At 47.3% G+C, this 72,089-nt stretch overlaps 2 protein-coding genes across 2 annotated transcripts; one reads left to right on the top strand and one right to left on the bottom strand.

Annotated features, from left to right (window-relative positions):
* The first annotated feature begins 33,354 nt into the window (after nucleotides 1–33,354).
* Nucleotides 33,355–43,065, top strand: LOC109753319 (mitogen-activated protein kinase kinase kinase 5). Its single transcript, XM_020312222.4, has 11 exons — nucleotides 33,355–34,102; nucleotides 35,986–36,636; nucleotides 36,710–36,797; nucleotides 37,107–37,169; nucleotides 37,250–37,413; nucleotides 37,742–37,817; nucleotides 38,299–38,358; nucleotides 41,352–41,471; nucleotides 41,979–42,188; nucleotides 42,268–42,347; nucleotides 42,463–43,065. Exons 1-11 carry the CDS (start codon nucleotides 33,591–33,593, stop codon nucleotides 42,686–42,688), a joined length of 2,250 nt encoding a protein of 749 aa, XP_020167811.1. The 5' UTR covers nucleotides 33,355–33,590; the 3' UTR covers nucleotides 42,689–43,065.
* Nucleotides 43,066–48,078: 5,013 nt separating this feature from the next.
* Nucleotides 48,079–49,347, bottom strand: LOC109753321 (uncharacterized). The gene is made up of 5 exons (XM_020312224.1): nucleotides 48,886–49,347; nucleotides 48,617–48,799; nucleotides 48,447–48,512; nucleotides 48,264–48,329; nucleotides 48,079–48,168 (listed from the first exon to the last, which is right to left on the bottom strand). The coding sequence occupies exons 1-5, from the start codon at nucleotides 49,345–49,347 to the stop codon at nucleotides 48,079–48,081; spliced, it is 867 nt and encodes a 288-aa protein (XP_020167813.1).
* Nucleotides 49,348–72,089: the final 22,742 nt, after the last annotated feature.

The following is a 72,089-nucleotide window of genomic DNA, read 5'->3' as shown; positions in this document are numbered from 1 at the left end:
TCCGCGGTCAAGTTCATCAAGGGCATCGTGAGCCGTTTCGGAGTCCCCAACCGCATCATCACCGATAACGGTTCGCAGTTCACCAGTAACCTCTTCAAAACCTACTGTGCTAACCTTGGAACGCAGATTTGCTACGCTTCGGTGGCGCACCCCAGGAGCAATGGTCAGGCCGAACGCGCCAACGCGGAGGTCCTGAGGGGCCTCAAGACCAGGACCTTCAAGAAGAAGCTCGAGGCCTGTGGCAGGGGCTGGCACGACGAGCTCCAGTCCGTGCTGTGGTCCATCCGCACCACCGCCACCAAGCCGACGAGCGAGACTCCATTCTTCCTTGTCTACAGAGCTGAAGCGGTCCTTCCTCACGAGGTCAAGCATCGCTCCGCATGGGCCCTGGCGTTCGATGAAACGCACTAGGACGACATGCGGGGGATGGACCTCGTGCTGGGGGAGGAACGTCGTCGCGAAGCGGCACTGAGGGTGGCAAGATACCAGCAAGCGCTGCGGCGATACCATTGCCGCAACATCCGCTCCAGGACGCTCGAGACGGGTGACCTCGTCCTGAGGCGGGTTGAAAGCACAAGTGCTCCCTGGGTGATTTTGGTAATTAATGTCAACATATCTCTTGTTGGACTAATGCTTCTACCTAGTATGTTTCAGATAAGTTCAACAATGGAGTGGCATGGACTAGAGGATGTGGAACCCCTTCAATATGCTAAGGACAAATGATTGGCTCAAGCTCAAAGCCCAGGACTCTACATTTTCTATTTTAGTGATCCAAAATCACATTGAGTCCATAGGAAAGCCAATACTATAAAGAAGGGATAAGGTGTTGCTTAATGGTTTGCTTGCTCAAAGTGCTTAGTGATATGCTCCAAAACCCTCAACCACTTCCTCACTTCCAAATATGTCCCAAACCAAAAGTCAAACTCGGCCCCACCGATTCTTTCCATCCGGAGCCACCGAGTTCAGTTGACATAGCCACTGCCAGAAACCCTAATCAGTTCGGTCTCACCGATGGGATCTCGGTCTCACCGAGATGGGCTTGCAAACTCTCTGTTGCCTATTACAACATTTTCAGTCCCACCGAGATAAGCAATCGGCCCCACCGAGTTTGCTTGGCCAACTCTCTGTTTCACTCATTACCCAAATCGGTCCCACCGAGTTTGTGTAATCGGTCCAACCGAGTTTTGGATTACCCTAACCCTAGCACATAGGTCCCACCGAGTTGATCCAGTCGGTCCCACCGAAATGCCTAACGGTCACATTATGAATCAAATCGGTCTGACCGAGTTCTTTGAATTGGTCCCACCGAATTTGGTGATTTGTGTGTAACGGTTAGATTTTGTGTGGAGGCTATATATACCCCTCCACCCACTCTTCATTCATGAGGAGAGCCATCAGAACATGCCTACACTTCCAATACATATTTTCTGAGAGAGAACCACCTACACTTGTGTTGAGGTCAAGATATTCCATTCCAACCACATAAATCTTGATCTCTAGCCTTCCCCAAGTTGCTTTCCACTCAAATCTTCTTTCTACCAAATCCAATCCTATGAGAGAGAGTTGAGTGTTGGGGAGACTATCATTTGAAGCACAAGAGCAAGGAGTTCATCATCAACACACCATTTGTTACTTCTTGGAGAGTGGTGTATCCTAGATTGGCTAGGTGTTACTTGGGAGCCTCCGTCAAGATTGTGGAGTTGAACCAAGGAGGTTGTAAGGGCAAGGAGATCACCTACTTCATGAAGATCTATCCTAGTGAGGCAAGTCCTTCGTGGGCGACGGCCATGGTGGAATAGACAAGGTTGCTTCTTCGTGGACCCTTCGTGGGTGGAGCCCTCCGTGGACTCGCGCAACCGTTACCCTTCGTGGGTTGAAGTCTCCATCAACGTGGATGTACGATAGCACCACCTATCGGAACCACGGATAAAAAATCTCCGTGTCTCCAAATTGCGTTTGCACACTCCAATCCCTTCTCTTTACATTCTTGCAACTTGCATGCTTTACTTTCCGCTGCTCATATACTCTTGTATGCTTGCATGCTTGCTTGATATGTATTGTGAATGTTTAAACTTGTGCTAAAACTCCACATCAACTTAAGAGAAATTAAAAACTGCAACTTTTCTTGATTAGAGTCTATTCACCCCCCCTCTAGACACCTCTTCTCGATCCTTTCAATTGGTATCAGAGCTTTGGTCTCCTTTGCCTTGGTTTAAACACCTTTGGAGGAAGATGGATGTGTCCACTTTGGGGAGTCTTAGACGTAGAGTGCCTATTCTTGATGGAGAATATTTTCATGAGTGGAAAAATGAAATGCTTGAGATTTTCAATGAATATCATTTGAACAAGTACATTACTAGTCCTTGTGCACCTCATATTGATCCTTTGCATCCCACACCCGAAGAGGATCTTGACATGATTCGCAATCTTAGAACTATCAATCTTATCATAAGAGGATTGCCCAAAAATTTGATTGCTAGTTTGCCTACTCTTGATTGTGCCTATACTATATGGAGATTTCTTGAGGAACGATTTCCAGATTATTCCTTGAAAAATTTAGACGAAATCCTTCATAAATCTATCGCCTTGAGGATTGATCAATCACAAGATGATGTTGAACATGGATACTATGATGAGGATGATGATGATAGTGACTATGATCTTGATGATGCGATGAGACACTTTGGTCTTATGGCAAATCTTCACGGCTACATGGCTGGAGGAAAGGAATGGGTCCTTGATAGTGGATGTCCTGATCATATGACCGGAGATAAAGATATGTTCGGTGAGCTTGCTGAAAACGACGGCCCTCGAAAGTATGTCACCTTTGGTGATAACTCAAAGGGTAAGGTGGTTGGCCTCGGTAAGGTGGCCATCTCACATGATAGCTCCATACAAAATGTCATGCTCGTTGAATCTCTTGGGTACAATTTACTTTCAGTATCTAGACTTGTTGATTTCGGTTTCAATGTCCTATTTACTAAGGTAGATTGCTGTAACACCCCAAAATTTTGACCTTGTTTTATTAATTAAAATTTTGCCAGGAAATTAAATTTTTTATTTTCTGGATTTATCTTTTGATTTCAAAACCCCTCTTCTCTTTAATATTGTGGGTTTTTACCTCAAGTGGAAACTTTCCAAAAATATTATTGGACTTGTATACTCTCTCAATAAAAGAATTCTTTATCAGTGGATTTATTTGCATGATTGTTTTTCCTGAGCTTTATTCTTTTTAAATGATTTTTCATAAATTTGGAGCCTCTTGTGCACTGCAACCATTTGATAAATGCATTTAAAATTTTCACCAAAATTTGGGGATGTCATGTGATGTTTCCACATCACTTTTATGCAAAAATATCTTTTGGTCATTGGAGATTTTGAGCTCTACACCAAATTTTCAAATCTGGTCCAGTAGGTATTTTTGCACTACAACCTATTTAAAATTTTTCTTTAAAAATTCTTCCAAGTGTTTGGAGATGTAAGTAGATGCATATAATTCAACTTCATGCAAAAACCCATTGGTGTTCTTTGAAAAATTTGAGCAAATCATCCTCTTTTACTCTCTGGTCCAGTTTGGCTTTTTCTACTGCAACCCAAATTTATTTTGCTCTAGTGCCCATGAGCTTTTTCCTGCTTATAGTCCTCCCTACCAAACCCTTAAGTCCAGGAGAGTGGACCCATTGGAGTATTTTTGGTTCATGCAATTACAGCCTTTAGTTTCTGTCCAGATTTGGTTTTCTCAAAAACTTGCACTAACAAGTTTTTGGTCTTGACCAACTAACCTTGCCACCACCACCTTCATCTAAACGGACACTGGTCTGGAGTTTTTGGCCACTCCAAGAGTTGCCTAGATGCACTTAGCATTCTGTCGAACACCTTGAATGCATGAACAGATTTGGCATGATCATTAGTTTGCATTGTGAACTTGATCCCCTGACCTTACAAGCTTGTCCACTGATCTCCTTGCAAACCCTAGCCTAGACCTGGTAATCCCCAGCCCCACCCAAGCCTCCTGGCATGCCTTGGCATTTTGCCGAACACCTCGCGTGCGTGCGCTGGGCGCACCCAGAGCGCACGTTTTGCACGCGCGCGCACCGAGCCGCCGCGTCTCACTACCGCCCTCCCCGCGCTAGTGCTGACCCTTGGCCACTCACCGCCAACACGCCCGACTCCTCCCTCGCCGCAGAGCCGCTCCTGGAGCTCCACAGCACCACCGACGCAACCCGCCACCGCCGCTCCGACAGCCCCTGCCGTGGACGGCGCCGCCCGAGCCACTCCAGCGTGCCAGCTGCCCCTTAGAGCAGTCCATCCTCATCCGCTCGCCCTACCCAACCCGCTAGCCTCCGCCACGTCGCCCTGCAGCTACAGAACGACGGTCGCCGGCGTTCTTATCCACGGTCGCCGCGGGAACCGACCTCGTCCACCTATAAATAGGAGTCCCCGAGCTCGTCCAGACCCTCAGACGACCTCAGGCCATCCCCCTAGTGCTCCCCTAGCCGCGGATTGACAGGAAGAGGCCGTCTTCCCCATCTCCGGCAGGTTTGGCCGCCGCCGCCCTCCGGTCCATTTCGTCGCAAGCAGGGCCTCCCTAGTCCTTCCAGCGCCACCGTCCGACTCCCCTTGACCGTGCGGAGCTGCCCAGCACCTCAAACTCGCTCGGGAACCACCGTAGCCCAAAGCCCCACACCTCCCGAAGCTGCCGTCCACCGCGGAGCTCGCCGCCGGCGACTCCCTCCATCCCCGCCACCTCCTCGACCACCGGGAGGACCGCCCTGGACTAGCGGATCCATCCCCGCCCTCAGAATCCCGCGGGGAGCCGCCGTTCGTCGACGGCGATCGCCGGAGCCCCGCCACCGCTCGGCGAGAGAAGAGGAGGCGCGGGCGACTGGTCAAACCTGACCAGTGGGCCCAAGGGACCCACTGTTAGTGACACAGCGACGGCCCGCGCTGGTTTAAGTGAAAGCGTAAACCCAGAAGTACGTCTCCTCCGTCTCAAAAACGTATTTCTATTCGAACCGTTTTCTTTTCTGTTTTATTTAAAAAACAGAACTTTGACTGGCTATAACTTTTTAAATATAAGTCCAAATGACTTGATTCTTTTTCTGTTGTTTCTCAAATTCTGTATAGTTTATTTTAGTATTTATTTAAAAAAATTCCAAACAACTTTTTTGTTCTGTTTTGAAACTATGTGTTAATTTGGATATTTTCAAAAATAGGATTTTTGGAGAGAGGAGAAAACTTTCAAAAGTTCTGGAATGCACCTCACCTCTCCACAACTTGAAGGCAAGCATTCTGAACCCTGGCATGATATTTTTGGGTGTTGTTTGATACGGTTACAACACCACCTTGACATGGAGCATTCGTTATTTTATGTGACGATACGATCATACGCGTGAGTGCATAATGAGATTCTTTGCTGTTAGAAATGGATATGCTGGTGATAGTAATCATCCTCGTAAGCTTTTCATGCATACCGGAAGGAAGCCGGGAAAGTCTTTGTCTTGGGTAGACACGAGCTTGTCCCTAGTTCCTCGTCGAGACGAGTGTGTCCGATATGGCATGATGAGGTATGATGAGTGGTGATTCTGTCTGTTAGTTGAAATATATTTGTCATGCTAATCGTACAGGGAATACTTGGACCTTCTGAGTCGGCCGTAGATCGAGTCTTGTTCCAGTAACCCCCATACTTGTTTCGTACTACCACTTGTCCCTGCCGCAGGTAGGGTACGGTTCAGTAAGTTGTCAACCCCTCCAAGCACACACCGTACAGAGAGGCCATGGTGGAAGATACCGGATGCATCCGGTAGGCATGCCACCTGGTCCGGGGGCATGGGTGGTTCCGGTTGGGACCGAGAGGGGGCACCCCTTAGAGCGCGTGATATAAATTTGATCCCATGCTACGCGAAGTTGTAGCCTCCCCACTTAGAGTTTTGCTTAACAGGTGTCGTGGGTGATTCCAGACACCGGTAAGTTAGGCTGGTGTGTGCGGTCAGGTGTGTTTTCGAATAAAAGACCGTGGACGGAATTAGTCCCGATGGACTAAATAAATCCGTTACTCGTGGGTAAAGAGTACACCCTCTGCAGAGGTTAAATCTATTCGAATAGCCGTGTCCATGGGTAAGGACTAAAGACTGAGATGGGTCTAATGTCGGTCTTAGTGTTGGTCTTAGTGTGGGTCTTCGGAGGAGAAACTGCTAAACCAGAACATTGATTATGACCTGTGACATATGAGGATTATGATTATTATTATTGTGGACTAACCAATTACATTATTTGAATTATTGAGTATCCCTGGGACGGTTCTACCTCCTGGATACTCACTGCGATTATTCTCTTATAAGCCCTTTATGTGGTGTCGCTCAGACGCCCGACTGTGGCATACTAGTTATTTAAATTCTTTATAAGCCCTTTATGTGGTGTCGCTCAGACGCCCGACTGTGGCATGGTTGTTATTTCTATTATTTATAAGCCCTTTATGTGGTGTCGCTCAGACGCCCGACTGTGGCATGCTTGTTATTTCTATTATTTATAAGCCCTTTATGTGGTGTCGCTTAGACGCCCGACTATGGCATGCTTGTTATTTCTATTATTTATAAGCCCTTTATGTGGTGTCGCATAGACGCCCGACTGTGGCATGCTTGTTATTTCTTTTATTTATAAGCCCTTTATGTGGTGTCGCTCCGACGCCCGACTGAGGCATGATTTATTTTATTATCCTTTCGAGGCGTCGCTTCAAACACTCGATCGGTGCATTCTATTTCTACTCTCGTATTGCACATTCATATTTTATATGAACAACCTGCATGCGTGAACCATGGATTTTTTTTATTTCGTGACTGACGTTGCGATCATAGAATATTTCAGAGCATGATCATCATTTGTTATATTATACCTGTGTTCATAATGTTTGCGAGTACATTCAAAAGTACTCACTGGCTTGTCCCTGGCTATTGTCTTAGCCAGATTTCTTGCGTGGAGAGGAGTGTTGCGACGACAGCCCCGGAACCTACGCAATGATTATAGCAGCCTCGCGAAGATAGGAGTTATCCTGGTCAGCTGTTCCTGTGGGAAATGGAGTCTCATGGACGCAGATGAACAACAAACCGCTTCCGCCATCAACCACTAGAAACCATTTGTTGTACTCTTAGGCCAAAATGGTCTTGTACTACATATTTTGTACTTTGCTTGGAATTTCTGTATCAAGTTGGTGCCTCATCAGCTAACAGTAATCCTGGGGCTCGTGAGCACAAGGGCCATTTTCTGGGAAATTAATATCCCGAAAAACCGGTCGTGACAAACTTGGTATCAGAGCCAGGCTGACCATTGGCTAATCCTATCTTAGCTAGGACAATAAACCTAGGTTAACCTATCCACCAGACCATAACCTAACCCCGGCCAAGCTTCCCGTGTAAGATAGCCACACAGTGACCCCGACGCTTTTGGCAGTCGGTGCCCAACCTATCAGTCTAGCCTGTCAATCATGCACCAGTTACCGACACCTAATTTGTCTCATTCGCAAGCGTGCGACGGAAGACTCAGTCCCCTTTTCTATAAAAAGGGCACGCTAGCCTCAACACAGCACAACCTCTTCCCCCAACTCGAGGCATAATGCCTGGCCCTATTGTGCACAATGAGACCACAGCCACCAACCTTGGGGTTTTGTGACCGTGCTCGCAAACCTCACCCGCCGTGCCTATGCATTAGAAGAGCCCCCGGAATATGTTGTGTACCAAGGACCCATGAGCGGTGAGAGCCGTCAATTCTGGGCCACTGTGCACATCTATGGTAGGGGTCTATCATCAGAACGCCCCTACAGGTTCACCGGAAGGACCACTTCCTTTGAGCCACAAGCCATCCAACTAGCTGCTCGAGAAGCTATAGTTCAACTCCGGCACTTGTCGCCCAGAGTTAACTGTCGCTCGTTCTACTACTACCCCAGCCGTGACGGGTATGGTAGGCCACCCTAGGTTGCCAACGGAGATCACGAGACGGATCCTGCATTGTTGCATCTTGTGCGCTATGTAAATGCACTAGAGGAACTGTTCGATCAGATCACCCTGGATCTGATCGCAGCTCGTGGAGAACTGGTTCGCCGAGCCACGGCGAGAGGAGAAGATGAGCCTGACGCCGACAACCCAGTCGTGCTGTTCGGACACCCGATCGAGTCCTCGAGGTCTGCCCCAGCCATCGACCAAAATGCTTTGGTGTCCCCAGAAGTGCTTCGTCGCCTTTTGGGAACACACTCCAACGGGATTGTGGCCAACAACCCCCGCGATGGTCATCATCGCTACCCCGACCCTGCAGCCCCTCAACCTCATCCAGCTAATCCCGACGGTGAAAACCGTGGAGAAGCCTCGACATCCACAAGGCACGCCCGCCTAGATATGAACGAAGTAGACTAAGTCGCTCGAGTAGTACCGAGCCTTAGTGTTTCTACGCCTTGTAATTGTGTGATCCTGTATCACCATTATTAAATGTTGCCTGCTTGTGCGCCCCTATATTTTTAAATAGTAGCCATGCATAAGTACGTCAGCGTACAGTTGCATCTTTTTAAATTCCGGGCGCAGCTACCAAAAACCACCTTGACGACACCCACAGCAATGCGTCACATTTATGAGATATGTGTATCTGTGGCATTGACCCCGACCCCATAGGACAGAACCAACAAACTAGTTACCCTTCACCACGGTAAATAACCCAGCCCCAATGCTATATAAAAGGCCACCTCGTGACCTTGCCGAGTGCCCCTCACCTTGTGCACAACACTCACAGCCATTTCTTTGCCATGCCGACCCCCAGTATTTATCTGAGAACTCCAGACGCAACCCCAGGTAGTTTTGTTAAAATATTGTGGGACTTTACCTGCAGTACCATGAGTGCTATCCATCCACCCCAGTACGAGTTGCTCAAATTGAGGATCACCCCATCCACCTCGAAATATTGGGCAGTGGTGCACATCCCTCCCGCAAACCCAAATCAAGACCCAACGGAAGTCTCCTTCGTGGGGAAATCCATGCCGACTCCGCAAATGGCCATAGAAGCTGCTGCGTACGAAGCGCTTGCTCGTCTTCGATTCGCGGTACCCTATGCCGGCGAACGAGGATATTATTATTTTCCGAGTCGTGCAGCACCCGGAGAAGTAGCATCTTTTCCCGGTGGACGAATCAAAAGAGACCCAGTACTGGCCAACCTTGCCCGGTATGTTATCGCTCAAGAACGTTTGACTCAGCGGGTAATGGGTTATCTCCAGAGCCTCGCTGATTTAAATCCTCATATCGCTATTGGCAGACCACTGAGACCCGACCAGGAGAGACGCGTTCATCGGCTAGTCAACCCGCTTCCCCCGATAGAAGAGGAGTGTGCCCCAGTACCAGAGACGTTTTCTCAGGACCCTGTCCATTTACCATTTTTATTGTAGACGTCACCGCTATGATTATTATCCCAGTATTTATTTATGTGCTGTAACTTGTGCGTGGTATCCAAAATTTGTGCGACGGATCAAATATTTGGTTTCAGTTATGTGAGTAGTTTTACTGCTGTTAATTTTGATTTAACTAATTTTCACTCACGATAAATTTTGAAGTGAGATTTCTTTCCCTGAGTTGCTGTAGCATATACCTCTTCACGACATAGATTTTTTTTTCACGCACCACCATAACAGCAGACTCACAACCACAACCACTCGACCTCGTGCGCTAATTACAAATCCTCGTGCACTTTTTGCACCTAACTGTTCACATCCGAGCACACCACAGTCTCAGTAGGAGAGATTTATGAGTAATCATTCGGGCGCAAGTTGCTCCAGCACACTGACAGCAGTTAGCACTCGATGCCGCACTTAATCCTCGGGATCACCGCCGCCGCGGAGAGCCAACACCCGAGCGGCAGCATCACGACGATCATCAAGGATCATCGCGCACAGGAGCACGAAGAACCCCAGCAACGTCACCAAACCTCCGCACATCAGTACCACGTACCAGTCCGGCATCACCTCCGCCATTAGAGCCTCGTCTCGAGCTCCTGCAAACAGAAATGGAGGAGAGGGAGAAGCGAGGCCAGGTGTGAGGAAGAAGAAGGAGCACCAGGGGTCATTTTATAGCTCGAGATCGGTGTACGGTGGGCGAGGTCCACCAGCGCCGCTCGTCGCTCGATCGCCGGTGTTCGGAGGCGAATCCGCGAGCAGTGCCGATAGTGCACTAGCCCGCGAGGTGAGTGCACGCTGCACCAGCAGCTAGCACGCCGCGCACTACCGCAGTACGGCCTAGATGCCCTACGCGCTAGACGTCACCGGTGGAGAAAGCGCGGGAAAGCACGCGAGAGAGAGGAAGAAGAGGAAGCCAGAGGTAGAAGAAGAGACTGACAGTGGACCTCGGGTCCACCTGTCAGCCAGAGAGAGCACTGTGCTCTCGGGTACGACCAGCGTATTTTAGAAATTTAGAATTTATTCTAAATTTACTGTATCGAAAGTGGAAATATCTCGTTTTTCCCCAACCATGGATTTTTCCCACACAGCGCCAATATACCACACTGTAGTTTTACACCACTTATTGCCCTCGTACTGTAGCCACATTTTATTGCATAAGTAGGATGATTTTTTTTGGTAAGAGCGATGTTTGTTCAAAACAGCTTTTAACAAATCTCGAGGACGAGATTTTTATTAAGGGGGGTAGTGTTGTAACACCCCAAAATTTTGACCATGTTTTATTAATTAAAATTTTGCCAGGAAATTAAATTTTTTATTTTCTGGATTTATCTTTTGATTTCAGAACCCCTCTTCTCTTTAATATTGTGGGTTTTTACCTCAAGTGGAAACTTTCCAAAAATATTATTGGACTTGTATACTCTCTCAATAAAAGAATTCTTTATCAGTGGATTTATTTGCATAATTGTTTTTCCTGAGCTTTATTCTTTTTAAATGATTTTTCATAAATTTGGAGCCTCTTGTGCACTGCAACCATTTGATAAATGCATTTAAAATTTTCACCAAAATTTGGGGATGTCATGTGATGTTTCCACATCACTTTTATGCAAAAATATCTTTTGGTCATTGGAGATTTTGAGCTCTACACCAAATTTTCAAATCTGGTCCAGTAGGTATTTTTGCACTACAACCTATTTAAAATTTTTCTTTAAAAATTCTTCCAAGTGTTTGGAGATGTAAGTAGATGCATATAATTCAACTTCATGCAAAAACCCATTGGTGTTCTTTGAAAAATTTGAGCAAATCATCCTCTTTTACTCTCTGGTCCAGTTTGGCTTTTTCTACTGCAACCCAAATTTATTTTGCTCTAGTGCCCATGAGCTTTTTCCTGCTTATAGTCCTCCCTACCAAACCCTTAAGTCCAGGAGAGTGGACCCATTGGAGTATTTTTGGTTCATGCAATTACAGCCTTTAGTTTCTGTCCAGATTTGGTTTTCTCAAAAACTTGCACTAACAAGTTTCTGGTCTTGACCAACTAACCTTGCCACCACCACCTTCATCTAAATAGACACTGGTCTAGAGTTTTTGGCCACTCCAAGAGTTGCCTAGATGCACTTAGCATTCTGTCGAACACCTTGAATGCATGAACAGATTTGGCATGATCATTAGTTTGCATTGTGAACTTGATCCCCTGACCTTACAAGCTTGTCCACTGATCTCCTTGCAAACCCTAGCCTAGACCTGGTAATCCCCAGCCCCACCCAAGCCTCCTGGCATGCCTTGGCATTTTGCCGAACACCTCGCGTGCGTGCGCTGGGCGCGCCCAGAGCGCACGTTTTGCACGCGCGCGCACCGAGCCGCCGCGTCTCACTGCCGCCCTCCCTGCGCTAGTGCTGACCCTTGGCCACTCACCGCCAACACGCCCGACTCCTCCCTCGCCGCAGAGCCGCTCCTGGAGCTCCACAGCGCCACCGACGCAAGCCGCCACCGCCGCTCCGACAGCCCCTGCCGTGGACGGCGCCGCCCGAGCCACTCCAGCGCGCCAGCTGCCCCTTAGAGCAGTCCATCCTCATCCGCTCGCCCTGCCCAACCCGCTAGCCTCCGCCACGTCGCCCTGCAGCTACAGAACGACGGTCGCCGGCGTTCTTATCCACGGCCGCCGCGGGAACTGACCTCGTCCACCTATAAATAGGAGTCCCCGAGCTCGTCCAGACCCTCAGACGACCTCAGGCCATCCCCCTAGTGCTCCCCTAGCCGCGGATTGACAGGAAGAGGCCGTCTTCCCCATCTCCGGCAGGTTCGGCCGCCGCCGCCCTCCGGTCCATTTCGTCGCAAGCAGGGCCTCCCTAGTCCTTCCAGCGCCACCGTCCGACTCCCCTTGACCGTGCGGAGCTGCCCAGCACCTCAAACTCGCTCGGGAACCACCGTAGCCCAAAGCCCCAAACCTCCCGAAGCTGTCGTCCGCCGCGGAGCTCGCCGTCGGCGACTCCCTCCATCCCCGCCACCTCCTCGACCACCGGGAGGACCGCCCTGGACCAGCGGATCCATCCCCGCCCTCAGAATCCCGCGGGGAGCCGCCGTTCGTCGACGGCGATCGCCGGAGCCCCGCCACCGCTCGGCGAGAGGAGAGGAGGCGCGGGCGACTGGTCAAACCTGACCAGTGGGCCCAAGGGACCCACTGTCAGTGACACAGCGACGGCCCGCGCTGGTTTAAGTGAAAGCGTAAACCCAGAAGTACGTCTCCTCCGTCTCGAAAACGTATTTCTATTCGAACCGTTTTCTTTTCTGTTTTATTTAAAAAACAGAACTTTGACTGGCTATAACTTTTTAAATATAAGTCCAAATGACTTGATTCTTTTTCTGTTGTTTCTCAAATTCTGTCTAGTTTATTTTAGTATTTATTTAAAAAAATTGCAAACAACTTTTTTGTTCTGTTTTGAAACTATGTGTTAATTTGGATATTTTCAAAAATAGGATTTTTGGAGAGAGGAGAAAACTTTCAAAAGTTCTGGAATGCACCTCACCTCTCCACAACTTGAAGGCAAGCATTCTGAACCCTGGCATGATATTTTTGGGTGTTTTTTGATACGGTTACAACACCACCTTGACATGGAGCATTCGTTATTTTATGTGACGATACGATCATACGCGTGAGTGCATAATGAGATTCTTTGCTGTTAGAAATGGATATGCTGGTGATAGTAATCATCCTCGTAAGCTTTTCATGCATACCGGAAGGAAGCCGGGAAAGTCTCTGTCTTGGGTAGACACGAGCTTGTCCCTAGTTCCTCGTTGAGACGAGTGTGTCCGATATGGCATGATGAGGTATGATGAGTGGTGATTCTGTCTGTTAGTTGAAATATATTTGTCATGCTAATCGTACAGGGAATACTTGGACCTCCTGAGTCGGCCGTAGATCGAGTCTTGTTCCAGTAACCCCCATACTTGTTTCGTACTACCACTTGTCCCTGCCGCAGGTAAGGTACGGTTCAGTAAGTTGTCAACCCCTCCAAGCACACAACGTACAGAGAGGCCATGGTGGAAGATACCGGATGCATCCGGTAGGCATGCCACCTGGTCCAGGGGCATGGGTGTTTCCGGTTGGGACCGAGAGGGGGGCACCCCTTAGAGCACGCGATATAAATTTGATCCCATGCTACGCGAAGTTGTAGCCTCCCCACTTAGAATTTTGCTTAACAGGTGTCGTGGGTGATTCCAGACACCGGTAAGTTAGGCTGGTGTGTGCGGTCAGGTGTGTTTTCAATTAAAAGACCGTGGACGGAATTAGTCCCGATGGACTAAATAAATCCGTTACTCGTGGGTAAAGAGTACACCCTCTGCAGAGGTTAAATCTATTCGAATAGCCGTGTCCATGGGTAAGGACTAAAGATTGAGATGGGTCTAATGTCGGTCTTAGTGTTGGTCTTAGTGTCGGTCTTCGGAGGAGAAACTGCTAAACCAGAACATTGATTATGACCTGTGACATATGAGGATTATGATTATTATTATTGTGGACTAACAAATTACATTATCTGAATTATTGAGTATCCCTGGGACGGTTCTACCTCCTGGATACTCACTGCGATTATTCTCTTATAAGCCCTTTATGTGGTGTCGCTCAGACGCCCGACTGTGGCATACTGGTTATTTAAATTCTTTATAAGCCCTTTATGTGGTGTCGCTCAGATGCCCGACTGTGGCATGCTTGTTATTTCTATTATTTATAAGCCCTTTATGTGGTGTCGCTCAGACGCCCGACTGTGGCATGCTTGTTATTTCTATTATTTAAAAGCCCTTTATGTGGTGTCGCTCAGATGCCCGACTGTGGCATGCTTGTTATTTCTATTATTTATAAGCCCTTTATGTGGTGTCGCATAGACGCCCGACTGTGGCATGCTTGTTATTTCTTTTATTTATAAGCCCTTTATGTGGTGTCGCTCCGACGCCTGACTGAGGCATGATTTATTTTATTATCCTTTCGAGGCGTCGCTTCAGACACTCGATCGGTGCATTCTATTTCTACTCCCGTATTGCACATTCATATTTTATATGAACAACCTGCATGCGTGAACCATGGATTTTTTTTATTTCGTGACTGACGTTGCGATCATAGAATATTTCAGAGCATGATCATCATTTGTTATATTATACCTGTGTTCATAATGTTTGCGAGTACATTCAAAAGTACTCACTGGCTTGTCCCTGGCTATTGTCTTGGCCAGATTTCTTGCGTGGAGAGGAGCGTTGCGACGACAGCCCCGGAACCTACGCAATGATTATAGCAGCCTCGCGAAGATAGGAGTTATCCTGGTCAGCTGTTCTTGTGGGAAATGGAGTCCCATAGACGCAGATGAACAACAAACCGCTTCCGCCATCATCCACTAGAAACCATTTGTTGTACTCTTAGGCCAAAATGGTCTTGTACTACATATTTTGTACTTTGCTTGGAATTTCTGTATCAAGTTGGTGCCTCATCAGCTAACAGTAATCCTGGGGCTGGTGAGCACAAGGGCCATTTTCTGGGAAATTAATATCCCGAAAATCCAGTCCTGACAATTGCCAAGTGTTTCGAAGAGACAATCATAAAATGGTCTTTACCGGTATACGTAGAGGTGATCTTTACATTGTTGATTTCACTAATAAGGCTCAACCTAGAACTTGCTTAATTGCTAAATCTTCTAAAGGCTGGTTGTGGCATAGAAGACTAGGTCATGTGGGCATGCGAAATCTTGATAAGCTTATTAAAGGTGATCATATCCTTGGAATAAAAGATGTCATATTTGACAAGGATAGACTTGTAGTGCTTGTCAGGCAGGGAAACAAGTTGGAGGAAGTCATCGCGCGAAGAACATCATGACCACGAGAAGACCACTCGAGCTACTTCACATGGATCTCTTTGGTCCAAATGCCTACAAGAGTCTCGGTGGTAACTCATTTGGTCTAGTTATAATTGATGATTTTTCAAGATTTATGTGGGTGTTCTTTCTGGATGACAAATCGCAGGTCCAAAAGATCTTCAAAAATTCGCTAGGAAGGCCCAAAATCAATTTGACGTGAAGATCAAGAAGGTTCGGAGCGACAACGGAACGGAGTTCAAGAACGCAAATGTGGATACCTTTCTTGACGAAGAGGGGATTTCACATGAGTTCTCGGCTATGTACACACCTCAACAAAATGGAGTCGTTGAGAGGAAGAACCGGACTCTTATTGAGATGGCAAGAACGATGCTTGATGAGTACAAGACTCCAAAACACTTTTGGGCGGAAGCAGTTGAGACAGCTTGTCATGCAACAAATCGCTTGTATCTTCACAAGCTACTCGGCAAGACGGCATACAAGCTCCTCACCCGTAACAAACCCCAAGTTGGATACTTTCGAGTATTTGGCTCAAAGTGCTACATTCTTGATAAGCATCGTCGTTCTAAATTTGCTCCTAAATCTCATGAAGATTTCCTACTTGGTTATGGCTCAAACTCTCACACTTAGCGTTCTACAACAATTTCACCCGAAAGGTTGAAGAGACGGTAGATGTGAAGTTTGATGAATCTAATGGCTCTCAAGTAGAGCAATTGCCAATTGATGTAGGAGACAAAGACCCTTCGGAAGCAATCCAAGACTTGTCCATTGGCGAGATTCATCCAACGGAGGTGAAGGAGAATACCTCGTCCGTCCAAGTGGAAGCTTCTACCTCACGACAAGGTGAACCAAGAACTGATACGGAAGCATCCACAAGTGGGACACACCAAGACGAAGAAAACGAGGAAGTACACCAAGATGAACATCAACAACCTCATTCTCCACCACGACAAGAGAATGACAACGTCAACAATGAAGAAGGCCAAGAAGAAGAACAAGATGAAGAGGATGCTCCACCCTGAGCCAAGCCAAAGCTTCCACGAGTTCGAGCAAGAATCGCCAAAGACCATCCCGTCGAGCAAATCTACGATGATATCCAAACCGGGAGAATCACTCACTCTAAAACTCGTTTGGCTAACTTTTGTGAACATTACTCATTCATATCTAGCATTGAACCTATGAAGGTTGAAGAAGCATTGGAAGATCCGGATTGGATAAACGCTATGCATGAAGAGCTACACAACTTTGAGAGAAATCAAGTGTGGACATTGGTCGAGAAGCCCGACAACAACCACAACATCATTGGTAGCAAATGGGTGTTTCGCAACAAGCAAGATGAAGATGGTCAAGTCGTCCGCAACAAAGCACGCCTAGTCGCCCAAGGCTACACTCACGTCGAAGGTATGGACTATGGTGAGACATATGCTCCCGTTGCTAGACTTGAGTCCATTCGCATCTTACTTGCTTATGCTAATCACCATGATATCACCTTGTACCAAATGGACATTAAAAGTGCTTTTCTAAATGGTGAAATTGAGGAGGAAGTTTATGTCAAGCAACCTCCCGGCTTTGTCAATCCTAAGAAACCTAATCATGTTTACAAACTTCATAAAGCCCTTTATGGTCTTAAACAAGCTCCTAGAGCGTGGTATAAATGCTTGACCAAGTTCCTTATTGAAAAAGGTTTTGAAATTGGTAAAATTGATTCTACTCTTTTTTACTAAAAGGGTTAATGGAGAACTGTTTGTGTGCCAAATTTATGTTGATGATATTATATTTGGTTCAACTAACCCTCATTTTAGTGAGAAGTTTGGAAGCTAATGTCGGAGAAGTTTGAGATGTCTATGATGAGTGAACTCAAATTCTTTCTTGGTTTGCAAATCAAGCAAACTAAGGAAGGTACCTTTGTTTCTCAAACAAAGTACACCAAGGACTTATTCAAGAAGTTCAATATGCAAGAATGCAAAGGTATGTCTACACCCATGCCTACTAGTGGACATCTTGACTTGACTAAGGACGGCGAACCGGTTGATCAAAAAGTTTACCGCTCTATGATTGGTTCATTGTTATATCTATGTGCCTCCCGTCCTGACATTATGCTAAGTGTGTGCATGTGTGCATGATATCAAGCGGCCCCTAAAGAGTGTCATCTTAAGGCTGTGAAAAGGATAGTGAGATACTTAATACACACACCAAATTTTGGCATTTGGTATCCTAAGAGGTCTTCTTTCGATCTTGTTGGTTACTCCGATTCGGACTATGCTGGAGACAAGGTTGATAGAAAGTCCACTTCGGGTACTTGTCAATTTCTTGGTAGATCTCTTGTGTCTTGGTCCTCCAAGAAACAAAACTCGGTATCCTTATCCACCGCCGAAGCGGAATACATTGTTGCTGGATCATGTTGTGCTCAATTACTTTGGATGACCCAAACTCTTAAAGATTATGGTATATATGTGAAACATGTCCCATTGCTTTGTGACAATGAAAGTGCTATTAAGATTGCTCACAATCCCGTGCAACATTCTCGAACTAAGCATATTGAAGTTCGTCATCATTTCATTCGAGATCATGTTGCTAAAGGGGACATTGATCTTAAGCATGTTCGTACCAATAAGCAATTGGCAGATATATTTACCAAACCGCTTGATGAGAAAGTCTTTTGCCGTTTGAGAGGTGAATTGAACATCATTGATGCTTCAAACTTGGAGTAGGAACTCCATTTGGATACATGCAAGGCATGAGCCTTTGACTAATCCTTGATATTTCTTTCATGATGCTATCTATATGTCTTGGATATTTTTGCACCCTTGCATGCTATCTAACCCTTGTAGGTACTTGGATGAATCTAAATCCATGAAATTGCAACTTACTCATATCTTGAGCAATTTCTACATCACCAAGTCTCTACACAATGGTGGTTGAAGACATTCTATGCTAAACCTTATGATTGTCCTTTCAGATACACAAGTGCTCTTCCTTGCAAAACTAACCCATGTAGGTAGATGAACTCAAATTCCAAGTGGTGCTCCCAACTCTTGATGAGCTACATCAACCTTGAGCAACCCACACAAGTTCAACTACATGATCAAGATCAACACCACCACCCAAGGTACGTTATTCCATCTGAGAGAAGCTTTACTCCAAGACATGGGTCAAAGCAACTCAACAAGAAGAGAATACATCAATATGCTTAAACGAAAAATGGCAACCCCATTTTGCGCTTAAACGATGAGTATGACCAAAGATCAAGTGATCTCACTTGACTCTTATGTCAATATACTCTAACATAGGTGACTTTGTCACCGCCCATTTTTGGATGAAGTTCTCTTGTGATTCCTCTTGCATTTGTCTCATGCATATGTGTTTCCCCTTTCAAAAAAGCTTCATCTAGATCTTTTCATTTCTTCTTGTTCTGCATTTTCTGCATCCAATTCTTTGCAAATCTTTCAGCAAATTCCTTGCAAATCCTTATGAGATCTTAAGTGCCTAGTGAGCTGAGGTGACAAGTGTTTTCTCTGTGATGGACTCGGTCACACCGGTTTGTTTCCTTCGGTCCAACCGAATTCTCTCGGTGCCACCGAAGTGCACAACTCGGTGCTACCGATTTCACTACAGGAAAGACAACTTGCCACTTATTCCTGCAGTCTTCTTGCTCCAGCTCCACTCAATGATTCTTGTCCTCTACCAGCATCACATTCAATTTGCTTTGTGACTCAAGGACCAAACCCTTCTGAAATAAAACACAAAAATCCAGAAGAGCCCTTCTTGGAAATTGATGTCAAAGGGGGAGAGAGAGATCATCAAAGCTCTATGCTTAATCATTTCTATAGGGGGAGAGGATACTCAGGGGGAGTGTGTAAGAAACCCCAGGTGCTTGGTGTTCAAGAGGAGATAAGTTACATGTCATTAAGAGGGGAAAGACATGTTCATATTTGATCATATTTGATTGCTTGCATTAGCTCAAGCTCTGTTGTTTTCTTTTCTTTTGCTCTAATTTTCTGTTCCCTATCTTCTCCCAATATCCCATGCAAGATTCAGGGGGAGCAAGACATCTAAGGGGAGGAAATCTCTGATTTTATTGCACATCTTTACCTTTGGGGACATGTCTATATCCAATGGAGTACTCAGTGCTCACTCTCTACATGTCATCCCAGTCTTGGTACCTTTGTGGTTTTTTTTTTGCTCTGGCTAGTAGATGTATCTGTGTTATCTAACCTTGTTTACTCAGGTTCATTCCCTTCTAAGCCAACTCAAGACCATAAGGTAAGTATATGCATCACAGTCATGTGCATGAGGATTTCTTGCTGATGTACATATTGTTTGCAAGAAGGACTCATGAGCATGAGGGCACATTTCCTATATTCACATCATTTGCTCTGATGCATATAGCCAAGATACATGTAACACATGGCTTACTCTATCATGCTTTTGCATTCACATGCTCATATGTTCCATATTTACATGAGTGCATACATATAGGGGGAGCATATGCATGTTGCATGTCTTTCCAAAGCTTTACTTGTTGCTCTCTATATCTTTATCTAAAGCTTTGATGTATGTTTCCATCAATTACTAAAAAGGGGGAGATTGAAAGCACAAGTGCTCCCTGGGTGATTTTGGTAATTAATGTCAACATATCTCTTGTTGGACTAATGCTTCTACCTAGTATGTTTCAGATAAGTTCAACAATGGAGTGGCATGGACTAGAGGATGTGGAACCGCTTCAATATGCTAAGGAGAAATGATTGGCTCAAGCTCAAAGCTCAGGACTCTACATTTTCTATTTTAGTGATCCAAAATCACATTGAGTCCATAGGAAAGCCAATACTATTAAGAAGGGATGAGGTGTTGCTTAATGGCTTGCTTGCTCAAAGTGCTTAGTGATATGCTCCAAAACCCTCAACCACTTCCTCACTTCCAAATATGTCCCAAACCAAAAGTCAAACTCGGCCCCACCGATTCTTTCCATCCGGAGCCACCGAGTTTAGTTGACATAGCCACTGCCAGAAACCCTAATCAGTTCGGTCTCACCGATGGGATCTCGGTCTCACCGAGATGGGCTTGCAAACTCTCTGTTTCCTATTACAATATTTTCGGTCCCACCGAGATAAGCAATCGGCCCCACCGAGTTTGCTTGGCCAACTCTCTGTTTCACTCATTACCCAAATCGGTACCACCGAGTTTGTGTAATCGGTCCAACCGAGTTTTGGATTTACCCTAACCCTAGCACATAGGTCCCACCGAGTTGATCCAGTCGGTCCCACCGAAATGCCTAACGGTCACATTATGAATCAAATCGGTCTCACCGAGTTCTTCGAATCGGCCCCACCGAGTTTGGTGATTTGTGTGTAACGGTTAGATTTTGTGTGGAGGCTATATATACCCCTCCACCCACTCTTCATTCGTGAGGAGAGCCATCAGAACATGCCTACACTTCCAATACATATTTTCTGAGAGAGAACCACCTACACTTGTGTTGAGGTCAAGATATTCCATTCCAACCACATAAATCTTGATCTCTAGCCTTCCCCAAGTTGCTTTCCACTCAAATATTCTTTCTACCAAATCCAATCCTATGAGAGAGAGTTGAGTGTTGGGGAGACTATCATTTGAAGCACAAGAGCAAGGAGTGCATCATCAACACACCATTTATTACTTCTTGGAGAGTGGTGTCTCCTAGATTTGCTAGGTGTTACTTGGGAGCCTCCATCAAGATTGTGGAGTTGAACCAAGGAGTTTGTAAGGGCAAGGAGATCGCCTACTTCGTGAAGATCTACCCTAGTGAGGCAAGTCCTTCGTGGGCGACGGCCATGGTGGAATAGACAAGGTTGCTTGTTCGTGGACCCTTCGTGGGTGGAGCCCTCCGTGGACTCGCGCAACCGTTACCCTTCGTGGGTTGAAGTCTCCATCAACATGGATGTACGATAGCACCACCTATCGGAACCACGGATAAAAAATCTCCGTGTCTCCAAATTGTGTTTGCACACTCCAATCCCTTCTCTTTACATTCTTGCAACTTGCATGCTTTACTTTCCGCTGCTCATATACTCTTGTATGCTTGCATGCTTGCTTGATATGTATTGTGAATGTTTAAACTTGTGCTAAAACTCCACATCAACTTAAGAGAAATTAAAAACTGCAACTTTTCTTGATTAGAGTCTATTCACCCGCCCTCTAGACACCTCTTCTCGATCCTTTCATGGGTCCTCTCTAGGGAAGGGCTGCATAAGCTTTCACCCGTGTGGGAGGGCCCGTTCAAGGTCGTCCACATCTCCAGGCCTGGCGTCGTGCGCCTGGAGACCCAGGACGGGGTACGCATCCAGAACGCCTGGAACATCCATCACCTCCGGAAGTTCTACCCATGAAGCAAGGCCCAGAGCCTGTGAAGAAAGGCCCAGAGCCTGTGAAGAAGGCCCGGTGCCTGTGAAGAATCGCCGCCCGTGACACTCTCACGTAATAATGAGTGGGGCTGTACACACCCCGGAGTCTCAGGAGCGCCGGCCTCAGGCCCTGGGGCTCCCTCCCACGCCTAGTGGCAGCACTTAGCTCCGCGCTGGTGAGAAGACTTGAAGACTAGATTAGGTGCCAGAAGTGGCTTTTCATTTGCTTTCCGTAGTTGGTTCATTTTTCCTTAAACGAAGTTTGCCTCTGGTGTTCCCTGCTGATTCGATTCCCTTGCTTCTTACCACATTTTCCGTCTCTGGTTCACTCGTGTTCTCTCTCTCGCATACCTCGCGAGGGGGGCTAGGCAGGTGCCCTCGCGAGTGTTTTTCTTCTCTCCGCCTTCTCGTGGGCCACCCTCGTTCGAGCCCGAAAGCTGGCGCATCTCTCCTAATCCGTGCCCCACGGATACCGCGATACAAAGCGCCGGGTCAAAGCTTGGGCGGACGACGAATCTCTTGGAAAACTCCCTAATGAATTTTTGCAGTTCCTAAGCAATCGCAGATCACAAGGTCAAGATGGACACGAGGAGGCAAACGCCTCGTAAGGAGGAGGGCGTCCCGAATGCACCAGGCTAAGTTATCTTTGCGCAAAATAGCCAAACAGCACTGAAACAACAAGCGTAGCATAGTGGTTGATAAATTATGGTTTGATACACGCCCCTCCGGGCCCATGATGGCTTCACTTTGATGCAGGAAGAAAAAGGGAAACATAACAAAAGCGGCGCTCGCCCCTACAGCAGCCGACGGGGGCAGGGCCTTGGCGACGTCCCGGGTCTAGTCGGACCCTCCTCGCGCTTCACCGACGCGAGGCGGCAAGACGACCCGCTACCACCTTCGAAGCGGGCGCGGCGGCGTGGCGGCTGATCAAGGCCGCCGCTGCTGGAACTGTCACCAAGTGAGGAGCCACCATAGCCAGACGAGACGCAGCCGGCGGGTTCGTCCTCCTCCTCGCCCCGACCATCGCCAAGGCCGAACACCTCCTCGCCGTCGTTCACCTCGGGGTAGCATCCGGCACGGCGACCGTCTTCCCTGAACACCCTCACGAAGAGGGTCGCGTCGCCATCGAATTTGAAGTGGAGGGTGCACCGCCTGCCCAGGCCACGCGCGCGGGCGAATGTCTGCCAGCCGCGGGCCAGAGCAATGTTGCCCGCGATAGAGACCTCGACCGCGACCCAAGAAGCCCGGCTGCAGCAACCGGCTGCCTGCAGCCAGAGCCCGCTTGGACCGGAGGCTGGCAGCTCGTCGGCAAAGAAGCGGGGGAGCTGGAGCCAGCTGCCGGCCGGATCCTCCGACTAGAAAACGAACTCCGGCAGCACCTCTGACGCGTGGAACCGCGGTCGGGGAGGCCGCGCAACCACAGCACGCCTCCTCTCGTCGACAGGACTACCGCGACCAGAGCGACTCCTGCCGCGCACTGCGGAGCCACCCTGAGAGCCGGGAGCCACGGCGGGGGTCACGGCATGCTTGCGGGGATGGCCACGTCCTCGCTTGGGTGCCGGGGAGCCAGGTCCCTCCCGAGGGGCCTTGCCTTTCTCCGCGGCGGAGAACCTCTTTGACGGCGCCATTGCTGCTAGCGGTGGAGCAAGGAGGAAGGAGCGAATGAACCAAGAAGAGATGGGCGACGGGGCCTCCGCCCCTCCCCATTTATAGCGGAAGAAGGCCAACCGGCGCCCCCCACGATTGCAGGTAATGATGATTCTCCTTGCATGTCGCAGGGACTTGTCAAATCGAGCAGTTGCCGAGGCAGCGTGGGGGAGCGGACACGCCCACGTCCAATCAACCGCCACGCGTCGACCGAGGCCGCAGGCTTTTGGGGCCCGCGGCGCTCCGTACTTGACCCTTGGCTTCGCCTCGAAGCCAAGCCCGAGCGCACCTTGGGCCCGGGGGCTACTGTCGGCGTTCTGGGAACGGGGGTCCCCAGACTTGCCTGCCTGCGGCCCACGGCGTGGCTATGCTAGCAGGCCTGTACGGCCCATCTTCATCAACAAGGCATGCAAGACCCTCGCGAGGCGGATGACGCAAGACCTCCTTGGGAGCGGCCTCACCAGGATGCCTCACGAGGAGTGGAGATATCAAGGCGGGGCAAACCTCACGAAGCTCTTGTGACGTGAGCCGTGACGATCAACACCAGGCGGGCGCCATGTGGGCGCCAGCACGCGCAGCGTCCTTGTTTCCTCTTTGGTGCTAAGGAGGCAGGCGCAGGCGTGGAGTACCGAGGCATCAGGCAAAGGTTTCCATATCGGTGCAACGAGACCAAGACCAGCAGGCCAGCGGGACGGGGGTCACAGTGGAGCCCAAGACGGCGTCACCACCAGAGCCTTTTGCAAGCGGAGACCACTTTTGTCAGGATAGCTTGTACTGGCTGTCCCCTTTCGAATGAGCCCGCCATTGTTGGCTCCCTTCCCGCTCGATATTTGGGGAGAGGACCAGGGCCTATATAAGTAGAACTAGCCACCACAGTAGGGGCAGCTGATTGAGAGGCATCTCACCCACACAAGTTAGTCGAGCACAGGAACACCTCAACCTCAGGAGGTTGCTCTTCCCCTTGTACTGTTCATCACCAGCCCAAGAGGCAATCCACCACCACACACTGGAGTAGGGTATTACACCACAACGGTGGCCCGAACCAGTATAAATCTCGTGTCTTTCTGTGTTGCTAGTTCATCGAGTTCGTCCGCGAAGATCTTAGCGAGTTAGGGCGTAGATCGGTCGGAGGGAAAGAACTTCGCGTGCACCCCAGAGTTCGAACCTTAAGGGTTTGCCGGAACCCCACATCCGACAGTCCTTGGGTGCATGTTTAGGTCCCATGCCAGGAATGGGAACGAATTACAACCGTACTTGTGCCATGGCTCGTACTCAAACATTTCGAATCTCGGTTTTTAAGTCCCCATAAATCCTAAACTCACCAGAAAGTCATCAAAGGTGGCATGGTGTCACGTCATGGCACATATATGTCGTGGTAAAAACATTGTCCAATTTGGGCCAAGCTTTATTACAAACCTCTTACAAAAACTAGAGCTTCTCTCAAAGAAGCCTCGTGGTTCTGATAGGGAAACGTGTTCCCCTTGTGGGTGAAACGTAATCACTGCCTCTTTTCGCCTTGTATTTTCTTCCACGGGCAACATGGAACCACATGATATCCGTGCTGAAATTTAAACTTATTCAGGGTTCGTTTGGCCTTTTTATACACTAATTGAGTTTCCTAGGCATTTAATGTCCATAATTCAAATCTGAACTACAAATACATGCTCCAGTTCACCAAAATGGCTAGAAAAATTATACATGTGTCCTTGGGTGCATGTTTAGGTCTCATGCCAAGAATGGGAACGAATTACAATCGTACCGGTGTCCTGGCTCTTCCTCAAACATTTCAAATCTCGGTTTTTAAGTCCCCATAAATCCTAAACTCACCAGAAAGTCATCAAAGGTGGCAAGGTGTCATGTCATGGCACATATATATTACTAATTACTAAGTTTTCTATGCATTTAATGTAGTCCATAATTCAAATTTGAACTACAACCACATGCTCCAGTGAAGCAAAATGGGTGGGAAATCGTACATGTGTCATTGGGTGCATGTTTAGGTCTTGTTTAAGGAATGAGAATGAATTACAAACTCGTCGTCGTCCTGAAACAATGAGAATCTCAGTTTTTAAATTCCAGTAAATAAAAAAGTCACCCAAAAACATGAAACTTGGCATGGTTTCATGACATGGCACATATATGTCGTGGTAAAAAAAATCGTCCAGTTTGAGAAGAGGCGCACACATTAGTAGCCAACGAAGTCCTTTTTGAAACAAAAAGCTGACACGTTAATATCGCAAACGGTTGTATTATATTTACCGTGTCGAAATTTAACCATACTCGGTGGCGTGCGTGCAGCTATTTGATTAGACGGGACGAGCGCGAGAAGTCCGCCGTGCAGGTTCGACGGGACGCGTGCGAGCAGTCCGCCGCGCAGGCTCGACAGGACGCGTGCATCCTGTCCACCTCGCAGGCTCAACGGGACACGTGCGAGCAGCAAGGCCGCCCATGCTCACCGGGAAGCGAGCTCTTTGACCTCCATGCACCAGCCGCCACCCGCCTCGCTCACAATTTCTCCATTAATGGGTTAATTAAAGCACCTGGACGGAGGGTGTTTGCTTGTGATCCCATGGCAGCATTTGCTTTGTTCGTGTTTTCAACTAGTATTCCGCCCTAATTTAAATTGCCACATAGGGCAACAGATAACACAACCACAAATAAAATGGCAACGGATAATACAATGACAAATTTACAATGGCGCACATAATAATTGTCTTACATATTCCGGATAATTTAAAATGCCACATGCGGCAAAGCCCGGAAGACACAGGGGCAAGAGAAGAAGGAAATTGCAGACAACGATCTAGGTCGCTACTGTCTCTACTCGTCGATGGATCGCGGGGCGGCGAAATCCTCCAGCTCCTTCTTCAATTCCTCACGACTTTGCTTGAAAGCAGCCACGGATTCCTCCACCTCCTGCTCGCGCTCGATCCGGAGCTTCTTCAAGCCACCCATCAGTTCCTCGACGACCGCTTTCAGGTCATCTCCGTGGCACTGCTCTGCTCATGCAGCATCTTCCAGCCGGCGGCCTCCTCCTCCTTCTCGGCGACCAACTTGAGGAGCTTCGCATTGTCATCCATGAGTTGCTCGACAAGGCCGGTCACCTTGTCAACCGAGGCATCGCTGATCTTGAGCAGCTTCGTCAAGCCGTCGACCAGCTCCTGCTGCGTAGTGAAACCAGCGAGAATGTCGTCGTCGCCGGCGTAGGGCTTCAGGAACGCCGGCTCGTCGCGATGACCGACGCCGCGAATGCGCTTGTGAGAGCCCTCGCGTGCCCGTGAGAGCTCGTTCGAGGGCTCCGCGGCGTGCCCGGACATCTCTATTGCGGCTGCGGCTTCGCGGGGGGGCCTCTCTAGTGCTTCCGCGGCCTTGGTCTTTGCTGCCTGGTTATATGTCCACCCTAAAGTCCTCCTACCGGTCATGGCGGAACGACTTGACAGAGAAAACCAGTTTTTTGGGTGATGAGGAGAGGAACTGTGAAGTAATTTTCGAGTGGGTAGTTTTTATAGCTCGGTGCTAAGTGTGAACACATATTAGTTTGATAGGTGTGAATAGATTTGCAATTACTTATTGCATTGTAATCAGCAATGTGACAAGAAACAAGGTCAAAATTTATTGATGGCAGAAGGTTGACCACGTGGTTGCTCGCCGTTGAGGCGGCCGCGGCGCGCTCCGCTCTGGCGTCCCTGCGCGCGCTCTGCTCGCCGTTGAGGCAAAGTTACAATTGCAACTGTTAATGATTCTTAATAATTGTCTTACATATTCAGGATAATTTAAAATGCCAAATGCGGCAAGGCCCAGAACACTCACGACCTACATATGCATACAATTATAATAAAATATAAGCTAAAAGGCTAAGCTGGCGGCCTTCCGATGATGGTCTTCTCGGACTCCATGATCAGCATAGCACCCTTACTCTGAGTGTCCCGACCCGCCTCCGCCTACGGAGCTGCTGGCGCTGGGAGGCTCTTGGGGCTGCTAGGTCTCTTCCAGAAGAGCTTGATAGCGTGCAATCGCGCGCATGACAACTCCGCGGAACCGCTCCATTTCCATGTCTTTGGCCTGGTAATAAATTCCGTCGATCACCTGCATCCACAAGATATCACGTTGGCGATGTTCTACTTCATCGGGGATGTCAACTCCGCCAAGGATGCGCTCGAGCCTGGCCACCACATCATCGGGATCGAGGTTGACACGGCCGCCGCGGGCAATGATGAAGCCGTAGGCTGCCTTTATCTTGACTGAATCGCAGAGGTCCTCTGCCCATTCCTTACGGGGCATCACGCTCTCGATGAGCACTGGTGACGGCGGCTCTTCGGGTGGGTCGTCGACCATGCCGCCGAGCAGCTCTGGATCTTTTGCACGGTGGATGGCAAACTGCTCATCACACCTCCTCTGCAATATGTCGATTGTGCTCCCAAGGACTGTGATGCCGATATCGCTGCCGATGGGCCATGGTGCCTGCACCGGCCGATGAAGCTCTTGCTCCCCGACCTGCTCCAGCTCGTTCTCCTCGCCGAAGATGTAACGCATGTAGGCGTCGACGTCGAAGCTTTGGTCGTTGCCTGGCATGCTTGGAATAACTAATGGTAGATGGGTGAGGACTATATCTTCGCAGAGTGTCGCGGCGATGCGTTGCCGCCTGGGTTACATGCAACAAGCCGTTAGCTGGTGGCGGGAAACCGTTGAGGGAATAGGCGTGGATTTTACAATTCATCCATGTGGAGCGCGGGAAGCATCCGCTGGAGCGCGGGAAGATTAAGTGGAGCACACACACAACCCGAATACCGTATCTGGTGCCACGTGTTATTTATCACACAAGTGTTAACATAAGGAAATGTATGTGTAACTTACTAATCATCGCACACGAGTACTCGCAGACGCATCGTGTGCGATACTCCTAGCCACCGCAAGCAACTAGTTTGCATTGTTCAAAGTTTTTTGTACACATAGAATCGCACACGAACTAACTGTATTAACCGTCTGTGTTTAATTTCTCATCGCAAACAGTTCATCCGAGTCGGCTGTTTGCCACGTATCACACACATCTTGTTAAGTTGAACCGTTTCTGTTGCGTTCTCTAATCGAAAACAGTTTGTCCAAGTGAATCGTATGCCCTATATCACACACACCTTGATCTGGCTAACCGTTTATGTTGCACTCCCTAATAGCAAATGGTTCATCGGAGTGAACTGTATGCTGTATATCGCACACACATTGATATGGCTGCCCGTTTCTGTTGTTCTGCCTCATCGCAAACAGTTCGAACGGGTTAACCGTGTGGCCTGAATCGCACACGCAACTAAAATCTGAACCGTGTTTGATGCATCCTCCATCGCAAATGTTTTGCACCTTTTTGACGGGTTTTTTACACCACCGTTTGCGATTATGGCATCGCACACAGTTTCGTCGAAGGGTCTCTGATCGTAGTGTCGCGTTAGCAGCATCCTGCAGTAGTGCAACACCATGTCCTCTCAAACCCTAGTTCACCTCTTGTATTCAATCTTTGTCCCAAAACCTCAGATTGGTACATGTGGGTTGTTAGTAGTGTTGATTACATCTTGTAGTTGATGGTAGTTGGCTTATTTGGTGGAAGATTAAATGTTCAGATCCTACCTCTGATCTTGAACATGAATATGATCTGTGAGTAGTTACTCTTGTTCTTGAGGACATTGGATAAGTCTTGTTATAAGTAATCATGTGAAGTTGGTATTCATTTTTTGATGATATGTATGTTGTTCTTCCTTTGGTGGTGTCATGTGAACGTCAACTACATGACACTTCACCATATTTGGGCCTAAGGGAAGGCATTGGGGAGTAACAAGTAGATGATGGGTTGCGAGAGTGATAGAAGCTTAAACCCTAGTTTATATGTTATTCTGTAAGGGTCTGATTTGGATCCATATGTTTCATGCTATGGTTAGATTTATCTTAATTCTTCTTTCCTAGTTATGCATGCTTGCGAGAGCGGGGCTGCTTGTTCAAGTAATAACAACACCCTAGCACCGGTCCACCCACATATGAAATTATCAAATTAGCAAACGCGAATCAACAAAACATGATGAACATGACTAGATGACAATTCCCATATGTCCTCGAGAACACTTTGCTTCATATAAGAGAAATTTCCGGCTTGTCCTTAGCTATAAAAAGGATTGGGCCACCTTGCTGCACTTTGTTACTATTACTACTTGTTAGTTGTTACGAATTACCTTGCTACAAAACTATCTGTTGCCGCTATTTTCAATACTTGCAGAGAATACCTTGCTAAAAATCGCTTATCATTTCCTTCTGCTCCTCGTTGGGTTCACCACTCTTACTTATCGGCCTACGATTGATCCCCTATACTTTTAGGTCATGAGGTAACGCTTGGGTAGTATTGGAATATTAATAATGGCAAGATTGAATATTGTTCGGAGTCCCGGATGGAATTCGAGACATCATGAGGATCTCTGGAATGGTCCAGAGGTAAATATTTATATATGGGAGGTCATATTCAGGGTTCCAGAAAATGTTCGGGATTTTTCGGTATTGTAACGCGAAGGTTCTAGTAGGTTCCGGAGTGGGGCCCACCTACATGGGGGGCCCACATGGATGTGGGTAGTGGGGCAAGGCCCCATACCCCTAGTCTAGGAACACCAAGATCCCCCCTAAAAGGAATAGGATCATATTCCGAAGGGATAAGATCAAGATCCCTAAAAAGGGGATAGCGAACGGCGGGGAAGGAAAGGAGGGGTTTCCTTCCTCCCCCCTTGGCCAACGACCCTACGGGCTTGGAGAGCAAGCCACCAGCCCCCCACTCCTATATAAAGGTGGGGAGGCATAGGGGGCAGCACGCTTTCACCCCTTGGCGCCTCCCCTTCCCGTTACTCCTCCTCCGCGTAGCGCTTGGTGAAGCCCTGCCGGTGTTCCGCTACCACCACCACCACCACACCACAATGCTAGCATATATCCCATCTACATCTCCACCCTCCCTTGCTAGATCAAGAAGGCAGAGGCATCACCGAGCCGTACATGTGCACATCTCGGAGGTGCCATCCTTTCGGTGCTGGATCGGATTGGATCGCGAAGGGAGTACGACTACGCCAACCGCGGTCTCTAGATCGTTAACACTTTCAGTCTACATGGGTTCTAGACACACTCCCCTCTCGTTGCTAGCATCTCCATAGAATAGATCTTGGGTGTTTCATAGGAAAAAATGTTTTCCATGCAATGTTCCCCATCAATAATCATGGGGGATATGATGACACTGAAGATAGTGGAGATGCAACCGATCAAGGTAGTACAAGTCAAAGTGATGAGTAGCCATCAAGTGATGATGATGATGTTGATAATGATGATGCAAGTGATAATCCAGCTGATCATTGTGTGTTTATGAAGATGTACACCGAGGGTGATGTGATTTCATTATTGTCTTGCTATATGTTGATGATATGTTGATTGTTGAAAATGGCGCAGAGAGAATTGCTCTCCTCAAAAGGGCATTTAGTAGATCATTTGCCATGGAGGATTTAGGACTAGCTAAACAAATACTTGGCATGAATATCTCTCGTGATAGACCAAAGAAGCTGCTTTGGCTCTAACAAGAAATATACATTGAGAAGTAATTGAAAGGTTTAATATGAAAGATGCAAAGTCTGCTATCTCTCCGCTTGCAGTCCACCACAAACTGAGTTCTAAATAGTGTGCTACAAGCAAGAAGGAGAAAAAAAACTAAGTAAAGTACCATGCCAATCTGATGTGGGCAATTTGATGTATGCCATGGTGTGCACTAGGCCTGATATTTCCTGTGCAATTAGAGTTATTAGCCGGTTCATGACAAATATAGGTAAAGCTCACTAAGAGGTAGTGGAGTGGATTATCATATATCTCAGAGGAACTTCTACATCATGTTTATGCTTCGGAAGCGATGGTCCTATATTGCAGGGATGAACAAATTCAGATTATGCTGGTGATACCAATCATAGGAAGTCAACCTCTAGATACCTGGTGACTTATGCATGAGGAGTAGTGTCATGGGAATCAAGATTAGAGAAATACGTTTCTACATCAACCACATAAGTTGAGTACATAGCAACGGCTGATGATGGTAAGGAAGTATTGTTGATGAAGAACTTCTCGTAGGAACTAGGCATGAAGCAAGAGAAGTATGTTTTGTTTTGCGACAGTCAAAATGCAATTCATCTTGCGAAGAATTCAGGCTATCACTCATGAACCAAACACATTGACATGAGATATCATTTGATTTTCGATAAAGGGCGCTTTATTACTTAAAAGGTTTAAGTATTACACCCGACCTCTGCATAACTAAGATGCACACAACCAAACCAAGTCTAGTCTCAAAAAGTAAAAAGGATGAAATACAAGTAGTCAACTGTATGACGCCTAAACCGTTGGAGGGCCAATCCTAAGATCATACTGCCATCCATGTCGGGTAAAAGTATCCCTCGCCATGTTCTCCAAGCGTGTACACACCTCCGTAAACAGGTCTCAATTCTTCACACGTTGTGGAGTCTACCATAAACGGAGTGTACTGATACATATGTAGATGACCTGCAAAAGGGAACTACTTTTATCGTTAAAAACCTTATCATTTCTACATAGCCAAATCGACCAAATATTGGACACGGGTACAAGATATTGTGAGTTCCAAGTTGCTACAACATGAGAAGATCCATATTGACAAGAATGGCTCGGATATTATGACTGCGATATTGCCAAGTGAGAAGCTACATTCATGTTGCAAGGTATCAAGTTTGGCAGTGCCTCCTTCATAAGCATGAGGGGAGACCTCATGTGGGTTGTGATGAGTTGACAAATGTGAAGCCTCCAGGCAGCCCAAACATGTGACAAAACCCACTACCTATTAGGGTTATGACCTAGGGTCATTTTGGTCTTTGCAGATGAAGGAAGAGGGATGTATAACCCTTCATCCATGGCCACCAACAGAAGTGATGAAAATCAGGTTAGCATCCACTGGAGAAAGAAGAAGAGAAAACCAGAAGAGAGAGAGAGAGAGGGAAAGAGAGGAAGATTAAAGGAAGGGCTTGCAAGCAAGTAAACAGAGCTCCTCCCCAAGATTACGAAGTCAAGAACCTTGTCTCCTTCAAGCTATGTTTCCATCATCTTGTTGAGATTATTTTAATCCCTACCTCTTGAGTCCCAAATATATGGCTCTCCAATGTTGATAGATCTTGATGTATGAGAGCCACTAGTCCTATCTAGAGAAGAAACTTGTTGCATTCCATATTTGATTATAGTGGAAGAAGATTTTAGTGGTTTCGGCATGTGGTTTTACTCTGAACTTGAGGGTTTCCCCGTAAAATACCGGTGTTTATATTTCCTGATTTTCTGCTAATATTCTATGTATTGTCGCTTGACATCAGACACCTATGAGATAGATGTTTGAAGTGCAGCGTTGCGCTGGAGAAAGTTATTGGAAGTATCATGTTTCGTCCTAAGTTTTGGCTGATAGAATACTCGATATCATCCTAATTGTTGACTTCCTTGACTGAGAACGATCCGTGAGTTAGTGCATAGAGGTGATGCTGAAGTTACTTTATTTTCGCCGCAGTGTTTCATATCACCGTTTTAAAACCGGGATAGGACAACGACCCTTAGATATGGAATCGGTATTAGCTCGTGCAATTCGCTGTAAAACAGAGCTGATCAACGGTGCCTAGACCACGCCGTACCGAAATGGGGGCATATAGAATTGTATCGTAGATCCACGAGAGGACTAAGTCAACACAACACTCAAAGTCACCCAATCAGCGTCCGAAGACTTCTCCGTTAGATTGACATCTCTCGATTTAGCCGTGTCAACAAGGTGATGAAACGCTTGCGTTCTTCATCACATCACCATGAGAAGAAAAAGATGTGTGCGATTTATACTCTAAGATAAGAAAAGACCGTCAGGCCAAACGGAAGCGAGTAGAGAGACGGAAGAAACGGGGAAGGAGCAAGGAAGGCAGGCTGTGTGCAGTGTGCGACGTGTAACCGGAGACATTGACTCGCTGGACTTCTTCCCCAAGCCGCGTGGCCCCGGACCAAACCTGAGTGGAGGAAAAAAGAATACCAGCAGAGAGAGGGAGAGCAAACCAACCCCGCCCGGTCCCTCCCCCCCTCGCGAGAAAGGAGAAAACAAAGCCCAAATGGCGGGGGTCGTCGTCTCCAGCCACCGATCCCCTGCCCCCCTCCTTCCCCCACCCCACCCCGCCATTACCACTGTGGCCACTAACTAGGGTTTCGTCCGCGGCCCCCCCATAAGCCCCTCCCCCCTTCCCGATGCCCTGGTGGAAGCGCTCCGCCCACCGCCCCTCCTCCTCCGCCTCCACGCCCGCGTCCCCCGCCCGCGCCTCCACCTCCCGCATCCCCCGCCACGGCGGCGCCGGCGACCCCGACCACCAGCCCCGCCTCACCAGGCAGCACCGCCTGCGCCATGTCGACGACATCGAGGTCGGGGGCTCCGCGCTCCGCCTCGACGACTCGCACGCCGCCCCGCCCTCCTCCTCCTACCCCGCCAGGAGGGACGCGGTCTGGTCCGGGCTCGCCACCGCCAGCTCCACGCCGATCTCGAGGTCCCCGAGCAACATGATGGAGGCGGCGCCGGCCAGGTCGTCGTCCACGCCCATGCTGCTGCCCCGCCCTCTGCCGCTGCCCCACCAGGACGACTCGCCGTGCCGAGGGCCTGGGAGGCCGCTCCCCTCCCCGAGGATGTTCGACGGGGACTGCAACGGATCGGCCGAGTTCCTGGGGGCTGCAGGGACTGGAGGCGAGAGGCCGTCCACGTTTCCAAGGTGGGGATGCATTTTGTGTGTTTTGTACTAGTTTATTAGATGCTTCAAGCTTCCTTCCTTTGCTGTTCAAGTTCGTATAAACAGCGTAACCTTGTTAGTTCTGTTTTAATACTTAAGCGATTAGGTTGCTAGCAACGAGGTCACTGGCAGTTAACAAGTAGTAGGTCACTGGCAGTGGTATCTGAATGAGGTTGGGGTTACCAACAATATGGGCATATAAGAAGGCATGACACATGACACTATATACTAAAACTGCCACACTAGTAGCATTTTGACCACTTTGTAGGGCAGAATGCTGTGAGGTTGGTGAGAACAGTTTAGGTGAACAATAAGATGGCCAGGGATTGAGAGACCAGGGAAGATGGCCTTTGCTATAGTCTAACCATGTTGACGATCTGAAATTAGCTTGGATTAGGGCTTCAGACATACATTGCTGCATAGTTGCATTCTAAAAAGCACGGACACGGGGACGGAAAGTCGGGGATACGCATACGGGGATACGGGATACGGCATTTTCCAAAAACAGCCATTCGGGGATACGGTGAGCATATATAAAATAAAATAAAAATATGCCATGTAATATAGAGTTAATACAGAAAATAAAGGAGAAAAAGATTAGAATAGAGATACTGCCCCATTCGGGGATCTACAGCACCAGGACCAGACTGACCTTCACTCTCACCCACAGACGATTGGCTACCGGCTGTGCCACTCCCAGATGCCATGCTCTACCTAACCTAACAGCAAGCAGTACAAACAGCAAGCATTCATCATTCATGATCAACAGCAGCACAAGCATTGAACTAGCAAACATGACATGAGTAGCAAGCAACAGCAGCAACACTACTGCTACAATCTACAGGCATTCAAAGAGCAGCAGCTAGCAAGCAGCCAAGCACAACATCCAGCAGCTTAATGGAAGATCAAATCTGAATAAAACAGATCAAGAAGTGGAGGAGAGGCTGCTAGTTCAGGGATTGGGGAGGGTTACCTGCCGTCAGGAGAAGAGGCTGCTGGCTCCTGGTGTGGGGGTAGTGGTGGCCGGTCGAATCCAAGCGTCGCCGGCGGCCGTGGCCGCGGCGAATCCAGGCAGCGGCGGCTTCGTTCCAGGAGGTGGCGGCTTTGATCCAGAAGAGACTGGGACCTTTTTTATTTTTGAGAACAAGAGACTGGGACCTGGGAGCCCCACCTCGTTACGTGGAGAGCTGCGTGCGATCCTGCAAAAATAGGGTTTCGTTTTGGGCCATGGCTGTTTTTGGGCCGGGCCGTATCCCGTCCGTGTCACATACGTGTCCTGCCGTGTCCCTGGCCTTTTTTCTTTCTTTTTAATCGAAAATCAGGGGATACTGGGGGATACGCGTATCCAGCCGTATCCCGCCGTGTCGACACGGCCAATCGGCAATTCCTGCCGTGTCCGTGCTTTTTAGGTTGCATTCTACCAAGAGGGTTGTAGGTTTTCTGTGAACTTGTTAGCTTATGACTAGGAGATCATAGCACCTTAGCAAAATTTGGTTGATATGTCACGAAGAGTTATTGTGGTTTTGGACCCCCAGAACGAGTTGAGACAATTTGCTGTTTGGTGCTATGATACCCCATAACATTTGTACTTGATGATGCTTGGTTAAGCTACTTGCCAGTTTATTAGTTCTTGAGATGAAAAAAAGGCTGGCTCAGATTGTGATTTTAACTGATGAGTGACTGAGATTGTTTCAGTACTGAAGTCAGTGAAGTGTAATTTGCTTTGATTAACTTCCATGAAGCTGCTAGTAAAGAAGATTCTACATGAACGTGATTATTAAAAAAAAAACTGTGTCATGCCACACTGATCAGATTAACTCCATATCTGACCATCTTTCTGATGTTGTCAATGTCTCTGGTGATAGATTTATGCCCCACCAAACTGTTCAAAAGATTCACGAGCACAATGACTTACGGTCAGCTGGCACACATGGGGCCACCTGTGGCCAACGGAGAAAGACATATAAAGAGAAGTTCCAGGATGGCCCAACTGAAACTTTGAACTTTAGGTTGAATATTCCTGCTAAAAGTGCCCCGAGCAGCGGGTTTTCAAGTCCTGTACAGAGCCCTCGAAGGTTGAGTAATGTAGACTTCTCATCTGCTGCAATATCCATCCAAGGTAGCAATATATTGTCAGCACCATCACCATGGTCTTCAGATCAATCAGGATCTTCACCCCCTTCCACCTCACCTGAAAAATTTGTGGGTGGCCAGGAGCGATCTCCTCGCTCTAGTCCTTTGAGAAGTCCTGCTCGTAGATCAAGATACCCAAGTGCACCTCCATCACCAATGCATACAAACTTGTTCCCAGAGAACCACACTTCTCGTCCTGAGGGCAATCCGAGTGCCAATCTTCACCCATTACCTCTTCCTCCTGTTTCAATGAGCCCAAAGCAAACAAATTTTGGCCACCCGTCAGTTCCAAAAGTTGAGACGCCCTCAATGGCTGGTCAGTGGCAAAAAAGGAAGCTCATCGGCAGTGGCACATATGGCTGTGTATATGAAGCTACCAATAGGTATGTTATATTTCATTTTTATTGTAGTAATCGCTTCTCTAAATTTTGAACATACCGTCACACCAACATACAGGCACACCGGAGCTCTTTGTGCCATGAAAGAGGTTAACATAATTCCTGATGACGCAAAATCAGTTGAGTCTCTGAAGCAATTGGAACAGGTTCGGCCATACTTGTTTTGATGTTGCTTATTTCTGCGTATGGAGATCATTAGTCTTGTTCAATGTGATTGTCTAATGTTCTCTTTTCTTGTTGAGGATTAAGAAGCATATTTTTGCTTATGCTCACATTTGGTTTGCCTTCCTTTTACCACTATACAATACTTCTTAAGTATATGTAAAACTCTGACAATACTTGTTTCATTTTTCTGGAACTTGGTTGGGCAATAACTGTATACCACTATTTTTTTATGCTATCTAAGGATCATGCAATTATGCACTTCGTCTGATTGCTCATCACCTTTGTTTCAGGAAATTAAATTCCTTAGCCAATTTAAGCATGAAAACATAGTGCAGTACTACGGCAGTGAAACTGTAAGTTCTACTTGCCCACACCGAGGGAATTAACAGTGCTATATAATTTTGCTATTAACGGTGATATGGGCACCTTGCAGACTGAAGATAGATTCTACATATACCTGGAATATGTTCATCCGGGTTCAATTAATAAGTACATTAGTCAACATTGTGGTGCAATGACAGAATCAGTTGTCCGCAATTTCACTCGCCATATCCTTAACGGTCTTGCTTTCCTACATAGCCAAAAAATTATGCATAGGTAATTTTTCTTTTTCATTATTTGTTTTTTATCTGATAATTGTTCGCCATTGGCTCTTTCCTAACTTTCTGAACCTAACCTTTGTTCAGTTTTTTGCATTATCTCTTGTTTTTCCCTCATACAGTACCATTTGTCAGATTGCTTGGTCCTAATTTTCCCTTCCAACTTTATTCTGCATTCAGTTCATTTTGTTTTCTTGAGCTTCTTGTACAGCTCTATCCACATCTCAAGGGCTGATTCTGATTCCACTATTGTCTGTTAGCAAGTATTGGTTGGCTAAAATGACACATGGATGATGGATGTAGATAAAATTATTATACTTTTGCAGGGACATTAAAGGAGCAAATTTGCTTGTTGATGTCAACGGCGTGGTTAAATTGGCAGACTTTGGAATGGCTAAGCATGTGAGTTCCACTTTGCGTCTTGGCTTATAATTTTTGACAGCACTGGCACTTTGCACATAAGTACTCAGTAGTCACTTTAATGTCTCGTCGGCACGTAAGTACTCAGTAGTCACTTTGAGAAGGATTAGACACAGATGAACATTTGCCTATCTTTAATTTTATGTCGCATTATGACCACCTGAGCATTATGTGTGCCATAAGCTGTTAATCGTAATTTTGACATTTGATATGAGTACTTGGTAAAACATTTCAATATTTCTTAGTTGGATTGGACCATTGGTTATTATTTTGAACTAGTTTGACATGACATTAAATTTGGTATTCCTTATTTCTATAGTTATATTTTTAGTGCATACCCTGAGAGGCAATGAATTTACTATTACACCGTTTATTTTTCTATTGGACCCGCTCTTTCAGGTTTTCCTTATTTGCCATGGTGCTACTTTTGTAATTAATTTGCTTGACTGTTTCTTCTTTTCAGTTGAGCACTGCAGCTCCAAATCTTTCACTGAAAGGAACACCATACTGGATGGCCCCTGAGGTGCGAACTAGTTAGTCTTTATAAAATCATAGTTTTCTTTTTCCTCATTGTGGTAAGGTTAATTTCGGATTTTCAAGCATAGTAGGCATTGTTTTTTACTGACGTGCAGAAAATACTTGTGCGTTCTAATTTGTTGACGACAGCCGAAGTAAATTGCATCACAGTTTCTGTTGGATACCATGTAATGCATTAGTCCACTGCACTACTCAGGAACACATATAAAGCAGTTAAGCCTGTTTTGGCGAGGCTCGTGCTCATCGAAAGCTTCCAGGTTGTAGCTGGGTCTGTTAGACCAAATAGGGCTACCCCCACTCTCACACTTCTTCAGTTGGAGCTAGAATCACCTTTTTGCATACCAAAAACACATCTAGGGGCCTTGAATTGTTCCATCAGTTTCACATTTCGTTTAGAACAAAACTATTGGAAGGTGATCCTTTGGTAGTCCCACCCAACTGGGCATTTCAACAAGGTTTGTTTGATCCACCCAACAATGGGATTTGTCCTATATACATTCATCCCACTCCCAAAACTAGTGGCTACCCACAACTCCAAAGTCAGTGGCAATGCAGCACTCGGTTCGGTTCCGGCACCCTCGCTGCCTTTGCTTTGCCATGTAGAATTGACACGCCAACTCCATACCTCGTGTTGGATGTCGTGATGTTGTTTCCAAGAAATAAAGGATGATGGTGACGGCATCACACTCCATCCACCTTTACCTGTGTCTCCTTCACACTTCCCTTTGATGCTGGATCGCAATTGCTACTGCCTCTTCTGAGTCAGATTTGGGCACCACCAGGAGGATTCAGAAGGAACTCAATGGTGGAATCTTCAATCACGAGTTCCACAACCTTCAACACATACGGCAATATCAAGGATAAGTATAGGTTGTTGATGGTTGTCGGAGCCGCTAAGAGTCTGATGGATAAAATCTTCTGTTTAGTGAGGAGGTCGTCTTTTTTGTCTCTGTAGTTTCCTCTCTCTAGGTTCTGTGTAAGGGAGGTCGTTTTCATATATCGGGTCGTTGTAAACTCTTTCTTGCTTAATATATTCACGTGCAGCTCTCCTGCATATTCATGGAAAGATTTGGGAACCACCATGGCTGTGTAGATAGTCACTCTTAATGGAGCTTCTGTTATGATGTAGTATGCTTTTTTGCTTCTTTCAAACACCCTCAGTCTTGAGGTCACCGCGGTCGATATGCAGCTTCACCCTTGTAAATAGGCTGTAAATACTTTCTCTTAAGAGAAATTTAACCGCAGGGGCCTACCCTACTGTTTCCTTGTGAGTAATTAACTGAAACTAGCTCAAAACCTCCTGAAACTTTGTCAAAACTTTCTGAAAACTACATGATAGCTCAATTCCAGGGATCTGAAACTTGCTGAAATCCACATGAACTTGCTACCCTGTTGTAGGTTTTGAAACCCATGTGTTAGAACTTTGTTCTGAAGCCTGAAACATTCTTGTAACACAGTAGCAAAACCTGAAACCAAAAACGTGGTTAAAGGGGAACGGACCCCTCCCTTAACTGCACGTTGTTAGATAGAAGATGAGACCTTTCTGCGGATTTCACGCAGATAGCACCCCACAGGTTCGAACGCTGGTCGGCGAGTTTACCACCGTAAACTCTAGCCACCGAGCTAGCGCTCAGTTCTTGTGAAACCTGAAACCTGAGTTTGTTGATACAGGAAACTTGTCGAAAGCTTGCTGCTGAAACTGAATTCTTACTGAACCATGAAGCTTGACTCCTAAAGGAATGACGCTTTAGTGCAGTCATCGTCTCATTGCGCATGATGGCATGTGAAAACACCTTGATAATGCCAGCAAGGTATTTACAGCCTCCTAGGAGGAATGTAACCAAACTCTCCCTCTTTACAATGCAATGAAACGCACGCTCTCATGCGTTTTCTCGAAAAAAAACACCTTGATAAGGTCTTAACTCTTGAGTCTAGACTGCTAGAGGTGGATGTCACACTGACAATGCCAGCAAGGTATTTACAGCATATTCCCCTGGGCCTGCATTGAGGCCATGGCAAGGTCTCAATCGTTAATACCTGCAGGTGGATGATTTTGGGAGTAAAGCACTTGAGATGGTGTGAGTTCGGTTCTCTGATTAGGTTTGACCAAGTGGTTGATACCTATCCTGTCTAGCCATGCCAATAATTTTCACATTTAAGGTTTGAACTGCATTTGCGCAATGTAAAATAATGACTTCTCAAGCAGAGAAACTGTGTGTAGCCCACCAAAAATGCTTACATCCATTTCATGTAGTCTTCTTGTGGACATGGCGCTCAGGCAAGAAAAGCAGATGTTCCAAATTCTCAAAAGCGATTCATGCATTTAATGGAACTTTATTTTCATGCAATGTGTTTGCTACAGCACCTAAGAGAGCTGATTTCTCGAACATTCAGCCTGCCTAAGGTATTATAATTTCCATAAAATCACGCCGATAACTTAAACATGTGAACATATGCTCAGGGGATGCTTATCATCCCACATAGATTAGATTTTGTGACGACCTTTACTAACTTTATATGTCTTGAAATTAAGAAAGAACATCCACTTAACATCCCTAAACTACAGAAGTTCACGTTTCAACCTTAAATTCGTAAACCGTTTATTTCCAGTCTTGAACCCTGAACTACCTTAAAGGGGTGAAAAAAACACCGATTTCACAATTTATGGTTGAAATAAGCAGTTTACAGGTTCAAAGTGAAATGTGAACTTGTGTCTTATGCAGTAGTTCAAGATTGAAAAGTGGACTTTCTTTCTTCTAAACCTGATAGCATTTTGGTTTGCAATCTTGCTTGATATGAAATCATTTAGTTTGAATGGATATTTTACAGTAGAGTCACATCATTGGGCATACTGCTAAGTTGGCATTTAGATTTACAAATTCTTTGGTTTTGCCTTTTGGTTTGTTTCATAGAGCTGTAAGCTGCATCTCATCGGTCATTGCTATATGACACAGTCACACTTGCACATTTGTATCTCAGGTTGTCCAGGCTACACTTGTCAAAGATGTAGGCTATGATCTTGCCGTTGATATCTGGAGCCTCGGTTGTACAATTATTGAGATGTTCACTGGCAAGCCTCCTTGGAGTGGTCTTGAAGGGGTAAATAATTCAAGCCTTTCTCCGTTTTGTAAAATCAGGATATGTTGTATGAGTTGGATTTATGTAATTAGGGTAGCTTGCTTCTCATTAGTTAGTTTTGTATATGAATGATGATAATTGCCACATATTGGCACATTGGCCTAAATAAAATTGCTAATGGAGAAGTAATATACTCCCTCCGTTTTTTATTTACCCCGCTTATTAGCTTTTTCTGAAGTCAAACTTTACAAACTTTGACCAAGTTTATAGAGAAAAATATTAACATATACAATACGAAATCAATACCATTAGATTCATCATTGAATATATTTTCGCACCATATTCATTTTTTGCTGTAAATGTTCATATTATTTGCTATGAACTTGGTCAAACTTTATAAAGTTTGACTTCAGTCAAAGTTAACATGCGGACTAAATAAAAACGGAGCGACTATGTCAACATTTGGGTATTTCCCTTCCCTGTCTTGGGATTCTGAAGCACGGAATCTGCTTTTCTGTGGTGCAACAGCCAGCTGCAATGTTTAAGGTGTTGAATAAAGACCCACCAATTCCAGATAATTTATCATCAGATGGGAAGGATTTTCTGAAAGGCTGCTTCAAGAGAATCCCGTCTGAGAGACCTACAGCAAGCAAGCTGCTTGAACACCCATTCATCCAAAATTCAAACCACTTCAGCCAGCACGTTTCTGTACATTCTCCTGCAGGAAACAAATCCCCAGTAAGCTTCCCTCAGTTAATGCATCCACTTGAGTTTTGATATTTGCGTGGACATTCATGACTTTGAATGTTAATGCCAGGATGCTGGACACTGTTCAAGAGAAAAGAAGTCCTGGAAGACCGAGCCTTGTGTGAGAGGGAAACAGACAAATACAAATGGGTGTGTACTTTCTTCACACTTCTCTGTCTGTAATTTGGTGTTTGATCTGTTCATGAAAGGTTTGCACTGTTACGGATCTTGACCTTGTTATTGTTTTATTATCTTCTCTGACCAGTGAAACAAGCAGCTCTAGATGTTCTGGGTCATTGGGTCATCGTTTGATGGCTCCAACCTCCTTGGATACCCATAGCTTGTCCCCTCCACCGACGAGTTATAAGTCTAGTTCTGGTTCTTCAGCTCATAATACACCGAACGGCATGCATTTTTCAATCGCGTACCCGCAGCCCAGTCCACTACCGAGGCCTAATGGAAAGGAATCATTAAACATGTTTTCATATTGAAGAAGGATGGGCAAACAGTCGTGTAAAGTATCGATGTAAAGAACGTCCCTGCGGTAATGATTGCAACGGGATATGTGTATGCTTATTTTCGGGGGAAATGTGGTGATCCCTTTGTAGCAAATTGTTTAGGGTTAGCTGTAGGTATAGCTAATGTTCCTGATTGTTGCCAGCACATAGGACATTAGGGTTGTAGTTGTAGCCTGTGTGGTGTTCATGTTGTTATCATGCCTCGATGTAATCATTTTTGATGATTTTTTGGGGGGTCTTGAGTAATAATACGCGTGAATTGGCAACAGGAGATCAAGATAGACAATGTTTGTGTGTGCGCTCTCTGGGTTCAGAATTGGAATGTATGGTGTATTTTTCAGTGGTGGTAATTGCTTGCTCATTTGTTGTGGTCACGAGGTCCGTGCTGGTTATTCTCCCTTGGCTTGATGAGCTTATTTATCATCACCCGATGGGCTCCTTGCAGTTGTATCTTCAGTGGTATGTAAGTTCCAGGCAGTGAGGTTGACACGATAATGATAAAATGATACGACGCTGCGGCATTTATTTGTTTATTTTGGATATATATGATCTTACAGAACGAGCGTTCTCCAGGTATCTGTATCCCGGCTGGACACAAGACGAGACACGGCGAAGCGCGCGAGAAAGTGTGCTTCCATGTTGCATTCCCTCGTCTCGTGGCGAAATTGAACAGAAGGGGAGGCTCTCGCCAGAGCCTTCGTTTCCAGAATCACCTGACCAGTCCATCTCCCTGTAGGTTTGGGACTACTACGTACAGACAAGCAGTCTGTCACCTCGCATAACATAGTCAGGTTCAAGTCACTCGCCAACGTCATAGATTCACGGCAAGCGATCGCCTCCAGCGTTTTGGGGTCGTCGACTCCCTGAAACACAAATGCAAGGCCGAGGCTCCTAGGATATTGCCCTTGCTCGTCGCGCGCGCAGCTGCCGCAAACCGCATCCATCGTTCATTCTTCCAGACTGCAGCACCAACATTCCTCGAGGTGGTATCCATCGGTGCGACGCATGGGCATGTTTTGCTAGTGTATAAAAAAGGGCCAACGAATCCGGAATAATTTCAAAATTTAACAGGGCACTCATATAGTTCTATGTTGCCTCTGTAAAGAAAATCAGGGGGGAGGCAGCGTATATCGTTTCCCACACAAAGGTGACACGTTCCCTCTCGAAACCACGAGGCTTGTTGAGAGAATCTCCGGTTTGCAAGAAGTTTATACCAAAACTTATCTCAATTCGCCCGCGCCGCTTATGGCCGGACCACAGCCGAGACCTTTTACGGGCTCTGCTGATTGTAGCTTCCTGGATAGAAAGTTATGCACAAAAGCATACGTCAGTGGAGGGCTCTGAAATCCTTCCTTGTGTATCACCTTCCACCTTGCATACTAGATGGCCCAAAAGCGTCACACATATCTTCATCAGATCTTGATGAGATGAGATTCAATCATCGCAAAAAGCCACAACTTGGCGGATGGGTGTCACATCTTGTTCATATGCTCGGATACCTCCCTGCCAACCAATGACCACACGCAATGCGCCATCATACACCCGATCAAAGAATGGCGCCAAGAATCCCTTCCCCGCACACTCGATTAGAGAAATGGCGTCAAGAATCCCTTCCCCGCACACCGCACAACGACTCTCCCTTGCCATATTTGTTGTGTTGTAAGACGTCAGCTGTTGGTAATGAATGTCGGGCCAGCCGACATAGAAATTGTCTCATCCTCGTTGGGACTTGAATGTGCCACAATGAGATGGCATAGTGTTTGATTGGAAGATATTAGAGATGTGCTGTATGCGCGGGCCTCTTTTACAGAGACACCTTGTACATACCGAGCACAATGTACACACACAAATACGGATACTATCACACCAACAGTTTCACAGAACACTCACTATCAACGAAAATGTTGCCTCCTGCTGGAAGAATAATCTGCCCATGTGACACATAGTCAATCCTAGTGTCTGATCCTTGGTGGACTGAGATACAATCACTCTTAATTAATACTTCATCCATTTTTATTTACTCCGCATGTTAGCTTTGTTTGAAGTCAAACTTTACAAACTTGGGCCAAGTTTATAGAGAAAAATATTAACATATACAATACCAAATCAATACCATTAGATTCATCATTGAAAATATTTTCATATCAGACAGACTTGTAATGTAAATGTCCGTATTGCTTTCTACAAACTTGGTTAAACTTTACAACGTTTGACTTTAATCAAAACTAATATGTGGAGTAAATAAAAATGGAGGGAGTACTCATATTCAAATATTTGTTGTGTACTCCCTCTGTAAACTAATATAAAAGCGTTTAGATCACTATTTTAGTATTCTAAACGCTCTTATATTAGTTTACGGAGGGAGTACTTGTCAATTTTCATACACATGTGACACCTGACTCAAACGTCACACCAATTTTTTTTTTTAAATTGTGTTAAGTTCATATACCCCTGAGCTTCTACGAGGTAGCATTGTCAGCGAGGAAGAGTGTTAAAATAGGTCTAGCGTGTCGTGTACACGTACTTTGTACGTATGTAATTGTATATGCTGATTGTTATATATAGAAAGACGTGGAGAGGTTTTACCCCACGGGAAACCCTAAACCCTATTCTCAAACTTGGTATCAGAGCATAAAAGACTTGCTCAACGTCAGACTTGTGCTTAAGGAGATAAATCCAAGAGAAGCGAGAATAATCGTCAACAAAACTCACATAATACTTATAGCCTCCGGAAGAGGCAATAGCAGGCCCCCAAACATCAGAATGAATTAACTCAAGAGGCATAGTGGAAACATGATGTGATAAATTATAAGGCAATTGTCGACTTTTAGCACGCTGACAAGCATCACACACGGAAGCCTGACGTTCAGAAGAACACACAAAATCATTATTCCTAACAATGTTTTGAACAATATTATTCGAAGGATGACTCACACGATGCAAAAGATCCAAGGCATACTTCCGTTGAGTTAACGTCATCCCCCTTGAATTGTATGACGCTTCCAGACCAAGAAAATACTCCAACGGCCCAAGATCGTTGATAGGAAAACTGGCCGCGAGGGCATGGACAAGACCATCAACAGCATGTGGAGAAGATCCGACAATGACAATGTCATCCACATAGACAAGCATATAGATCTGAACATCACGATAGCGAAAGAAAAACAGAGAAGTATCTGCTTTGGAGGAGACGAAACCCAACTCGAGAAGACGGGTACTGAGCCGAGCATACCATGCACGAGGAGACTGTTTTAGTCCATAAAGAGCAAGTGGATTTTCAAGACCAAGCACCATCCAGATGGCTCCATTGATAAGTACAAAGCTCGACTGGTCGCTCGTGGTTTCACTCAGCAGCTTGGCATTGATTATGGTGATACGTTCAGTCCGGTTGCCAAGCCGGCCATGGTTCGACTGGTTCTTGCCCTGGCTGTGTCTCGCGGTTGGAGTTTTCGGCAGATTGATGTCAGCAACGCTTTCCTTCATGGTTATCTCTCCGAGGACGTTTATATGCAGCAGCCACCTGGCTTTGAGGACGCTCGTTTTCCCTCGCATGTGTGCAAGCTTCAGCGTGCTCTTTATGGACTAAAATAGTCTCCTTGTGCATGGTATGCTCGGCTCAGCACCCGTCTTCTCGAGTTGGGTTTCATCTCCTCCAAAGCAGATAGTTCTCTGTTTTTCTTCCGCTATCGTGATGTTCAGATCTATATGCTTGTCTATGTGGATGACATTGTCATTGCCGGATCTTCTCCACGTGCGGTTGATGGTCTTGTCCATGCCCTTGCGGCCATTTTTCCTATCAAGGATCTTGGGCCGTTGGAGTATTTTCTTGGTCTGGAAGCGTCATACAATTCAGGGGGGATGACGTTAACTCAACGGAAGTATGCCTTGCATCTTTTGCATCGTGTGAGCATGGAGAATTGTAAGCCTACTTCCACACCGTTGTCCACTTCCGATCAGCTTGCACGAGTGTCTGGACAGCCTCTCAGTACCGATGATTCTTTCCGGTATCGCAGTGTTGTTGGTGGGTTGCAGTATTTAACACTCACTCTCCCGGATATTTCGTTTGCAGTGAACAAGGTGTGCCAGTTTCTCTCACAACCCACTGATGTTCATTGGGAAGCTGTTAAGCGGATTTTACGCTATGTCAAAGGAACATTGCACACAGGGCTGAAGTTTCGCAAGGCTGTCTCTACTAGCATTACTATCTTCACTGATGCAGATTGGGCAGGATGTCCGGATGATCGTCGATCAACTGGCGGTTTCGCCATATTTGTTGGACCGAACCTCATTTCCTGGAGTTCGAAGAAACAACCAACGGTGTCGAGATCGAGCACAGAGGCCGAGTACAAAGCCTTGGCGAATGGGGCTGCTGAAGCCATCTGGGTAGAGTCACTACTCAAAGAGCTTGGAGTGTCTCAGCAGCGTGTTCCGGTTCTCTGGTGTGATAACTTAGGGGCCACATATCTGACTGCCAACCCAGTTTTCCATGCGCGTACCAAGCACATCGAGATTGATTTCCACTTTGTGCGTGAGTGTGTTGCTTCTGGAGCTCTTGAAGTCAGGTTCATTTCTTCTAACAATCAGCTGGCTGATGTGTTTACTAAACCAGCCACCAGACAGATGCTAGACCATTTTAGTACCAATCTAAACCTTGTACAGAGTAGAAGTTTAGATTGAGGGGGAGTGTTAAAATAGGTCCAGCGTGTCGTGTACACGTACTTTGTATATATGTAATTGTATATGCTGATTGTTATATATAAAAAGACGTGGAGAGGCTTTGCCCCACGGGAAACCCTAAACCCTATTCTCAAACTAAGAGAATCACTGACGGGTCGTTAATCTTTGATACATCATTATGAGATATTGCGGAATTTACATTTTGTGTCACCAGTAGTATTATTCCTCTCCTTCCATCAACAATAATCAACTGGAGAAAATATACCAAGTCTACTCTGACATTATATCAGTACATAATGCGTGTGTCTTCTGCAGCTCCTACAAAAACATGGCGTGCTCTACTAAAAAAGACTTGCATTCCCGGCGGCACACGTTCTGCTGATCTACAAAGTGCAGGACCTGTGAAGACCGAAGCCTCGTTTGCATTTGTGATTTTGAACATGATTTGTGGAGAAATGCTGTCGAGTGACCGGAAGATTGCTTCTTCTTGGCTTCTTGCAAAGGAAGACAACTGCAAACCTTTGGGTACAGAAATTCTGGAACATAGTCAGTAGCAGTACATTTGTAAGCATGGATTGTTCTTAACAATTCATCCTCTTTCAGAATGGTCAGTTTTCGCCTCGTTGGGATGGAAATCAAGTGAGTCAAGTTCATCATGGATTTTTCTTCTTAAAAGAAAAGGCTCATCACTGAGGGGTGATCCTCAGATCGATTCCGAAGCTCATGCCGCTGTAAGCGAGCGGCGCGTACATCCACATCTCGTCAGAACTGAGCACCTGATCATGAGACAACCTTTCTGGTAAGAGACATCACGATCATACAAAGTTCCAAGGAAAGAAAGGTTTACAACAACCATGAACATTATGGTTACCTTGATCTGTAGCTGCAAGAACTTGACGTAGAGGACTGCCTCCTCCAGCATAGTGCTGAGATCCACCTGTCAAGAAGTTTCACAAGAGTCAGAACATACTAGCAGGCAGCAACTTAGTAGTAACCGATGCAATCTCTAGTTGAATTTCTTTTACAGTACAAAATGTATGCACACGAGAGTTACTTTGGTTCCGTTGGGTACCAGCTTCTGCAAAGCCCGGAGTCTGTCGTTGATCTTCTCCCTTCTTCTCTGCATTGGACAGAACAAAACTCTGAACCAATCCTTGTATACATACACCCACTGAAACGGTCGTATTGAATTGACCTGCGGGGCTGCACATGCATTGAGCTCACCTTCGCATAGAGGCTCTGGGGATCGGCCGCCGACCCGCGGCCGGCCCGCGCTTTCATGGTGCCGCCGCCGGCGACGTTGGCCTCCTCGCCGCGGTTCCCCTGGGAGCAATTGGACTCGTCCGAGAAGTAGCTGCTGCTAGGTCTCTGCTTCTGCACCGTCTTGGATGTTACAGACTTCTCCCCCTGCATGATCACGGCCAATTAAACTGAATCAGCCTCGACACTTTACGTAGGTAAACTCTGCAGCTATAGCTGTCGATCGAAGTTGCCTTGTGATCTGCAGCTCGAGCCTTCTTCTTGTGCCGTCCAAGATCCCCGCCCTGATCATGGGCATTGCCGGCCTGAAAAACCTTCCGCTTCGGCGTTGCGGCGGCACCGTCGCCATTGCGGTCGCGGTCGCCGAGGAGGCAACTAGCACCGGCGCGGACGCGACCGCGACCAGCGGGCGAAGGGCCGGGGACCATGTTGCCATTGCCACCACGCTTACCGACCCTCTCCTCCTTCCGGGAGAGGTTGAGGTCGATGGAGCCGCAGTAGGAGAGCGTGTTGATCCCGAGCGACACGTTGGGCTCGCCGAGGAAGTCGTAGCTGCAGCAGCCGCCGTCGAAGCACGGGTACGGCGCCGTCAGGAACTGCGCCACGATCTCCGACTCCTCCTCGTCCGGCGCGTGGTACGGCGACCACCGCGCGGCCTCCTGCGGCCTGACGACAGCCGCCTGGTCCCGCGACATTGTGCAGCTAGTACGTACTGCTGTCCAAGCGAGGCGAATGGTGCAACGCAAGCACGGAGAGATGAACGCTAGCTGCACTGCGGCGTACTGAAGGGACTAGCTAGGGAGCATGCACGCAAGTGGCTGACGATGTGTACGTGCTCGTGTATATATGGCCGTTGAGATGAGCTCAAAATTGTTTCTTGCACAGCTCAGGCTGCTAGTGCTAGTGCCAGGTGCAAGCTGGGGAACGGCTGATTGGGTCAGCAAAATATAAGAAGCCTCAAGAAAGAACACTAGTAGTAGTATACAAATACTACCATCTCGAAGAGGAAAATGGGAAATGATTGGTAAGATACTGAGAACATTCTTGTGACAACTGACAACACAGAAACATAGAAACATGGGCTGAAACTGTGCTCAATTCGTGTGCGCCTGTGAGAGTGAGCGTCAGTTAATTCGTGCCGCGTAATCTGTCGAACAAGTTCACTTAGATCTGATGAAACACCATTTACACTGTTGGAGTTAAACACGATCACGTCCGTGTCCTTGCCGTGCACGTATATGTGTGTGTCCGTGTAGGATTCCTAAACAAGCACCGTGTAGGACTAGTACTAGTTGGCTTAGCTAGTATATATAGTCAAGTATCCCCTTGTAACAAAACCGTGAGTTGAAGAAATAAAGTAATCACCAGGGACGATACATTCCTGTGGCAATACATCGGTTATACGCGTGCGTGCTTCCGGCCGGCTGGCCGTTGTGTATGTACGTGTGCTGTTTTGTGTTGCTTGCAGCAACTACGACGCTTGATCGATCAAGAGCAAGATTAGCTAAAGGAGGCTAGCTTTGCACTGCGGTTGATCGGTGCATCTCGGCGTAAAGCACTTCGTCGAGTTCGTCAGCGAGCTCCGTTCGTCATCGTCGTTCGTCGTCGGTCGTATCACCGTCGCCGGAAAGTACTCGGCGTCGGGTCTGGGCCAACAATTGGTATCTAGAGCAAGGTTGGTCTTCTAGTAACGGAGGATCATGGCGGACGACGATAAGAACAAGCAACTGACAGAATACTCCGGTGCGGCTAAAGTATTTGCTGCTCCGACGAATTCGTCGTACCCACGATTTGATCGCGAGAACTTCGGGGTCTGGAAGGCCCTCATGGAGTGTGGTCTCCGTGCCAACGAGCTACTCCCGCTGCGTTACACGCGCACGAGCAAGAAGGACCGGCTGGTGCGCCTGAAGACACGCCAGGCAGCACCAGCGGCGCTCGACCTGGTGGCTCACATATGCGTGGAGGCACTGGACGAAGCCCATCAGGAGGCAGTCCACCTCAAAGCCCAGGTGGCTCATCAACCAGCCTGGGAAGCCCACGTGGTGCACATGAGCTGGCTGGTTCTCCTGTACGTGTAGGAGAAGGAACACCAATCTCAACTGGTTCATCTGGTGGACGTACAGCCAGTCCAGGAGTGCTTCAATCGCCAGAAATCGGGAGTTTGGCAACTCCAGATGATGTAACTTCGTCTTCGACTGTACAGGAGACAAGGGAACGTCCGCCGACACCAGTACATCTTCGACCAGTGGTGGATTTATATCCAAAGGAAGTGCTTCCAAAAGTAAATCCTGTGAAAATTAAAGGAAGAGGACGGCGGTATCTGCTTAGCGTCGAGGAACCGACGAAATTTGAAGATGCAAACACGGAGGAGTGTTGGCGTCGTGCTATGGACGAGGAGTTGGGATCGATCCAAGACAACAAAACATGGGAGCTCGTGGATCCACCCAACGACCATAAAATCATAGGGCTCAAGTGGGTGTACAAAGTCAAGAAAGATGCCGAAGGAAACTTGGTGAAGTATAAGGCAAGGCTCGTAGCCAAAGGATACGTGCAAGAGCAAGGTGTAGACTTCGAGGAAGTGTTCGCTCCTGTCACAAGGATGGAATCGGTGAGGCTAGTTATAGCTCTCGCGGCTCAAGAATCTTGGAAGCTACATCACATGGATGTAAAATCCGCTTTTTTGAACGGGGAGTTGAAAGAAGAAGTATATGTGAAGCAACCACCGGGTTACATCAAAAAAGAGAGGAGCACAAGGTGTTGAAACTACACAAGGCATTGTACGGGCTATGCCAAGCTCCTCGGGCGTGGAACATCAAGCTTGATCGTACACTAGTTTTTCTTGGTTTTGAGAAAAGTCCACTGAAGCATGCTATGTATAAGCGAGGTAAAGGCAAGGATCGTCTCCTAGTGGGCATCTATGTTGATGATCTCTTGATAACTGGAGCAGATGAGGAGGAGATTGCTAGATTCAAGCTACAAATGAAGGAGCTTTTCAAGATGAGTGATCTAGGGCTCTTTACTTACTATCTCGGGATCGAGGTACATCAAAAGCCGGAGGGAATCACACTATGCCAGGAGGCATATGCAAAGAAGATTCTTGAAAGCTGTAGCATGGAGGACTGCAATCCAAGTCATGTTCCAATGGAGCCTCGACTTAAACTTAGCAAGAGGAGCCAAGCACCCGCGGTTGATGTAACGGAGTATAGAAGTGTGGTTGGAAGCCTAAGGTATCTTGTGAATACACGACCAGACTTAGCATATTCCGTTGGCGTAGTGAGTCGCTTTATGGAAGCACCCACGACAGAACATTGGGCAGCTGTGAAACAAATACTTAGGTACATCAAAGGGACAACTAACTTCGGTTGCGTCTATTTGAGAGAGAAGCGGAAGGAGATGGTGGAGCTACTTGGCTACAGTGATAGCGACTTGGCAGGAGATATTGACGACCGTAAAAGTACCTCGGGCGTGGCATATTTCTTGGGAAGAAGCATAGTGAGTTGGCTATCACAAAAGCAGAAGGTGGTCGCATTATCATCCTGTGAAGCGGAGTATATTGCAGCTGCAACCGCGGCAGGTCAAGGTGTGTGGCTAGAAAGGCTACTCGGTGACCTCACTGACAAGGAACCGGAAGGAGTGGTGCTCTACGTTGACAACAAGTCCACGATTGCTCTATGTAAGAATCCAGTGCATCATGATAGAAGTAAGCACATTGATATAATGCATCACTACATAAAGGACTGCGTGGAAGAAGGTAAGATGAAGGTCAACTACGTTTGCACCGATGATCAAATGGCGGATATCCTAACCAAGAGTTTGGATCGAGAGAAGTTCTTGGAGAAGCGAAGAAGGATCGGCGTCGGAGCGGTCACGTGACGACGTCGTGTTTAGGGGGGTGATTGTTGGAGTTAAACACGATTACGTCCGTGTCCTTGCCGTGCACGTATATGTGTGTGTGTCCGTGTAGGATTCCTAAACAAGCACCGTGTAGGACTAGTACTAGTTGGCTTAGCTAGTATATATAGTCAAGTATCCCCTTGTAACAAAACCGTGAGTTGAAGCAATAAAGTAATCACCAGGGACGATACGTTCCTGTGGCAATACATCGGTTATACGCGTGCGTGCTTCCGGCCGGCTGGCCGTTGTGTATGTACGTGTGCTGTTTTGTGTTGCTTGCAGCAACTACGACGCTTGATCGATCAAGAGCAAGATTAACTAAAGGAGGCTAGCTTTGCACTGCGGTTGATCGGTGCATCTCGGCGTAAAGCACTTCGTCGAGTTCGTCAGCGAGCTCCGTTCGTCATCGTCGTTCGTCGTCGGTCGTATCACCGTCGCCGGAAAGTACTCGGCGTCGGGTCTGGGCCAACATACACGACCTGTATGGTTACCTTTTGATTTATCATTTCCAAGAAAAAAGAAAATGCGATATTGCGATGAAATCTTCAAAGCGAGTTTTAATTTGTGTTACAACTGTCATCTAGCTCACCGGCCGCCGCGGATCGCCCCTTGAGCCTCTCTAAAGTGATACACTATCAACGTGAATCCGAATTAACAATATGTGTTAACGGATGATGATATTTCTGCTAATGAGCTTGCAAGACTTGGGTGCTAATTATAAAGACAGCATTGAGCTGCAATTAGTTAATTGTGAAGCTGCACAGTTCTTCCACTTGTTTCTTTTCCTTGTGAAAGTTTTAGCAGCTAGCAAGGCGCGTTATACATGATATTCATCTTTGTTAAGTGCCAGTGTAGCTAGCTGTGGCCATTGGGCGTTGCAAGCACGTCCAAACTTGTTAAACAACAAAGCGCGTCCACATGCTGACAGTCTTGCAAGCTGCAGCGCTGGAGACTGCGTAGCTGTCACAGTATATGGTTTGATTTTCTTTTCGACTAATTGGTCGTAGGCTGGCCGTAGCCACCAGCATTACTGGCGTGTAAGTATCTATGATTACATGCTGTATGCACTTTTTTTTAGAGTCACGGGAGACCGCCACGGACGCCCGCCTGCTCCATCACTTGATTGAAACAGGATACGGAGTTCAAAGGAAATGACAGTAAAACAAACGCTTCTGACGGCGGCCTCGTCGCTAGAGCCAGCGGTTGAGACTGTGGGGGATGGGGTTACTCCACCAGCATCCCCTTCTCCGGCAGCAGAGCCGCCACGACCACAGCCAGGGGTGACTCCTACATGCCGAAATTGTCGGCATTCGGTTGCCGACGACGGTTCTATGGACACCGATGAGGACTCATTGGCCAAGGCTATGCGGCGTAAAGCAACGCACAACCTCGACAACCAAGGTATTACGTCGTCACCCAAATCCTTTCTAGCCTTTTTCAACACTGCCATCGTTTCTAAGTTAAATAATATGGGTGTTAGTCTTGGAAAGAATGATAAGGATATTTCTATTTCAACTAACGCTTTGAAACACTTGGAATATACCGATTAAAAGTTACTCCACGTGTTTCTAGCAGGCCTTATGCCTCCCACACCGATGAGGAGGAGCTGCATGACTCATCAGATGGTCAGCTACTCTCTCATTTAGTAGGAGCGGTTTCGGACGTGGGTCTAGATGAACCCGGGCTTAGTTCATTGATTAAGCTTACAACATCCGGACGTAAATCAAAGACCGCACGTTTAAAAAAAGTTAGTAAGTCCCATAAGAGGGCGAAGTGTTCTAAATCTCCTATTGTTTCCTCATGAATGGAATGTTTTTTAATAGCAGAGGTCTTCATGACTTGGCTAAATATTTATTCATCGCGGAATGTAATCAGGAATACAATTTAGATTTTTTGGCTATCTCTGAAACGGAGAGACATGATTTCTCAGTGAGTCTGCTTAACTGTCTTTCAGGAGGGATAGACTTTACTTGGATTTCACAACCGTCTGGAGGTCGTTCTGGTGGCATTTTACTTGGCGTAAATACATGGACTATGAATGTTTTGGCTAGTTCGGATGGTGAGTTTCACGTCAAACTCCATATTCACAACAAGGCCGACAACTTCACATGGACCCTCGTCGTCGTGCATGAGGCAGCCTAGGATGAGTTCAAGGCCGAGTGTCGGTGTCAAAACCGACGGATCTCGGGTAGGGGGTCCCGAACTGTGGATCTAGGATCAATGGGTAACACGAGGCGAAGGACACGATGTTTACCCAGGTTTGGGCCCTCTCAAAGAGTATGTACTGCTTGATTATATTGATGGGTATATAATGTGTACGAGGTTGATCTACCACGAGATCGGATGAACTAAACTCTAGATGAGTAGGATGGTTCTTCTTCTTCTAGCCTCTACGGACTAAACCCTCTGGTTTATATAGGCACCATGGGTATCTAGGGTTACACATAGTCGGTTGCTAATCATGGGACGCGTACGCCATTGATCTTGTCTTGAAGTGCACGCCAAGTCTTCAGAGTTTTCCTCTTAGGACACGGGATAATCCGGAGCCCGGCTTTCCTTAACAGAATTTGGAATAGTCCACCAGTCCGGCCCACAAAAGATAGGTCGGTAGGTTGAGGACCCGCTTATCCAGGACACCCTCAGTAGCCCCCGAACTAGTCTTTGAAGCCGAAGTATATGCAAAGGGTCATCAGCTTCATAGGCCAGTTCTGTTCCTCAAAAGGCCGCCCAAATTATCTTCGGCCATACAATCGCAAAACGACTGTTGGGCTCTACGGTAGGGTGCGTTGACTGCAAATTAAAATTTTCCTACCCGCAGAACATCCAGGAACATGCTAAGGGAGATGGATCACAGATCGTTACCACTAGACGCGCAGTGCCGTGCAGCGAAAGTAGAGTTAAGGCAGCGCGTCTCCGGAGTTGTCTCCTCCTCGTCGATCTCCCACGTAGCCGATCGGATCCCGCGAATAGGTTCACCGGAGCGGCGCAAGTGCACCACCTCTAACGGTATCCGCGCGTGCAGGAGGAACGTTGTAACGCCCACGATGCGGCTATATCTCCCACGTGTCGACGCACGACTTAGAGGCATAACCGCATTGTAGGTATTGTCGCAAGAAGGGTCATCTTCACACAATCCCATGTAATGAACAAGAATGGGATAACGAGAGTTGGCTTACAATCGCCACTTCACATAATTCATAAATTAATTCATACATCATCCAAAATCCACACATAGACCGACTACAGTCAAATCCAAATGAAAATAAGATAACCCCAAATGCTAGATCCCCGATCGTCCCAACTGGACTCCACTACTGATCATCAGGAAACGAAACATAGTAACGACCACGTTCCTCGTCGAACTCTCACTTGAGCTCGGTTGCGTCATCTGCACTGGTATCGTCGGCACCTGCAACTGTTTTGGTAGAATCTGTGAGTCACGAGGACTCAGCAATCTCACACCCACGAGATCAAGACTATTTAAGCTTATAGGAAAGGATGGTGTAATGAGGTGGAGCTGCAGCAAGCACTAAGCATATATGGTGGCTAACATACGCAAAAGAGAGCGAGAAGAGAAGCAACGCAACGGTCGCGAAGCTAGAAATGATCAAGAAGTGATCCTGAAACTACTTACGTTCATTCATAACTCCAACCGTGTTCACTTCCCGGACTCCGCCGAAAAGAGACCATCACGGCTACACACACGGTTGATGTATTTTAATTAAGTCAAGTGTCAAGTTCTCTACAACCGGACATTAACAAATTCCCATCTGCCTCATAACCGCGGGCACGGCTTTCGAAAGATAATACCCTGCAGGGGTGTCCCAACTTAGCCCATTATAAGCTCTCACGGTCAACGAAGGATAAACCTTCTCCCGGGAAGACCCGATCAGTCTCGAAATCCCGGTTTACAAGACATTTCGACAAGACATTTAGACAATGGTAAAACAAGACCAGCAAGACCACCCGACTGTGCCGACAAATCCCGATAGGAGCTGCACATATCTCGTTCTCAGGGCACACCGGATAAGCGAAGCGTACAGGTACCAACGTAACCCAAGTTGCCAAGGGACGGTCCCGCACGGTGCTCTAATTTGGACCAACACTCGGAGGAGCACTGGCCCGGGGGGTTAAAATAAAGATGACCCTCGGGCTCACGAAAACCCAAGGGAAAAAGGCTTAGGTGGCAAATGGTAAAACCAAGGTTGGGCCTTGCTGGAGGGGTTTTATTCAAGGCGAACTATCAAGGGGGTCCCATAAATCACCCAACCGCGTAAGGAACGCAAACTCAAGGAACATAATACCGGTATGACGGAAACTAGGGCGGCAAGAGTGGAACAAAACACCAGGCATAAGGCCGAGCCTTCCACCCTTTACCAAATATATAGATGCATTAATTAAATAAGAGATATTGTGATATGCCAAAATATCCATGTTTCAACATGGAACCCACTTCAACTTCACCTGCAACTAGCAACGCTATAAGAAGGGCTGAGCAAAAGCGGTAACTTTGCCAAACAACGGTTTGCTAGGAAAAGATGGTTAGAGGCTGGACATGGCAATATGGGAGGCATGATATAGCAAGTGATAGGTAGCGCAACATAGCAAAAGAGCGAACAACTAGCAAAGCAAAGATAGAAGTGATTTCGAGGGTATGGTCATCTTGCCTGCAAGGTTCTCAGAGTTGTCGAAAGCTTGATCCTCGTAAGCGTACTCAACAGGTTCCTCATTTACGAACTCGTCTCCCGGCTCTACCCACAGCAAGAACACAAGCAATGGAACCACAATCAATCACGGGAAATGCACAAGCAACATGATGCAATACATGCATGATATGCGATGCGTTTGCGTGCTTCGGAAGAAAAAGGATGAACAAGGCAGAAACTTGGCAAACCAAGTATGCCACTGGAAAGATGAGATGATTTCGGTCGAAATCGATATAAAGATCACCGGAAACGGATGCACGGTTTGCAAATGGCAAGCAAAACAAGAATGACATGAATCTGCGATTAACAGCAGGATAGCACTTAGAATACATCAAGTAACTATGCTACAACACCCCAACATAGCAACAAAGCATATGACAATGATCTACAGGAGATGCTTGAAAAAATATGAACACTGAGCTACGGCTAGATCACAACATAACGGGTTCAAACAAGCATGGCAAAAGTGCAAAAGATATCAGCTTCCCAGACTTGGTGAAAATACTGAACATGACTGAAACAGCATCAGGTAGCAATGTTCAGAGCAAGCAATCAACATGCTACAGGAACTTATCATAGAAAAACAAGGTATGACATGAATCTAATAAATGCATAGAACAAAAATCCCTTACTGACTATGAGCCAAAAAGGATCAGAAGATATGATGGCACCCATGTAAACATAGCAAGTTTCGTTAACAGGTTCCAGACTTGATAGAAAACAGAGCATGGCGTTAACAGAATTATGAAGGCATCTTTGTGAGCTCGATTCACTCATCACAAAGCAATGCATGACAAAACAAAAATACCTACACCAATATGGCATGTTTATGAAGCTAAAAATGGCAAGATCAAGTTCATAGCATGTATGGATCAACTACAACAACCTTGGCAAAATTGAATATCATGTTAACAATCTGCCAGGAACATTTTATGGCAAACGTAGAGCAAAATTAAGACATGCTAGGGCACTCCATAATTGTAAACAGGGGCATGGATGGATAGAGCACAACTATATCTACAAAACATCCTTAATGAACATACTCAAAATAAGCATGGAACTCACTGTAGCCACATGGATACATGGCAACAAAATAACAGCAGGTAAAAGACGGCAAAATCCCGTCCCTGAAAACAGAAACATCACGAAGCGTAGTTTGCATGCTTGTGCTAGTCACCACATAGATCACAAAAATACATGGCATACACCTCTGTAAAGATGACATGGCATAGATCAAAACACTTGTAGAGCTCATGCCCATGAGATGCACACACAAAATGCAATGAAAAAGACAAATCACCAAGTTCTGTAAACAGACAGCAGATAACAGCATATAGCACTCTTGCACCAGAGATTTGGGAATCAAGATGAACTCAAACGAGCATGGCATAATGGAACAAAATGAATAGCATCTTGTGATGAACATTTCGATATATCATGCACACAAAACGGAGCAGTATGCAAGGAGATATGCCATGATGAATAGAGCAACATAACGGGATATAATCGGGACTTAGCAGGAAAAACGAGGGGGAAAACAACCTTATTCAGATCTAGGGTTTGTGGCACGGATGCCGAGGCGGGGCGGCTCGCCGGAGCTCAGACGGGGACGGCACCGGCGACGAGGCAGCGAAGGGCGGCGAGGCGCAGGAGGCGCGGCGGCGAGGGCGTCGGGCGCTCGGGCCTCGGGCGCCTGCAGGAGGAGGCGGCGGCGGCGAGGGCGTCGCGACGGCGGGGCCGGCGTTGGAGGCGAGCGGAGCGATGGGCGGCGGGGTGCGGCCGAGCGGGCTCGGGGGCGCGGCGCCGGCGGGAGTGGAGGAGGCGGCGAGGGGTGCGGGCCCGGCGTGGCCCGGGGCGGGCCGGATCCGGGCCTCGGGCGGCGGCGGCGATGTGGGCGCGGGGAGGGTGACGTGGTGCCCTCCGGTTGGCTGCGGGCGGCGGCGCGGGTTCGTCCGGCGCGGGACGGACGCGTCCGGCGACGGAGAGGGAAGGGGTTAGGGTTTCGTCTGCGCGAAAAATCCGGGGGCTCACTTATTTATAGCTAGAGGGAGCTAGGAGACTTCAAATGGAGTGCGGTTTTCGCCCACACGATCGCGATCGAACGACAAAGAGCATGGAGGGGGCTTAGATGGGTTATTGGGCTGTTTGGAGGGGGGTTTGGCTGCAACACACAAAAGGCCTTTGCGGTTACCCGGTTAACCGTTGGAGCGTCAAACGACCTCCAAATGGAACGAAACTTGACAGGTGGTCTACCGGTGGTGTACCAAGGCCACTTGGCAAACCTCGGTCCATTCCGAGAACGTTTAACACCTGCTCACGAAAAGAGACAAGAGGGGTGCGCCGGTGCGTGTGGGAGTGCCGGATTGCAAAACGGACAACGGGGAAAATGCTCGGATGCATGAGACGAACACGTATGTAAATGAGATACACATGATGACATGATATGAGATGCATGACATGAACAAAATGCAAAACGAAAGACAAAAACCCAACCATGGAGGGAATATCATAACACATAGCCAAAAATGGCAAGAGTTGGAGTTACAAATATGGAAAGTTACATCCGGGGTGTTACAAACGTCGTGCGGCGGACTGCTAGGTCCGATCACACAACCGGCGGCGAGTGGAGGTGGCTAGTTGCAACACATGCAAAGCCCTAATGATGGCGCCGAAGCGATCAACCGAATAAGTGTGCCGCACCTCCACTATATATAGGCATCTGTCGCGGGCTAAACACTTGGGCCTCGACAGATCCTAAAGCCCAAAGTCTACTCGGTCACGTTCCAAGTCCAGCTCGGATCACATCCGACTAGTGTCCTCGGACCCGACCTCGTAGGTTCCTCCTCTTAAGCGCGTGACCCCTTAGGTTCAAGTCGACTTGTTCGTAGTTCGGATCACCTCCGAACTGCACGGTTGGTAGCGGCCTCTAGCAAGGCGTGCCGAACACCAAGCAGACTATGAAGCTGGTTAGGCGAACCTGTACAACATGTCACACTTCTGTTCCCTTTGCCACACGATATATGTTGTCGGGCTCAAGGCGAGACTGTCATACTTGTGCTAGCCCGACCTCTTTCTCGTTCCACTGATGCCGACCCAAACCGGATTATCTCATAATCCTTGTCGCATGGCCATTCTTATCCTGGTCGGATCACACGAGGGGCCCAGAGTATATCTCTCCTGATCGGAGGGGCAAATCCCATCTTGCTCGACCATGTCTCGCAACATGGGTCTAGACAAACCGAAAACCTACCTTTGTAACTACCCAGTTACGGAGTAGCATTTGGTCGGCCCAAAGCAAGTCTGTCACCATCCCGAGTACATGCGCCAGGTCAGGTCTTAGGACATAGAACGTATGTTGTACTAGAGACTCACAGATGACATATCGCTGTGTCTCATAGTTGGGTCTGTCCAATCCGATATTCATCCGAGCTTGGATTCAGTCACCTCAGATCCAACCTCGGATCGATCAGATCCATGCAGTTCGGTAGCATCACATGCTTCATGGCTAGTGAGACAAAGCCATCCACCGTATTGCATGCTAGTCTAGTCCGACGTGTGCCCACACGTCACTTACGACTAGGGACCATTTAGGATGTATCATACAACACAATATCTCACAAACAAGTCACGTACTTGCCAACAAGTATCATTGATTACATCCAAGGACTATCTTTATTCATAAACACATAGGAAATATCATCATACATGATTGCATCTAGGGCATATCTCCAACAGTCTCCCACTTGCACTAGAGTCAATGAAATAGACATCGTATGCCCATAGCTCTAACGTGCCCCTCATGCTTGGGTTGTGGAAGCGGCTTAGTCAATAGATCTGCAACATTTGCATCAGTGTGAATTTTGCATAACTCTATATCACCACTCTTTACGATCTTTCGTATCAGGTGATATTTCCGATCTATGTGTCTGGTCTTGTAGTGGTTCCTCGGCTCCTTGGCTTGTGCGATGGCACCAAAATTATCACAATAAAGGTCCAACGGTTTCACCGAGGCTGAAAAAAAACCAAGATCATCCAGAAAGTTCCGGATCCAAACACCTTCCTTTGCAGCTTCACAAGCCGCAATGTATTCGGCTTCTGTGGTAGAATCGGCCATCGTATCTTGCTTGGAACTCGTCCAGCTCACTGCTCCTCCATTCATGACATACACGAATCCAGACTGTGATCGACAATCATCTCTATCGGTTTGGAAACTAGCATCGGCGTAACCCTTTACGACGAGCTCCTCCTCACCTCCATAAACTAGGAACATCTCTTTAGTCCTTTTCACGTACTTCAGAATAGTCTTTACCGCCGCCCAGTGACTCTCACCTGGTTTGGCCTGGTATCTCCTTGTTAGGCTTATTGCAAAAGCAACATCAGGCCGTGTACATATCATGGCATACATGATGGATCCGATTGCCGAGGCATACGGAATCCGACTCATCCTGCTTCGCTCATCAGATGTCGAAGGACTCTGAGTCTCGCTTAGCCTTATATCATGTGAGACAGGCAAGAACCCTTACTTGGCCTCACTCGTGTTGAACCGCTTCAACACTTTATCTATGTACGTGCATTGGCTCAAGCCTAGCAGCCTCCTCGATCTATCTCTATAGATCTTAATGCCCAATATGTAAACGCTTCACCGAGGTCCTTCATCAAAAACTTTCCATTCAATGATTCCTTGGCCGAGTTCAGCATCGAAACATCATTTCTGATCAGCAACATGTCATCCACATATAGTATAAAAAACACTATCGAGCTCCCACTCAACTGCTTGTATAAACAAGCGTCCTCTTCGCTTTTGATAAAACCGAGACCAGTGACGACCTCATCAAAACGAATGTTCCAGCTCCGAGATGCTTGTCTCAAACCATAAATGGATCTCTTGAGCTTGCATACCTTACTAGTGCTAGTCGGATTGACAAAACCCTCGGGTTGTATCATATACACGTGCTTGGTTAAATTTCCGTGAAGGAAAGCCGTTTTGACATCCATCTGCCATATCGCGCAATCAAAATAGGCAGCTATAGCTAGTACGATCCTCACCGACTTCAACATCGCTACCGGCGAGTAAGTCTCGTCGTAGTCAATTCCTTGAACTTGTCTGTAACCTTTAGCAACAGGCCGAGCTTTGTGGATCTGAACATTTCCATCCACATCGGTTTTCTTCTTAATGACCCATTTGCAACCTATGGCTTTTACGCCAGGCGGATGATCAACCAAGTCCCAGACTTGATTTTCATCCATGGACGTTAACTCGGATCTCATGGCCTCCAGCCATGCCTCGGAACCCGGGATTACCATCGCTTCCGCATACGTAGTCGGCTCGTCGCTTTCCAGCAACAACACATCGTGCACTCTGCGCAATCTTTCCGACCTCCGTGGTTCCGGCGCTTCCACCTAGGGTTCCCTGACAGACTCTGGTATGATCACATCACCCGCCGAGTTGTCCCCAAGTGGTGCTCGAACTTCTTCGAGTTGCACCTGCCTCCCACTAGCCTCCCGTCCGAGAAACTCATTCCCAAGGAAGAACCCGTTTCGAGCAACAAACACTTTGTTCTCTTCACGGTTGTAGAAGCTATATCCCAAGGTTTCCCTTGGATATCCCATGAATATGCATTTATCTGACTTGCGTGTAAGCTTGTCTGGCATAAGTCGCTTGACAAATGCTTCACAACCCCAAATCTTTAGAAAAGACAACTTGGGACTCTTCCAGTCCACATCTCATGTGGTGTCTTATCTACGGATTTAGATGGTACTCTGTTGAGTGTAAAAGCTGCAGTTTCTAGAGCGTATCCCTAGAATGACAAGGGTAAATCTGATTGCTCATCATAGATCGGACCATGTCCAACAAGGTACGATTCCTCCGTTCCGACACGCAATTTATCTCTGGCGTACCCGGAGGTGTGAGCTGAGGTACTATACCTCGACTTTTTAGATGATCATCCAACTCCTGCCTCATGTACTCACCTCCACGATCAGATCGTACAAGCTTTATAGTCTTGCCGAGCAGATTCTCTACCTCGTTCTGAAACTCTTTGAACTTTTCAAAAGTTTCCGACTTGTGCCTCATCAAATAGATATAGCCATTCTACTCAAGCCGACGGTAAAAGACAAGAAGTACTGATAGCCACCTCTAGCAGTTGTGCTCATTGGACCACACACATCGCTGTGTATAAGCTCCAACAGCTCGGACGCCCTCTCGTAACTCTTTGCAAAAGGAGACTTAGTCATCTTGCCAAGCAAGCATGATTCACATGTCTCGAATGACTCGAAGTTGGACGAAGTTAGGAGCCCATCACTATGGAGCTTCTTCATGTGTTTCAGACTAATGTGTCCAAGCCGGCAATGCCAGAAGTATGTCGGATTTATCTCATTAGGCTTGTGCCTCTTGACATTCATATTATAGACAAGTTCCGTTTCCGGATTCAAAATAAATAGCCCATCAACAATGGGTGCATAGCCGTGGAACATACCATTCAATAATATCGAACAACCATTGTCCTTTAAATTGAATTCATAACCTTGACTCATCAAACATGAGGCAGAAATAATGTTCCGACTAAGTGCAGGAATGTAATAAAAATTATTCAATTCCATGATGAATACGGAAGGAAGCTGGAGCTGCATCATGCCGACCTCCAACGCAGCAACTCTTGCTTTGTTGCCGACCTGATGTCAATCTCCCCTTGTGCCACACGCCTAGTTCTTACCATCCCCTGCATCGAGTTGCAAATATGAACAACCGATCCGGTATCAAATACCCGAGAGCTACTAGGTATGTCAGCAAGGTAAATGTCTATAACATATGCAGCAAGTGTACCTTTGCCTGAAGCAGCATTTCCGGCCTTCTTGCCATGCTCTGCAAGCCACTTGCTATAGTTCCTCTTCCAGTGACCGGTCTCCTTGCAGTGATAGCAAACGGTCTCTGAGTTCGGTCCAGACTTCGGCGCCGCGGCGGAGATTGCCTTCTCGGTGCCCTTTTCCTTGGCCATTTTCTTGGACCAACTCTTCTTGAACTTAGCCGAGTTGTGCACCATCAACACTTGACGCGTGCCTTTCTTTATATCCTGTTCTGCCACCTTAAGCATACCATGCAATTCAGTGAGCTTCTTATCCATGCCATGCATATGATAGTTCGAGATGAACGTCCCATAGCTGGGCGGAAGAGAACCCAGAACTACATCTGTAGCCAGCTCATCCAAGAGCGGGAAGCCTAACAGATCCAAAGCTTGCACATATCCGATCATCTTGATCACATGTGGGCTTAGTGGATCACCTTCCTTCAGCTTACAATCCATCAAGGATCGCCAGACGTTGAACCTTTCGGTCCTAGCCTGAACCTGAAACATGCTCTTGAGACTCTCGATCATATCGAAAGCCCCAACATCTTCGAAATGCTGTTGCAAATCGGGCTCCATACAAGCCAGCATGAGGCAGCTGATCTCATTTGATTCATCAACGAGTTTCTGGTAGGCATTCCTGGTTGTGGCATTAGCAGTATCGGCAGGTTCAGCTGGAAGTGGATCCTCTAGAACTTGTTCCTTCTTATCATGCTTGAGAACAATTCTCAAATTTCTATACCAGGTGGTAAAGTTTGTTCCATTAAGTTTATCCTTTTCCAAGACCGATTTCAATGCAAAGTTGGGTTGAGCAGGTGGTGCCATTGATCTACAACAGAAAATATGCAATCACTAAGCAATGTGTTTAAGTAGAGTAATTCAAGCCTTAAACAGAAATACTCCCACTGAAGTTAGCATCCCTCCGCAAACTCCCAGTGATTCAGGATCCGACTAGCACATGCGACTAGTGAGCTTTAGCATCACTGCTAGAAAACATGTCTACCAGGTAAGCAACTCCTTGCTAATCTTATCTCTATACGACTCCTGTCGGTCGGGTAGGTATCTCATACCCCGGCTCCCGACCTCCTTTGCCACAAGGCCCAAAACCGTTTTGATAGCCTTGTCAATTTAACCTGATGCAGTGCATGTCGTGTCCGACACGAACCCTTCAGTTCAAGGACACCTAGCAGCAACACAATTTTATGATCCCACTACTAGACGTACTTGACGTGCGAAGGTGCAACATCGGGAATGGCAATTTACTTGATATTCAGGAGGGATGTTTCTACCATTCAAACATGCATAGAAAGTAAGAAGCATAACAATCCCAAATAAACATATATTGTGAAATAGTATGGCTCCTTCATGGATGTTCTTCAAGGTCGGCACCGACTCCGATGACCATCTAGGAACTCCATCTTGTTCGTCACGCCGGGATGCCAAGCCACCAACCTGATCTCTAATATCCAACTACTACAACTAGTAATGAATTTTTGCATAGAGTCACAAGTCGACACGCATGTCATTATACATTATAATGATATCACTTTGGCTTCTGCCCGCTGACAAACATGACGCGCAGGCCATGCATAAATTACACACATGCATCACATACACATGAGCCATACTATTCACATCAAACCTGCAAAACAAAGTTATGCATAGATCGCATTCTACTGGTTTGAGTGTCGGGTACGAAATACAAGGCGCTACGCACACGGCGGTCCGTTCACGCCGAATTCTCTGATTTGTCCGATCTTATCGATCATCGCGAATCCAATTTGGATTTACGTTTCACTGTTAACCCCGATGGCGGAAAACCGACCGGTAGGGGTAGATCGTGTCACGACCTCATCGATCCCAACTGATAGAAAATATAGCCACATCGATCCCCATGTGCAGTTGATCTCATCAACCGTGCACATAGCCGATCTCATCGATGACAACATATCTCATCTGCCGCCTCCACATATCTAATATGCATACGATCTGAATCCAAATCCTATAGCAGAGGCTCTGATACCGCTGTTGGGCTCTACAGTAGGGTGCGTTGACTGCAAATTAAAATTTTCCTACCCGCAGAACATCTACGAACATGCTAAGGGAGATGGATCACAGATCGTGACCACTAGACGCGCTGATTCGTGCAGCGGAAGTAGAGTTGAGGCAGCGCGTCTCCGGAGTTGTCTCCTCCTCATCGATCTCCCATGTAGCCGATCGGATCCCGCGAACAGGTTCACCGGAGCGGCGCAAGTGCACCGCCTCTAACGGTATCCACGCGCGCAGGAGGAACCTCGTGCGGCGGACTGCTAGGTCCGATCACATAACCGGCGGCGAGTGGAGGTGGCTAGTTGCAACACATGCAAAGCCCTAATGACGGCACCAAAGCGATCAACCAAATAAGTGTGCCACACCTCCACTATATATAGGCATCTGTCGCGGGCTCAACACTTCGGCCTCGACAGATCCTAAGCCCAAAGTCTACTCGGTCACGTTCCAAGTCCAGCTCAGATCACATCCGACTAGTGTCCTTGGACCCAACCTCGTAGGTTCCTCCCCTTAAGCGCGCGACCCCTTAGGTTCAAGTCAACTTGGTCGCAGTTCGGATCACCTCCGAACTGCACGGTTGGTAGCGGCCTCTAGCAAGGCATGCCGAACACCAAGCAGACTATGAAGCTGGTTAGGCAAACATGTACAACATGTCACACTTCTGTTCCCTTTGCCACACGATATATGTTGTCGGGCTCAAGGCGAGACTTTCATCCTTGTGCTAGCTCGACCTCTTTCTCGTGCCAGTGATGCCGACCCAAACCGGATTATCTCATAATCCTTGTCGCATGGCCATGCTTATCCTGGTCGGATCACACGAGGGGCCCAGAGTATATCTCTCCTGATCGGAGGGGCAAATCCCATCTTGCTCAACCATGTCTCGCAGCATGGGTCTGGACAAACCCGAAACCTACTTTTGTAACTACCCAAATACGGAGTAGTGTTTGGTCGGCCCAAAGCAAGTCTGTCACCATCCCGAGTACATGCGTCAGCTCAGGTCTTAGGAAATAGAACGTATGTTGTACTAGAGACTCACAGATGACATATCGCTGTGTCTGTCCAATCCGATATTCATCCGAGCCTGGATCCAGTCACCTCGGATCCAACCTCGGGTCGATCAGATCCATGCAGTTCGGCAGCATCACATGCTTCATGGCTAGTGAGACAAAGCCAACCACCGTATTGCATGCTAGTCTAGTTCGACGTGTGCCCACACGTCACTTATGACTAGGGACCATTTAGGATGTATCATACAACACAAGATCTCACAAACAAGTCACATACTTGCCAACAAGTATCATTGATTACATCCAAGGACTATCTTTATTCATAAACACATAGATAATATCATCATACATGATTGCATCTAGGGCATATCTCCAACAATGACTTCATCGGCCCTGGAGTGCTTACGTAACCTTAATCCTGAAGGCCATTTGTCCCAGTATAAACAGTGCCTTTATCTGCCAGCTTTTGGCGAAGGGTCACAACCAGTTGCCGCTACCGACAAGTTACGAAAACTCGATACGCGGTTAGAGGCCGCTTTTTCATTGGCACATTCCATCAATATGGAGATCATGTCCTGTTTTTAAGGGATATGATCAATGATTTGGGCAATCCCACTCGCGCATAACAACACGATTTTATCGGGAAGCGGTGAGGTCTGCGGCGCAGTAAAGGGACTGTTGGTATTATGACAACCCATAAAAGGAGAACTACTACCGTATTCTCTGCACGCTTTCCCTTCCTCCCTTGCCATTGCTTTCCCAATCTATAGAGCTCTAGCACCCTAACCCATCCCTCCCCAAGAATCTCTCCTAGCCATTTCCTCAATACGGCCATGGCAGGATCTGGTTCGAAAGGCAAGTGGGAGGCCTCCAGCGTCACCAACGACAATATCGATAAGCTGAAGCGTGCCGGCTACCTCCTGGCCAATGTCACCCACCGAGCTTCGGAGGAGGGCCAGGTCATCCCTACGCCCCGGCCAGGCAAGAGGGTGGTGTTCGTCCCCCACTTTATCCGAGGGCTAGGCTTCCCACTCCATCCCTTTGTCAGGGGGTTGATGTTCTTCTACAAGTTGGATTTCCACATTCTTGCCCCAAACTCCTTCTTGCATATTTCGGCCTTCATAGTTATCAGTGAGGCCTTTCTACGGGTCCAGCCACACTTCGGCTTGTGGCTGAAGATCTTCAATGTCAAGCCGAAGATAGTTGACGACCAGCAAGCAGATTGCGGGGGGGGGGGGGGGAGGGGGGGGGGAGGGGGGGGGGAGGGGGCGATGATCAGCAAGCTTCCCCGGGTCGAGTGGCCGGAAGGTACCTTTATAGATACCGTCAAGATCTGGCAAAAGGAATGGTTCTATATCACCAAACCACGCGGTGCGGGCTGGGCAGCAGCTTCCGGATTCAGATCCGGACCTCCCACGAGGCTAACCTCTTGGATAAAGAAGGGCCTCACTTGGGGGTCGACCACATAGGTGAAGTCGCTGCAGAAATGCATATCCAGGATGATAAAGGCGAAGGGCGAGCTGACCAACATGATTCGAGTGATGCTTCGCCGTCGCCTCCTTCCTTGACAGCACCGGGCCACTCCAATGTGGTCCTACAAGCCCGAAGACTCCGCCACTGTGCTCTGCTTCTACGGCACCACCCACGACAAGCCGTGGAAGGTGCTGTTCAAGCCCCAAAAGGATTGTCCGGACACGGAGGAAGACATCGGCCTCGACGCCGCACACCCTCCTCAGGAGGTAACACAATTTTATCTTGTATGTTTGGATTTTTGTATTTTAAGGGAGTTGAATCCTTCCTTCCCCGCACTCACAGTGCCGGATAAATAAAGCTATGCAGATCGACAGCCCGAGGGCCCTAGGATGGAAATGCTGGAGGAGATGTTGACCATGGCGCCGTATAAGGCACCAGAGAAGAAGAAGAAGAAAGGCGAGAAAAGGGAGGCCCGAGAAGACCTCCGCCCAAGGGGACCTCCGGACACCAGGTCCGAGGAAACCCAAGCCCCCTCCGCTCATGAGGGAGAGCAAGAAGAGGATGGGGAGGAGAGCGACTCCTCCCGAACAAGAAAGAGGGTGACGTCAGATGACGCGGACGAGGATCTGCCTCCACTTGCCCCGAAGAAGCAACACGAGGACAAGGTGATCCTGTCCTATGATAGCTCGGACCCTGCAAAGGAGTCCGAGGCTTCCGAAGAGGTTCCCCGAGGAACCCCAGGGTCAAGCCTCCTGCCCGAAGGTACATTTCTAAAGACATACGCCTGCAATTTTTAGCTGAATTAAGTCTAGCAATAATCACATGTCTGCTATTGACCCCGTAGCTCGCCACGTGACCGAGCTTCGGAGGGGGATTCTCTGGCAGCCGAGCTAGCAGAGAGCGGGACCGCGTCATGCACCACACCTCCTCTGGTCGTTGAGGAGACCGAGGAGGTGCTGTCCAAGAAAACCCCTCGCAGTTCGAACATCGGAGGGAGGGCGATGCCATCATGGCTGAGGTTAATACCTCGGTCACCGAAGACCACGAGAGGGAATTTCTTCTGGAAAGCAAGGAGGGATAGATCGGTCAGCCCGAGCTCTCCCCGAAGACCGTCTGGGAGCCATCCAGGCATCCAAAGTCGTCGGTTCCACCCACCACCGAAGGAGGAGCCGAGGTCCCACCACCAGCGCCACCCGTAGCAGAGCGTGTCGCGACTGGCACTACAAAAAAAAATACACTTCCGTGATGATACGTGTTTGTCACAGTAGGTCGCGTTTTTTGTCATGCATGTACATCCATGACAAATTTATGACAGAATCAAGATAGTCATACCTGTGCTGTCGTAGAAGTGTTCCATGACATTACCAAAATTATCATCACGGAAGTGTCCACTTCCATGACGATAAATCGCGCGTCACAGAAGTGCTTTCGTCAAGGGTGACCGACACGTGGCATCCACCGTAACGGAACGCCGTTAAGCTATCGGGTCGGGTTTTGGATCCGATAACCCGTTAACAGCCCCGACCAATGGGGATTTTCCACGTGTAAAATCATCATTGGCTAGAGAAAACACGTGTCGGCTCATCGTTGGGACAGATGTCATCCACTCACTGGACAGAAGGCGCCTATGATACGTCGACACGTGGCACGGCCCAACAGTGGCCCATTCTTGTGAAAAGGCCGGTCCGTTTGACTTGGTCAAAAGCTGGCGATCCGGCCCATGGAAAGCATGTTAACGGCCTGTTCGCATATAGCCCATTTACAGCCCGCTAACCCAAGGCCCGTTACGCCCTATCCGAATTAGGCCCAGTAGCGTCATCTGGGCCATCCAATATGATCCCAGCCCGTTTTCACTTCTGGCCCATGTATAACCCATGACGTCTTTCGGCCCATATGAGGCCCTTTATAACTCTTGGCCCATTAGCGGCCCGTGGTGAAACTGGCCCGTAATGAACAGTGTATTACTTTACACCCATTAACGGCCCGTGGTGAAACTGGCCCGTAATGAACAGTGTATCACTTTATACCCATTAACGGCCCGTTATTCCGTTGGGCCATTTCCAGCCCAAGTTAACTTTCGGCCTTCTGAGGGCCCATTTATTCTTGGGCTCATTTACAGCATTCGGTTACTTACGACCCGTTACTGTCATTTTCTGCTTGTGGGCCAAATTCAGCCCGTCGTTACAGTCGGCCCGTTTGTGGACTGTTAGTCTGTTGGGCCATTTCCATAGCATCACCAAATACGGCCTATTAACGGCCCGTTATGGTCAGCCCATAAAACATACGATTTCCATTAAAGGCCCGTCTACGGCCCATTAAAGGCCCGTACAAGACCCATAAATGAGTCGGCGGCCCATGGATCCTACGAGACGTAGAAGGCCCATGGATCCTACGAGACGTACAAGGCCCATGGATCCTACGAGACGTAGACGGCTGTTACACATATTACATCCACTGGGCATCAAAGTTCGCCACCAGTGCAAATATAGGGAACAAAGCAGCATATCATATACACTGGTTGTCAAAGTTGGCAACCAGCGCAAATAAACGCCGCAGCAAAACAAATCCAGAACTAAAACCACTTCAGAAGATCTCAAGAAATGATATCCTGGGTACCCATAATGCTGGCAAGATGCTTAGCAAGCTTATTAACTTTCTCTTGTTTGGCGCTTAAATCCTCCAGCGCTTGCTGTTGCACCAGAAAATATGCATCTGAATTCTGCAGGGACTTCCTCAGTCCTTCAGCTTCCTGTCGCAGCACATCTGATCGATGTCTTTCAACTTGAAGTTGAGACTCAAGAAGACGAACTGATTCAGGCAGCGAGTTCGAAGAGCTTGTGCCAGCAGTAGTGGCCAGTAACTCGAACACTACATCAAGACAGGACTTTTGGGTTCCCTCACTATCGTCAAGATAGTTTTTATCAGCTTTCTTGGAGACCAACATGGATGTCTCACTATCTTGAACCTTATCTGCATTACTTCCTTTACCATTGGATAACGCGGTACTGTTCTCCAATATTTTGTCCGCATTCTAAAAGAGAAACAAGCAGACACATCACATGTTTACCATGTTGTATATGAAACTCATTTTGGTAAATGAGTTCAGTAGTAAAGTGGACAGGATAACAGCATGAAACAAACATATATCTATGTACCATGGTCAATTTATGGTCTATATCATTCTAGTTTTTGTTGCCAAATCAAGATAGAGACACAGTTCAAATAATATTTGTTCAAGACAAAGCAGAATAGACAGAATATAAGTGTGGGTAACTATAGAGCAATAACAACACTTGTAATGTGCATGACATGAGAACATAACTGTTTATTCAATTGAAACTGAAATCAACATAGAGCAGGTTACAACAGCAAACCAGTTAAAGAAACAGGTTTAAAACATACCTGTTGCGCCATTGGAGTTTCAATTCCATCCTTTAAATTTGAAAATAGTTGGTATGAGTAAATA

This window comes from Aegilops tauschii, chromosome 5 (assembly GCF_002575655.3).
Source record: "Aegilops tauschii subsp. strangulata cultivar AL8/78 chromosome 5, Aet v6.0, whole genome shotgun sequence".
Classification (NCBI taxonomy): Eukaryota; Viridiplantae; Streptophyta; class Magnoliopsida; order Poales; family Poaceae; genus Aegilops; species Aegilops tauschii.
Note: the sequence above shows the minus strand (reverse complement) of the source record. Positions and strands in the feature narration are given on the sequence as shown.

Coding starts and splice junctions, on each gene's coding strand:
- LOC109753319 (XM_020312222.4), top strand. CDS start 33,591: ATGCCCTGGTGGAAGCGCTCCGCCCACCGCCCCTCCTCCTCCGCCTCC. Junction 36,798..37,106: donor CTCTGAAGCAATTGGAACAG/GTTCGGCCATAC, acceptor CCTTTGTTTCAG/GAAATTAAATTCCTTAGCCA. Junction 42,348..42,462: donor AAACAGACAAATACAAATGG/GTGTGTACTTTC, acceptor TTCTCTGACCAG/TGAAACAAGCAGCTCTAGAT.
- LOC109753321 (XM_020312224.1), bottom strand. CDS start 49,347: ATGTCGCGGGACCAGGCGGCTGTCGTCAGGCCGCAGGAGGCCGCGCGG. Junction 48,800..48,885: donor CTCGAGCTGCAGATCACAAG/GCAACTTCGATC, acceptor GTGATCATGCAG/GGGGAGAAGTCTGTAACATC. Junction 48,169..48,263: donor TCTTGCAGCTACAGATCAAG/GTAACCATAATG, acceptor TCTCATGATCAG/GTGCTCAGTTCTGACGAGAT.